The sequence below is a fragment of the Rhinopithecus roxellana genome, chromosome 8, assembly GCF_007565055.1.
Source record: "Rhinopithecus roxellana isolate Shanxi Qingling chromosome 8, ASM756505v1, whole genome shotgun sequence".
Classification (NCBI taxonomy): Eukaryota; Metazoa; Chordata; class Mammalia; order Primates; family Cercopithecidae; genus Rhinopithecus; species Rhinopithecus roxellana.
In genome coordinates this window covers 32704275-32775150 of record NC_044556.1, presented here as the reverse complement: position 1 = coordinate 32775150, position 70876 = coordinate 32704275, and the positions used below count along the sequence as shown (strand labels likewise).

The 70876-nt window shown below is 40.9% G+C and overlaps 4 protein-coding genes across 8 annotated transcripts in view; 2 read left to right on the top strand and 2 right to left on the bottom strand.

Moving 5' to 3' along the window:
• Positions 1–6334, top strand: part of LAMTOR5 (late endosomal/lysosomal adaptor, MAPK and MTOR activator 5) — a 6732-nt gene extending 398 nt beyond the window's left edge. Inside the window, exons 2-5 of one of the 2 annotated variants that reach the window (XR_004058668.1) lie at positions 1165–1226; positions 3514–3631; positions 4773–4924; positions 5999–6332. Coding sequence is in view for 1 of the 2 variants with exons in the window: in XM_010386265.2 (XP_010384567.1) it covers positions 1165–1226; positions 3514–3631; positions 5999–6059 (241 nt within the window). In the remaining variant the exon portion in view is untranslated. Of the gene's footprint in view, positions 1–1164; positions 1227–3513; positions 3632–4772; positions 4925–5998 lie in introns of both variants that reach the window. The other variant, XM_010386265.2, reaches the window with a different exon arrangement.
• Positions 6335–14505: 8171 nt separating this feature from the next.
• SLC16A4 (solute carrier family 16 member 4) lies at positions 14506–43978 on the top strand. Of its 3 annotated transcripts, none has more exons than XM_010386264.2 (9): positions 14506–15585; positions 17113–17231; positions 23442–23574; positions 24605–24748; positions 25307–25468; positions 27372–27872; positions 29569–29780; positions 31197–31290; positions 42937–43978. In XM_010386264.2, exons 2-9 carry the CDS (start codon positions 17145–17147, stop codon positions 43062–43064), a joined length of 1461 nt encoding a protein of 486 aa, XP_010384566.1. In that variant the 5' UTR covers positions 14506–15585; positions 17113–17144; the 3' UTR covers positions 43065–43978. The 3 variants fall into 3 exon arrangements, with proteins under 3 accessions (XP_010384566.1, XP_030791156.1, XP_030791157.1); XM_030935296.1 differs by lacking the exon at positions 42937–43978 and adding an exon at positions 40417–40527; XM_030935297.1 differs by lacking the exon at positions 23442–23574.
• LOC115899068 lies at positions 29141–60332 on the bottom strand. Its single transcript, XM_030935298.1, has 4 exons — positions 59448–60332; positions 51261–51416; positions 34399–34436; positions 29141–29272 (listed from the first exon to the last, which is right to left on the bottom strand). The coding sequence occupies exons 1-4, from the start codon at positions 59550–59552 to the stop codon at positions 29188–29190; spliced, it is 384 nt and encodes a 127-aa protein (XP_030791158.1). The 5' UTR covers positions 59553–60332; the 3' UTR covers positions 29141–29187.
• Positions 60333–60651: 319 nt separating this feature from the next.
• On the bottom strand, positions 60652–70175 carry RBM15 (RNA binding motif protein 15). Of its 2 annotated transcripts, none has more exons than XM_010386261.2 (2): positions 65048–70175; positions 60652–61026 (listed from the first exon to the last, which is right to left on the bottom strand). In XM_010386261.2, exons 1-2 carry the CDS (start codon positions 67908–67910, stop codon positions 60980–60982), a joined length of 2910 nt encoding a protein of 969 aa, XP_010384563.1. In that variant the 5' UTR covers positions 67911–70175; the 3' UTR covers positions 60652–60979. The 2 variants fall into 2 exon arrangements, with proteins under 2 accessions (XP_010384563.1, XP_010384564.1); XM_010386262.2 differs by lacking the exon at positions 60652–61026 and adding an exon at positions 61727–61797.
• Positions 70176–70876: the final 701 nt, after the last annotated feature.

Sequence of the window (70876 nt, the reverse complement as noted above, 5' to 3'; positions counted from 1 at the left end):
AAGGCGCGAGCTGCGAGTGCCGGCCAGGGCGTCTCGGAGAGTCTCGCGACCCCTGGGACACGGGATGAGGGGACTAAGCCCTACCCAAGGGTCGCAGGGCGGGGCAGGTGACCCGGAATTAAAATCCTGCCGAGCAGCGCACATTCCCTCTTGAGCGAGTCTCCTGGGCCCAGGCCACATGCCAAAACTGCCAATCTCGTTGTTGAAATCGTCTTTACGGTTAGGGTTGTTCCGCACGAGTTTTAGGAAACGGGTTGACTTTTGGGAAGATTGTGCCGGTTGTGCAGAGTCGAGCCCTGCGGTGTAAACAAACACGTTTCTCCTTGTGTGTAACCTATCAGTTACTTGGTGCTTAAGTAGATAAAAATCATCCTTTAAATTTTTCGAACGAGCAGTATCTATGTAAAATTCAAAACTGGAAAAGTATAAAGGGTACAGAGAGACACCTGCCTACCACCGATGCCCCTCAGCTTCCACTTACCCTCCAGGAGGTAACTTAAGAGTTTTTCAACAGCTGCTTTGAATGAGTTAGTACTAAAACATGCATTTTTTAACAAGAGTGAAAGCATCCTAGATGTTTTTCACGCAGTGTTTGTGGCCCTGCAGAACTCAGCAGTACACATTTTTTTCTCTCATCAGAGAGAAACTAGTTTATTTAAATTAATTAGAACTCTTTTCTTCTTTTCTTTTCTTTTCTTTTTTTTTTTTTTTTTTGAGACGGAGTTTCGCTCTTGTTTCTCAGGCTGGAGCGCAATGGCGTGATCTCGGCTCACCGCAACCTCCGCCTCCGGGGGTTCAAGCGATTATCCTGCCTCAGCCTCCCGAGTAGCTGAGATTACGGTCATGCGCCACCAAGCCCAGCTAATTTTGTATTTTTGGTAGAGACGGGGGTTTCTCCATGTTGGTCAGGCTGGTCTTGAACTACGACCTCAGGTGATCCATCCACCTCGGCCTCCCAAAGTGCTGGGATTAGAGGCGTGAGCCACCGCACCCGGCCCTAGAACTTAATTTTTTTCTTAGGGTGTGACAATGAAAAAAGATTGAGAAACATTGATTTAAAGCACTTAAAGAATGCCTGGTACATAGAACACCTGTATGTTGATATTTATTTAAATCCTTTTTTTCCCATTATGTACTTCAACTCTCTTGCGTTCCTGGAATTAGAATGAAGAATCCCTCCATTGTTGGAGTCCTGTGCACAGATTCACAAGGACTTAATCTGGGTTGTAAGTATCTCTCATACCAACCATTTGGTGAATTGCACAGCATCTGATGTTGACTTGGAGCCTAGCGTGCTATTATTTTCTAGCTTTTATTTCCTGTTACCTTGCCAGTTCTTTCTGCATTTGAGAGAAGAGATTATCTCCAAATAACAGTATCAGAAAATTGAAACTTTTCAGTTGGTATTTATGAAGGAAGATGTTCCTTGCAGTCCTATAGCAATAAATAGTTGTCTCTACTAAAAATAATATTTGAATCATTTTAAATTGAGTCTAGAAAGGACTTCAGATAACGACGGCTGTTAACCATTTATTGAGTGTATTCCATATGCTGAGACTGCTAGGTTCTAAATACATTATCTTTAATTTTCACAACAACCCTGCAAGGTGGGTGATGTACTATTTTTAAGCTCAACTACACTAAACAAGAAGTGAATAGGCAGTAAAATGGGGTTTCATTGTTGGACATACCTGGTCTCAACCCCTTGCTCTTTCATTTGCTAGTAGTGTGAACATGGACCAAAAAACTACCATTTAGGGCTTCATTCTCTTCACTGGGTTGTTATTTAATAATGGTAATAATCATAGGATTATATTTATTGAGCTCTTATGTGCCAAGCACCATTGTAAGTGCTTTACATATACTCTTATTCCTCATAACAACCCAGTGGGGTAGAAAAAGAAATTGAGGGGCCAGGTGCAGTGGCTCACACTTGTAATCCCAGTACTTTGGGAGGCCAAGGCAGACACATAACTTGAGCCCAGGAGTTCAAGACCAGCCTGTGCAACACAGACCCCCCCATCTCTATTTAAATATATATATATATATGTTTTTAAAATTTAAAAAAAGAGGCTGGGTGTGGTGGCTCACACCTGTAATCCCAGCACTTTGGGAAGCAGAGGCTGGTGGATCACCTGAGGTCAGGAGTTCGAGACTAGCCTGGCCAACATGGTGAAACCACATCTGTACTAAAAATGCAAAAAAAATTAGCCAGGTATGGTAGCAGGTGCCAGTAATCCCAGCTACTCGGGAGGCTGAGGCAGAGAATCACTTGAACGTGGGAGGCAGAGGTTGCAGTGAGCCAAGGTTGTACCATTGCTCTCTAGCCTGGATGACAAGAGCAAGACTCCATCTCAAAAAATAAAAATAAAAAAAAAGAAACTGAGGCACAGAGGTTAAATAACTTGCCTGAGGTCATACAGCTGGTAAGTAGTTAAGCTAGGATTTTTGTCTGGCCCTGAGGCCTCTTAATCACAATTTTTTTTTTTTTTTTTTTTTTTTTTGAGACAAAGTCTTGCTCTGTCGCCCAGGCTAGAGTGTGGTGGCACAATCTTGGCTCACTGCAACCTCTGCTTCCCAGGTTCAAGCAATTCTCCTGCCTCAGCCTCCTGAGTAGCTGGGATTATAGGCATCTGCCACCACGCCCAGCTAATTTTTGTATTTTTAGTAGAGAAAGGGTTTCACCATGTTGGCCAGGTTGGTCTCGAACTCTTTATCTCAGGTGATCCACCCACCTCAGCCTCCCAGAGTGCTGGGATTACAAGAATGAGCCACCACACCTGGCCTAATCACAATATTTTAAGGTTATATAATATGTATAAAATGCTTACATAGAACTGAGACATAATACTTAATAAATGGTAGCAATTACAGATGAGGAAATAAGTTTGGAAAGGTAAATAACTAAAGCCGTTAATTAGTGACAGAACTAGTAAATCCAAGACTTGTTGCTCCTAAGTCAGGAATGTTTAAAGCTCTGAATTTTTGCTGGAAGAGTAACTGAAAGAGGTAATCTGTGTAACTCAGTTATGTTTAACATGCACATCAGTCATTTGGGAGAAAAGGGTAAATTTTTGGAAGCATTTGCCAGGCTCACTAATGGAAAGACTGAAATTCAGGTATGGAAATCTAAAACTAAATGAGTTCCTTCAAGAAACCTTCAAGGCCCAAATGTCGGCATCGGATCTGGTCAAAATGTTTTGTATAGTAATGGTACATCCATATGCTCTGCCATAGTGGCATGTCTGTTACCTGATTTGGTTTCAGGTACAGTTAAGTTTGTGTTGCCTTTGTATACAGAAATATATTGTGAAGTATACTTAGTAATTAATTTTTGTACCTAGAATTTATAGGTACTTTTGTACCCAAGATTTAGTTACTATAATATATACAGACTTATACAAACATTAATAAAAAGACAATTCTGTTGACATTTTAAAACAACCAGCTAGCTTATTCTAGCAGAAATACTCTATGAGCAATCAGGTGACATATATCATCTCTGTTTTCCAGGCCGTGGGACCCTGTCAGATGAGCATGCTGGAGTGATATCTGTTCTAGCCCAGCAAGCAGCTAAGCTAACCTCTGACCCCACTGATATTCCTGTGGTGTGTCTAGAATCAGATAATGGGTGAGTAGATTTCAACAGATCCTTTCCTTTTTGTTCAGAAAAATTCCTGGTAAAATTGGTGGGGGCCGGCCCTGTGTTCATCAGTGATTCCTCATTCAAACTACTTTGGGAAAAGTTCTTAATCTTTTGGACCACAGGAACAGACAAGTTGATCCCTAAAGCTAATGTGCTCTCAAGACACAATGCTATTTAAATGAAGAATAAGAATTGGCACAAACTATCAGTTTATCAACCAAAAGCAAGTAATAAATAGCACAAAGGAAAACTAATCCAAGAATAAAAACTACTTTTTTTTTCTTTTTTTCTTTCTTTTGTTTTTTTTTTTTTTTGAGGCAAGGTGTTGCCCTGGCACCAGGCTGGAGTACAGTGGTGTGATCATGGGTCACTGTGACCTCAACCCTTCTCAATCGCTCAAGCGATTCACCCAACTCAGCCTCCCGAGTTAGAGCTGACACTACAGGTGTGCACTACCACACCCAGCTAATTTTTCTATTTTTTGTAGAGAGGAGGTTTCACCATGTTTCCCAGGCTGGTCTCAAACTCCTGGGCTCCAGTGATTTGCCCACCTCAGCCTCCCAAAGTGCTGGGATTACAGGAATGAGTCACTGCACCCAGCCAAAAATTACTTCTAATAAAATTACTAAAGATATTCCAAGTGATGGTCCTCAGAATAATATGTGAAAAAACATATACAACTGCTACTATCACAGCTTTGTAAAAAGAAGAAACATACAGTCATGCAATGCTTAACAATGGGGATACATTCTGAGAAATGTGTCAGGCAGTTTTGTTGTATGAACATCATAGAGTGTACTTAAACAAACCTAGGTGGTATACCCTATTACACACCTAGGCTGTATTGCTCTTAGACTACAAAGATTTGTAGCCTAAATAATGTAGGCAGTTATAACAGTGGTATTTGTGTATCTAAACATAGAGAAGATACAGTAAAAATACGATATAGAGAAATTTTTTTAAAAGTATATCTGAATGGGGCACTTAACCATGAACGGAGCTTACAAGACTGGAAGTTGCTCTGAGTGAGCCAATGAAACTTTTTGACCTTTATAATAACACTTAAAACAATTGTACAACTGCACAAAAATTCTTTTAATTTTTTTTTTTTTTTTTCACTTTTTAGACTTTTGTTAAAAACAAAGAAGAAACACACATTAGCCTAGACCTGCACAGGGTCAGGATCATCAATATCACTATCTTCTACCTTCACATCTTCTCCCACTGGAAGGTCATCCAGGGCAGTAACATGCATGGAGTTGTCATCTCCTGTCTCCTGTAATGAAGATACCTTCTGGAATACCTCCTAAAGGACCTGTCTGAGGCTGTTTTATAGTTAACCTTTTCTTAATAAGTAGGAGTAGTATACTCTAAAATAATTATAAAAAGTATGCCGGCCACAGTGGCTCACACCTGTAATCCCAGCACTTTGGGAGGCCAAGGCGGGCAGATCACTTGAGGTCAGGAGTTCGAGACCAGCCTAACCAACATGGTGAAACCCTGTCTCTACTAAAAATACGAAAGTTAGCCAGGCATGGTGGCGGGCACCTGTAAGCCTAGCTACTTGGGAGGCTGAGGCAGGAGAATTGCTTGAACTCGGGAAGCAGAGATCACGCCAGTGCACTCCAACCTGGGCAACAGAGCAAGACTCCATCTCAAAAAAAAAAAAAAAAAAGTATAGTAAATACATAAACCATAGCATAGTCATTTATTATCAAGTGTTATGTACTGTACATAATTGTATGTGCTATACTTTTTATGACTGGCAGCACAATTTCACAATTTGTTTATACCAGCATTGCCACAAACATGTGAGTAGTGTGTTGTGCTGTGTGACGTTGGGACAGTTAAAAGGTCACTAGGCAATAGGAATTTTTCAGTTCCATTATAATCTTATGGGACTACCATCATATGTAGGGTACACTGTTGACTGAAGCATTGTTATGCAGCACATGACTGTATCATATACATGCAAAGAAAACAAGGACCAGGAAAGCCTTTTTTTTGTAGTTCCAGCTACTGAGGTGGCTGAAGCAGGAGGATTGCTTAGTCCAGGAGTTTGAGGCCAGCGTGGGCAACACAGCAAGACAGTGCCTAAAAAAACCAAAACAAAGAACCAGGGAAATGTTAACAGTGGTTGTCTGTGTGTAGTAGGATTAAGAATTCATTTCGTGTTTATATGCTATACGTTTATGTATTTCCCAAATGTTTTGTTAATGTTTATTGGTTTTATACATAGAGAAACAATTACATTATTTTATACATTGTGTCCTAAACCAAACAACATCTTTAATCTTACAGTGAAGTACCACTGATAACATCTTACTGAATATTTTCTTCCTTGCATTTCAGGAACATTATGATCCAGAAACATGATGGCATCACAGTGGCAGTGCACAAAATGGCCTCTTGACACCTCATATCTGTTCTTCAGCAGCCTGTCACAGGAACTCAGTCCTACCTATGTTAATTACCTTATAGAACTACTAAAGTTCCAGTAGTTAGGCCATTCATTTAATGTGCATTGGGCACTTTTCTATTTATTTAAGAGTCAATTGCTTTCTAATGCTCTATGGACCGACTATCAAGATATTAGTAAGAAAGGATCATGTTTTGAAGCAGCAGCTCCAGGTCACTTTGTATATAGAATTTTGCTATATTCAATAAATCTGTTTGGAGGAAAATGGATCTTTTCTAGATTCTTTAAACTTAACCAAATGTTCTTTTGTTCAGTTATCAAATTGTAATTGTTTTGAAAGGTCTTTGTTCTAAATTACTTGCTTTTGTTTAAGAAGCTTCCTGAAATACCTACATTCTCACAGGTACATCCATGGATCCCACCCCTGTGCAGTCAGAAATCTACATACAACTTTTAAACCCTCAATAGCCTACTGACTTAAACATTAACACTAGTTTTCTATGTTTCATATTTTTTTGGTTTGGTTTCTTTTTTTCTTTTTTTTTGGTAGACAGAGTCCTGCTCTGCTGCCAGGCTGGAGTGCAGTGGTGCGATCTTGGCTCATTGCAACCTCCGCCTCCCGGGTTCAAGCGATTCTTCTGCCTCAGCCTCCCAAGTAGTTGGGATTACAGGCATGTGACACCACACCTGGCTAATTTTTGTATTTTTAGTAGAGACGGGGTTTCACCATGTTGGCCAGGATCGTCTCGATCTCTTGACCTCATGATCCACCCGCCTCAACCTCCCAAAGTGCTGGGATTACAGGCAATGAGCCACCGTGCCCGGCTGTTTTATGTATTATATACTATATTCTTATAGTAAAGTAAGCTAGAGAAAAGAATGTTATTAAAACTATAAGGAAGATAATATATAATATTCATTAAGTAGAAGTGGATCGTTATAAAGGTCTTTGTATTTGTCATCTTCACAATGAGTAGTCTGAAAAGGAGGGTTTGTCTCCCTGTCTCGGGTGGCAGAGGTGAAAGAAAATTCATGTATAAGTGGATCCGTGTTGTTCAAGGATCAGCTATACTATATGGCAGGAACTCATTTAATTTTCCTTAATAACCCTATACAGTAGGTACTCTTATTTACCCTATCTTAGGTTTGTGTAACTAAGGCTATGAAATTACCAGAGTCATCATTTGGACTCAGGACTCCAACTCGGAGTCTGTACTCTTTTTTTGTTGTTGTTGAGACAGAGTCTAGCTCTGTCGCCCAGGCTGGAGTGCAATGGCATGATCTTGCTCACTGCAAGCTCTGCCTCCTAGGTTCATGCCATTCTCCTGCCTCAGCCTCCCCAGTAGCTGGGACTACAGGTGCCTACCACCACACCTGGCTCATTTTTTGTATTTTTAGTAGAGACGGGGTTTCGCTGTGTTAGCCAGGATGGTCTCAATCTCCTGACCTCATGATCTGCCTGCCTCGGCCTCCCAAAGTGCTAGGATTACAGGCGTGAGCCACCGCGCCCAGCTGAGTCTATACTCTTTAACACCTAGACCACCAAATAGAACATGTTGGCTAGAAAATAAATTTTTACATTTGAAAAGTATAGGTCTGACTGGGTACAGTGACTCATACCTGTAATTCCAGCACTTTGAGAGGTCAAGGCAGGAGATGGCTTAAGCCAAGACCAGCCTGGGCAACATACTGTGACCCCATCTCTACAAAATAAGCTTTTTTTTAATTAACCAAGCATGGTGGCATGGGCCTGTATCCCAGCTACTTGGGAGGCTGAGCCAGGAGGATCACTTGAGCCTAGAAGGTTAACGTTGATGATGTGCCACTGCACCCTAGCCTGGGTGACAAGAGCAAGCCACTATCTCAAAAAAAAAAAAAGGTTCACTTCAACCTTTATAGTTTTCAACAACGGAATTGTGCACAAGCAGGCACAAAAGACTGATTCGTTGAACTTGAATGTCATTCTCTGTTGCTCTAGCAATTTAACATTTGACAGTGTAAAAACCTCCAGAATATTACTTATCCAAAAATACTAAGCATCTACAAATATAAGGTGCTATGTGAGAACAGCAAACATTTTAGTAAGACATAGCTCCAGCCCTTGAGCTTGTACTTTATTTATTTATTTATTTTTTTTTTTTGAGACGGAGTCTTGCTCTGTCGCCCGGGCTGGAGTGCAGTGGCTGGATCTCGGCTCACTGCAAGTTCCGCCTCCCGGGTTTATGCCATTCTCCTGCCTCAGTCTCCAGAGTAGCTGGGACTACAGGCGCCCGCCACATCGCCTGGCTAGTTTTTTGTATTTTTTAGTAGAGACGGGCTTTCACCGTGTTAGCCACGATGGTCTCGATCTCCTGACCTCGTGATCCACCCGTCTTGGCCTCCCAAAGTGCTGCGATTACAGGCTTGAGCCACCGCGCCCGGCCTTGTACTTTAATAGATGGGATATATATGTGTGGTCTTCACCATACTTATTAATAACTGACATACATGTTGTTTTATGTCTGACTTCCCTACTAGTGTACACACTTTGAGGGCACAAGCTTTGCCTTTTTTTTTTTTTTTTTTTTTTGAGACAGTCTCGCTCTGTCACCCAGGCTGGAGTTGCAGTGGCACAGTCTCGGCTCACTGCAACCTCCGCCTCCCGGATTCAAGTGATTCTTGTTCCTCAGTCTCCCGAGTAGCTGGGACTACAGGCACACACCACCACGCCCAGCTACTTTTTGTATTTTTAGTAGAGATGGTGTTTTGCCATGTTGGGCCAGCTGGTCTCAAACTCTGGGCCTCAAACGATCCACCTGCCTCGGCCTTTCAAGTGCCAGATTTCAGGCATGAGCCCCCGCCCCCAGCCACTTTGTCTTATTTACATATGTATCTTAAGCACCTAAAACAGTTCCTAGAACAGAGTAGGCACGGAATAATTGCTGAATAGATGAGTATATAACTAGTACAAGAAGTTTTCTTTATTTTTTTGTTTTTGAGACAGGGTCCTGCTCTATCACCTAGGCGCCTAGGCTAGAGTGCAGTGACACAATCTTGACTCACTGCAACCTCTGCTTTCCCAGGTGCAAGCGATTCTTGTGCCTCAGCCTCCCAAGTAGCTGGGGCTACAGGTGCACACCACCACGTCTGGCTAATTGTTGTATTTTTAGTAGAGACAGGGTTTTGTCATGTTGCCCAGGCTGGTCTTGAACTCCTGACCTCAAGCAATCCTCCCACCTCAGCCTCCCAAAGTGCTGGGGTTACAGGTGTGAGCAACCATGCCTAGTCCCACAAAAGAGTTCTGTAGTATGAACTGAGCCTCCAAAGATAGAATGAATGGATGCTTGCAGTAAAAGGAATATAGGGTTTCCAGGAAGAGGAAATGGCAGTGGTAAAGAGTGGATGAACCAAAAGGAATATGTAATAGCAAATGCCTTAGTTTGGTCTGTGAGGTAGGAGGTGAAAAAGCTGAAAGGTAGGGTAGCTAACTCAAGGAAACTGAATATCTGCTTTTTAAGAAATCAAGGCTTTATCCTATTAGCAGATTGGATTTTGGAGCAGGTGAGAGTAAAGGTGGAGCTTTAAGATTAATTTGTAGTGGCCAGGTGCCGTGGCTCTCGCCTGTAATCCTAGCACTTTGGGAGGCCAAGGCGGGTGGATCACCTGAGGTCAGGAGTTCAAGACCAGCCTGCTCAACATGGTGAAACCCCATCTCTACTAAAAATATAAAAATTAGCCGGGTGTGGTGGCCGGCACCTACAATCCCAGCTACTTTGAGAGGTTGAGGCAGGAGAATCCCTTGAGCCTGGGAGGCGGAGGTTGTAGTGAGCCAAGATTGCACTACTGTACTCCAGCCTGGGTGAGAGTGAGATGCCATCTCAAAGAAAAAAAAAATAATTTGTAGAAAGAGTTCATTTTTTTCAAGGTGAGCTTCCTTTTGTTCATCTATGTATCTCCAGTTCCTAGCCCAAAGTAATAACAGCCAATCTTTAGTGAGTTTTTGCCACATGCTAAGCAATTTACATTCATTTACCTCATTTAATCCTGAATCTTACAAGGTATTATCCCCATTTTAGAGAAGAAATAGGCTCCACAAGATCATTAGCTCAGGATCAAATGTAAGAGACAAAAAAAGCAAATTAGGCCAGGCGTGGTGGCTCACGCCTGTAATCCCAGTACTTTGGGAGGCCAAGGAGGGCAGATCACCTGAGGTTGGGAGTTCAAGACCAGTCTGACCAACATGGAGAAACCCCATTTTTACTAAAAATACAAAATTAGCTGGGCATTGGTGGCACAGGCCTGTAAACCCAGCTACTTGGGAGGCTGAGGCAGGAGAATCGCTTGAACCCAGGAGCGGGAGGTTGCAGTGAGATCGCACCATTGCACTCCAGCCTGGGCAACAAAAGCAAAACACCATCTCAAAAAAAAAAAAAAAAAAAAAAAAAAAAAAAAAAAATTGGCAGAAAGGGAATAAAGGAGAATGAAGAATTAAAGATGAATTTTCTAGTCTAGGTGATAGAACTGGGTGCCTTAGAAATAAAAGCAGTGAACTCATTAACAGTGATAAGATGACGGGGTTTGATTTTAGATGCTGACAGGGCATCTTGGTGGTAATCCTTAATAGCAAGCATGTATGAGTGCTTGCTGTTTACCAGACACAATGCTAAACCTCCCCTAAGGAGTCTCTCATTGCATTTAAATGTTATTTATTTATTTGAAACAGAGTGTCACTCTGTCACCCAGGCTGGGGCGTGGTGGCACCATCTCAGCTCACTGCAACCTCTTCCTCCCAGGTTCAACCGCTTCTCGTGCCTCAGTGTCCCAAGTAGCTGGGATTACAGGCATTCACAACACCTGGCTAATTTTTGCATAGAGACAGGGTTTCACCATGTTGGCCAGGTTGGTTTCAAACTCCTGGCCTCAAGTGATTCACCCACCTTGGCCTCTCAAAGTGCCGGGATTATAGGTGTGAGCCACTATGAACAGCCTTCCATTGCATTTAGAATTAAAAAGTTATGGCTGGGCACAGTGGTTCATGCCTGTAATCCTAGCACTCTGGGAAGCCGAGATGGGCAGATAACTTGAGGTCAGGAGTTCGAAACCAGCCTGGCCAACATGGTGAAACCCCATCTCTACTAAAATTCAAAAAAAAAATTAGCCGGGTGTGGTGGTGCACATAATCCCAGCTACTCAGGAGGATGAGGCACAAGAATCACTTGAATCCAGGAGGCAGAGGTTGCAGTGAGATGAGATTGTGCCATTGCACTCCAGCCTGGGCTGTGACTGAAAGAGACCCTGCCTCAAAAAAATAATAATAAAAATAATTTAAAAAGTTGTAACTGTGACCTCCCAACCCCTGCATGATTTAGCCCCTGCTAACCCCTTGGGCCACATCTCATGCCACCCTGTGTCTACTATATAGCCCCTCTGTCTGGCACAACATCTGGCACATAGAAAGCAACTGTTTTTATTGAATGAAATAAATGAACATACATTCTCATTTATTCTTCACAGCACCCTTTGAGGTAGGATATAATGTATCCAATTTATCAATGAAACATAAGACATGCTGGAAAGAGCTTAGGCTGGAGAAGGCTTATTTTCTAGTCTGTACAGAGCCAAAACTGAAGTATGCTTGTATGAGGGAGTCCCGGGACACTTCTATAACAGTTAATTTTATGTGTCAGCTTGGCTGGGCTATGGGATGCTCAGGTATTTGGCTAAACATTATTTTGGGGTGCAACTGTGAAGGTGTTTCTAGATGAGATCAGCATTTGAATCAGTAGACTGAAGAAGACTGCCCTCCCCAGTGTGGGCGGAACTCATGCAATCCATTAAAGGCCTGACTAGAATAAAAGGCTAACAAAGAATTTCTCATTGCCTGACTGTCTTGTAGTTCGGACATCGGTCTTCTCCTGACTTTGGACTCAGACTCAGAATGGAACTTACACAAATGGCTCTCCTGGTTCTAAGGCCCTCTCAGACTAAAACTTATACCATCAGCACTTCTGGTTTTCAGGCTTCTGGACTCAGACTGGAACTACACCATCAACTCTCTTGATTGTCCCACTTGCTGACCAGAGTGCAGGCTTTTCAGTCTCCATAATCATGTGAGTCAATTCTCACAGTAAATCAACCTCAATATCTCCTCCCCCATCACTGGTTCTTGCTCTGGAGAATATTCTATTCTTTCTGAATAACCCAGACTCATTCAACCCCTCAGGTTTGATAAATCACTAGGATGACTCACAGGACTGAGCACTTAGTTGTTGTACTTACAAGGTTTATTAAAGTGCAAGGATACAAAGCTGACTCAACAAAGGCAAAAGGAGGATGGGGCAAAGTCCAGAAGAAACCAGGCAGAAGCTTGCAAGAATTCTTCTATCAGTGAAGATACACAGGATGTAATTAATTCCTCCAGCAATGAGTTGTAACATGTGTGAAATGTTGCCAATCCAGAAAGCTTAGTAGAGACTCAGTGCCCAAGGGGGCTGGTCACGTAAGTACCCTCTGCCTAGCACACATAAAAATTCCAGGCTCCCAAAAAGAAAGCAAACGTTCAGCATAAAAATTGTATTGTTTACATAGTTTAGGCACAATGATTCACTATTATCATTTAAGGAATGGTAGGAACCCTCCTGAAATCTAAGTTCCCAGTTGCCAGCCAGAGGCCAACCACGTAAACAGGCCTTTCAAATAATAGGAATCTCAGGCCAGTGATGTTTCAAAGAATAGGAATGTCAGGCCAGTAACTCTTTTCTGCACAAGAATTGAATGAAGGCAAGGAGAGAGTCAACTGAAAATAAAATATCTTAATTCTAGTTGGTAATGCTTATTAAACTCTAAATCCATAAGTGTTAAAGATTATTCCTGGGCTGGCTATATTTGACAGTGGGATGAGGGTAATCGTGATGATTACCTTGCGTGATGATTGCAAAATCATGCTGCATTCTTGCTGAATAGCTTTAGGGCCAAGAGTTAAAAGGTTAGAAGTTGAGAGAATTGTTTATGTTTCCTTAAAGACTCTATAAGCTTTATTAAGTCAATCGGGTATAGATGCCAAAATGTTAACTAATATCCCAAAGGTGGCTTAAGAATTCTTTGTTCTTGCTATTAGGCCTCATTTGACTAACGAAAATTATTTTTCATGAACCAAGTACCAATAGTAGGTCCAATGTGTAGTCATCTTACATGATATATTGTTAATCCTCACCACAACCTTGCAAAATAATAGATACACTTTAGAGTTTTAGAAATAGACTCAAAGAGTCTACGGGCTTAAAAAATGACAAAATTGAGATTATCACCAAGCCTGCAGATTTCTGTTAATGTGCCTTCGTGAAACATAGGTTTGAAGGAGTTATTCTCTGATTTGAAGGAGTTACTCTCTGATTACTTTGCTGCCCTCTTGGCCTCTACGAATGACTTCCTGTTCTGCTGCATTTCAAATCTGACCCCAGGCATTAGCATCAGAGTTCTCTATCAATATAAAGCCTGCTATAAGAAAGATGAATAGGAATATATATGTGTGTGTGTGTATACACACACACACATATATATTCTACATGTGTATATACTCTTATGTGTACATATTCCTATATGTATATATGTATGTGTATATAGATATTCCTCTGTGTGTGTGTGAGAAAAATATATATAAAGCCTTGCCTCATTTCATCCTGTGATTAGAATTATAGATAGCTGGCCCATTACGGTGGCTAAACCTGTAATCCCAATACTTTGGGAGGTCAAGATGGGAGGATCACTTGAGCCTAGGAGATCGCAAACAGCCTGGGTAAAAGGGTGAAACCCCCATCTCTACAACAACAACAAAAAATTTTAATTAGCTGAGCATGGTGGCGCATGCCTATAGTCCCAGCTACTCAGGAGGCTGAGGTGGGAGGATTGCTTGAACTGGGGAGGTCAAGGCTGCAGTAAGCCATGATTATGCCACTGCACTCCAGCCTGGGCAATAGAGCAGACCCTGTCTCAATAAAAAAAGAAATCATAGATAGCCCTGCTTTAAAAGAGCAACAAGCGGGCCACCAAATAAATAAATAATCAGTCTTGTTTACTAAAAAATGTTTTCAGGCCAGCCACAGTGGCTTATGTCTGTAATCCTAGCACTTTGGGAGGCTAAGGCAGGCGGACTGCCTGAGCTCAGGAGTTCAAGACCAGCCTGGGCAACACGGTGAAACCCCATCTCTACTAAAATACAAAAAATTAGCCGGGCATGGTAATGTGCACCTGTAGTCCCAGGTACTTGGGAGACTGAGGCAGGAGAATCACTTGAACACGGGAGGCAGAGGTTGCAGTGAGCCGAAATTGCACCACTGCACTCCAGCCTAGGCAACAGAGTGAGATTCTGTCTCAAAAAAGAAAAAAAAATGTTGTCTAGAGTGTATTCATAATTACAAACAGCTCTCTGAAAAGCATTTGCCTTCTCTCTTCCGGTTTTCTCCTTCTGCTGAATGTTTATTTGATCCCTGCCACCAGCATCATGTAACCGCATAATCCTTCCATGGTTACACTTACAGGACGCCCTCCCAAACCACTAAGCTGTCCTTCTGCAAGCACTTTAATCAAAAAGTGTTATAGGGTTTGATTTTAAGAACCTGAGAAGCCTCTTGCTTTTTAAAAAGGAGCATGCATAAATATGTGCAGATTTTCCAGATAAAACTAAAAACACATCCTTTCATCTAAAATATACTCTGGTTTAAAATCTGGAATATTGGTGTGGGAGACGAAAGAGAATTTCCCATTTGACTTGTTTGTTTTGTTTCGTTTTATGTGGAGGGCAGAGTAGAGGGAGGAAATGGGAAGAGAAAGTTGAATTATCCCAGTAATTTTCTAGGAGTCTCAGCCTTAACCATTTCCAAAATAAAAAACAATCTCGTTAAAATTACTGCGAGCATACATCTTTTGCAGGAGGTGGGTGAGGTAATCAGGTCTCAAAAATGCAATTAAAATGGGGTCTGAAACCCCAAATTAGTAAGCAGAATCTTTAGTCAATATACAAAAGGCCACACGAATGGGTTGAGCTTACTGAAGATTACTGTTTGTGGCCCAGGAAATGCCTCTCTCGCCACCCATCCAGTTTTATATTATATTCTCCTGTAAAGTAAGCATGCCGTGAGAAGTTCCCTAAGGAACTTTGAAGACAAGTGTGTGAAAGCTCTGGAGCCCCATCCCCCTGCCCTGAGCATAGTCGCCGAAAGGACGTTCCACTTAGTTTACTCTATGCTTGCTTTTGAGCCTGCGGCAAAAAATTCTACCTTCTGAGTGACTGTGGGTGGAGGGAGGGCCTGAGATGACATCAAATCACAGTCTTTCCTCCTCCCCTCAGGAAGTAAAGTCCACTAGCAGGAGGGCCTAAATCATCTGAGCCCTCCTTGGCTCTTACAATGCTCACTTGTTTTCACAGTGCAGCAAAATGAAATGCCTTAGAAAAAGAGTAACATTCCAGAAAATGGTGTAATTTATTTTTCTTTCTTAATTGCCCGATCTGTGGAGGATTTCTTTGCTGAACACCACATCAAAGGTAAGATGGGAATGGGACTGTGTGCTGGGTTGGTTTTCTACGACGTCTTCGATGACTGGCATCTCTCCCCACCCAGCCTGCTCACCAGATGGCCATTTGGCACACCCTGCCAGCTGACTTTCCTTTTCAGTTAGAAACAGTCAGCCTTCAACCCAACAAGGAAAATAATGAGTACTGTTCCCCCTTCCTCAGAACATTTACATTTTCTTTTTGCTATCATTCTTTATATATACTTGTTTGTTTTACAGAACCGATTGTGAGAAGGTAGCACGGTGTCATGTTACTCCTGAATACTTTAGCATGTATCTCCTAAGAATATTCTCTTGTGGGACCACAAGATCACCATCATATTCAAGAAGTTAACCTTGGTATTCTGTATTATACAGTCCATATTCAAGTTTCCCCAATTGTCCCTACAAACTGTCTTTTACAACTTTTTTTCTGATCTAGGATATATTCAATGAGCAGGTATCGCATTTCGTTGTCACGTCTGTTTAGCTCCAAAAGTATTTACATTTAGCAAGTGTTTTCTAAGGAGAATTCCTAAACTCAAGGCTCCCCTTCCCTTTCTATTTCTCTTAAGTCGAGAGTTCACCCAGAGGACCAGCAGGGTGATGTACAGCTTCCCCAAGAAACTGGCTTGCAGACCTGGGGTGAGGGACACTGAGTACAGTTCTCGGATTGGCCACCCTACAGTCACTGAGGTCAGGCTTTCCAGATAACTAAGTTCTTAGTTGCATCACGCAGACTTCATCTGTAACTGAGGGGCTTCAGAAAAATTACAAGTGGTTTTGTATCAGAGGAAAAAAGGTTTTTTTGCTGTTTTGTTTTAAATACCAACTTTTATTTTAGATTCAGGGGGTAAATGTGTAGGTTTGTTACAAAGGTATATTGTGTGATGCTGAGATTTGGAGTATAATTGAACCCGTCATCCAGGTAGTGAGCATAGCACCCAATAGGGAGTTTTTCAACCCTCCTCCCTCCCTATCTTGTAGTCCCCAGTGTCTGTGGTTCCCATCTTTACGTCCATATGTACCCAATGTTTAGCTCCCACTTATAAGTGAGAACATGCAGTATTTGGTTGTTTCTGCATCAATTTGCTCAAGATAATGTCTCCAGCTGCATCCATATTGCTGTAAAGGATATGATTTTGTTCTTTTTTATGGCTATGTAGTATTCCATGGTGTCTATGTGTCACATTTTCTTTATCCAACCCACTCTTGATGAGCACATAGGTTGATTCCATGTCTTTGTTACTGTGAATAATGCTGCAGTGAACATAAAAGTGCATGTGGATTTTTGGTAGAACAATTTATCTTCCTTTGGGTATATCCCAGGAATGGGATTACTGGGTCAAATGGTAGTTCAATTTTTAGTTCTTTCAGAAGTCTCCAAACTGCTTTGCACAGTGGCTGAACTAATTTGCATTCCCACCAACAATGTATGAACATTCCCTTTCAGATAAAAAGTTTAAAAGTTTAGATTAGTTTCTGGTCCACTGAATCAACTGTCTTGGATTTATCACAGGGATCTTCTGCATTTAAAATAGAAGAGGCATCATGCTGAAGAGGGAGGGGAAGGCCCGACCTTACACTGAAACCCTGGATGGAGGATGGGGATGGATGATTGTGGTTCATTTTTTCCTGGTAAGATTTCGCTTTTTTCCCCCTTTCCTATTGCCTGAAAGCAGGCTTTCTGGAGAAAGGCTCAGAGCTGCCTACAAATAAGATCACTTAGGAAATCTTTGGCATCTGAGTGGAGGGGTGGGCAGGAACAAGGCCAGGAGCTGCCAAAAACTGCTAAAGTCAGAGGCCCATGCCCAACCTAGGAGAAAGCTGAAAATGCCCCTAGAGTGAAAGCAGAAATGTTCCTGGGCTGGGTGTGGGGGTTCACGCCTATAATTCCAGCACTTTGGGAGGTCTAGGTGGGCGGATCACTTGAAGTCAGGAGTTCGAGACCAGCCTGGCTAGCATGGTGAAACCCCATCTCTACAAAAATTAGCTGAGTGCAGTGGCGTACGCCTGTAGTCCCAGCTACTTGGGAGGCTGAGGCAGGAGAACTGCTTGAACTCAGGAGGCGGAGACTGAAGTGAGCCAAGATCCTGCCACTGCATTGTAGCCTAGGAAACCATGAGACACTCTCTCAAAACAAACAGAAACGTTCCTGAATCCAGTCCTCTAATCTTCCGGTCTACCACCTCTTAAACCTGAGAATGCTCAGTCACAATCAGCAGTTCTGTACTGGCTGCATGGCAGTTAGGGTTTGGGGACAATCATACTTCTAACCATCCCCAAAGTAGCACTGGGAGGTGCTAAAAAGCGCTCTGGGGGTGGTCTCCCCAGTTCAGCCCAGCATAGATAGAACACTGCTGGCACAGCCCCCTCCACTGATAAGGGATGGGGACGTTTCCTCTGGCCTGCTGTCTACTTCCCAATCCATCCCCACTAACTATAGTTTATGCTATCTATATTTCCGATGTGTTTGGAAAGGGAGGACACGGATTTTGAAGGGGGAGCCTGATTTTTCTCCTTCACCTATAAGCAACTAGACTAGGCATTCCATTTTTTAAATTAACTTCTTTCCCTCACCCTCCCAGGGGTTGAGGTGTGACAGTGGTGATCTGCATCATCAGCATGCCCATTCCAGAATGTCGGTGAATCCCAGCTATGCCCCACACAGCCCTCCAGAGAGCGGCACCAGAGGCACATGCACTCAAAAAAATACCCTTCTTGCCGACACTTCTCCCCGACTCAGCCCTACAGTAAGCAGCTCACAGGGAAGGGTAGCACAAGTCCTGGTGCCTTCTAATAATCCTACAGTTCACATGCAGATAACTAAGAACTCTACAAATAGGATGGTGGGAAAACATCAGGCCTCCTCCCTAGTGCTATAGAAGTTAGGGGCAGAGGTCCCCAGCCAGGATTTATGTAATACAAAACTCCTAACACATAAGAGTAGTACTTGACATTAGCTTTAGTACTGAAGAATGTGGAATCTCATTTTCTCCCAAGAAATGTTACTAGTAGGGAAACTAAAGGATGCCCTAAGTCTGAGAGCCCTTCCTGTGGCTGGGCCACCTCCCTAAATCATAGGTTTTGCAGAATGGGCACTGTTGGTGAGGATCTCTAATTCTCCTGCCTTTCTCCCCAGTAACCACCCTGACTTTTTCTACATTATCCTCTGAGGATAGAATGGTTTTTGACCAATTCAGTTGCTGGTAAGAAAAACCATCTAATAACCAGATTAATTAACACTGTACCACTTTTAGGGTGTGATACTGCTTACTAAGTACAAAAAATGCACTGGATCCTCAAAATGTTAACAATAAATTCAGAGGCTAATCCCCCACAGTTGTAATGTGCACACTTGAATGACTGTGCTTTTGTTTCTGTATGACTTACAAGGGTTCTTTTCTATAACACACAAGCTCCTGGTAAGTGAAAAATAACAATGTTCTTTGGGAGCTTCCTACTTAAAAAAAAAAGAGAGAGAGATTCATTCTAACCAACTTACCACACTTTATATATTTGTATGACTGTTTTCTGTATTCAGTCTGTCTTACTAGACTGAATGTTCTGTGGGGGCAGGGCCTTCGTCTGCATTGCTCCTGAGTATACGCTCATTACTGTAAGCCCAGTGCCAGTATACAGCCTGGAACGTAGTAGGCACTCAGTAAATACTGTTGGTGGATGGATAGATGGGTGAATTGATAGCTGCACACATTTATGAATAAACAAATAAGGATGAAGGGGATAGCTGATGAAATTGAAGAGATGAGAATGGCTCTTGAGGCTATGAGAAGCTAATGAGAAAAATTAAGCAGGGATGTCATAGATTTGCATTTCAGAGAAATGTGATAAGCAGATGCTACTGAGAGGTCAAATAGGAGAGAAATACCAAGAGTCTATTGGTTTAGCAACAAAAAAGTCCCATAACCTTGATAAGAGCTAGTACAGTGGAACAGTGGGGGCCAAAGGTAGTGAACTTTAGTTTTCAGTGGAGTAGCGGAATGACAGAAAGCGGAGATACCTAATACCGTATTTTTACAGAAGCTTGTCTGTGAAGGTCAGGAGGAGCTAGGGTGATACTAGAAAGGGATGCAGGATAACAAGTTGTTATTAGATAAAACTAACTCTGACAAAGCCTGGTCCCTGTATTGAAAATAAGTCACTGAGGCTGATCCAACTCCTTTCCCAAGACAATAATTAAAGTGATCTAGTGAGGAAACTCTTACTGGAGGTGGGGTGTGGGGGAAGGCCTGCTTAAGGTGTTCCTGCCAGGTTCAACCCAATTAACTGCTCTTAAAAGACAAAAAGAAAATGAGGGGACTGGAGAAGTTCTAGGGTTTTTGCTTTATTTTGGAGTGAGTCATTTACAATGTATGATGTGGACTCTGGTAACAGAATTGAAACCTACCAAGCTTGGTCTAAGATATGGGATTATGTAGAATAATGCAGATTTATGTAGTCTGCTAAATTAACTAAGAAAAAACCTAGACCTTGGGAGAGATTTTTAATATCTTTGAGTCAAAACTCAAACAAAGTTGGAAGACTTCAAGTTAAGGGACAGTAAGCATGGTAGGTGCAAAGGCTCTGCCCTTGGTCTTCTTGATACACAGTGGACACGGACCCAGTTAATAGAGACAAGTCCTAACCATTCACTGCTGCTACACCCAGACACCAAGGACAGACCAGAGACAAAAAGCTCTGAACTGGGGGACCAGGAGCTAGCTAAATTTAGGTAGCTAAGAATATAGAGGTCAACATCCTCTAGATACCAGCACAGAACAAAAGGAAGTTTATTTTACAGAATGATGCATTTTAGTACTCCTTGCTCATGAGAGGACACAATCACCACATTATTATGAACTGACAGAAGAAAGTCTAAGTCATTTGAGATCTGTGTATATTTTCTAGCCTAATTTCTAGCCTGACAAAAGTGCCTTAGAGGAAAATTATGGTTATAAATTGCCTAAATGGGGGCCTGATAAAATGTCTTTTTAACTTTTGAATATACAGTCCTGGCGTTTATAGCACTGTTCATTCTAAATAAGTTTGTTCCTTTTATCAAATCAGAAAGGGGAAAAGTATATTAAGAGACTTCTTCCTCACCACTACCACTGTTGCAATTTCTGAGCATCGCCAATAGTGATGGGGTGAAAAGAAGGGGGCAGGTCTTGACAATTATTTAAAAGCAGGGGCTGAGGGAGGGAGGTATCTAAGAGAAAGCACATCTCTCACTCAAATGAATGGGTGGATGGTACCAATAGAAAAAACTGAAGAGTAGGCATAGGATAAGGGAAATGTGAGTTTATGTTTGGACAAGTTGACCAGAAGTTATAAAGATATGGTACACAATTAGAGGAGTTTGAAGCTCTCGGGAAAGCAGAATGGAAACCACAGTTAATTGTTTTGAGTGTTAAGTGCCAAATATTAAGTACTTTATCAGAATTTTCTCAATTACTCTTCACAGTCTTATGAGCTAGGTAACATTTTCATCCCCCCCGCTGCCCCTCCATCATAAAAGAGGAAGCTTAACCCATGTGATGTGCGAAGTAGTTTGCCCAAGGTCACGTCCCAGTAGGAAGCAGAGCCTGGATGCAAGTTAAGGTAGACTGATTGCAGAACCCTATTCAGCTACACCACCATAAGTACGCAGGTGGTAATTAAAACCTTGAGAGTGAATGATTGTCCAGGGAACAGGTATTAAGTGAGATGAGTACAGAACTGTAACAGGTGGGCTGAGAAAGTGGCATTAATGAAAGGGAACCTAAGGCTTTGTAGTTCCTTTATTATTATTAATTTTGAGACAAGGTCTCACTGTCACCCAGGCTGGAGTGCAGATAGTGTGATCACAGCTCACTGTACCCTTGACCTCCCAGGTTCAGGTGATCCTCCCACCTCACCCTCCCAGGTAGCTGGGACTACAGGTGTTATACCACTATGCCCAGCTAATTTTGTACTTTTTGTAGAGACAGGGTTTCGCCATGTTGCCCAGGCTGGTCTTGAACTCCTGGGCTCAAGCGATCCACCCACCTTGGCCTCCCAAAGTACTAGGATTATAGGCAGGAGCCTGCATGCCCAGCTGGTTTTGTGGTTCATAAGCAATGCACGGCCAGGTTGAAAGCAGAGGTGGCCTTGAAAAGCCAATACTGAAACAAGGAAAGGAAAAGGGGAAGCCAGGAAGCCCCTGGAGACAGACAATACACATGGCTCCTGGGCTTTGAAAGTGAATGCAAACCCTGGCTAGGTTTCCCCTCTAGACCCCTGTGGGATCAAGTATGACTGTTACTCAAAAAGGGAAATAAAGAATAGCACTTAACAGCCCCCCCAGCTAACTAGAATTCTGAGAAATAAAAGTTAATACTCCACAGAAAGAAAACCTCATCTCCAAAGCAGCAATTCTAGTAGAGTGCAGGTAAGGAAGATTAGGTGGGGCAGAAAGAAAAGGATGGGGCACCTGGCCCAACCTTAAGGTGACCATACATCCCAGTTAATCCAAAATTAAGCACCCCTTTTCACTCTTGAGTGTCTCAATTTGGATGATACATTATATGGTCAACCTACTTATATATCAAGTGAAGGAAGGTACTCAGCTCAGCAGCAAAGTTAAATCAAAACTAATCTAAGAACTGACAGGAATAATTATTCCTCTTATGGACAAACACTTTTCTCCCACAAAGGTAAATGGAATTAGCTGTCTTTAACAGATGCTACTGAGGGCAGTAGAGGAGTGCCGGATCCAGAGTCAGTCTAATCTGGGTTCAAATCTCAGTTCCAGTACCCCTATTTTAAGCAACTTTTAACCTCTCTAAACTTCAATTTCCTGATCTTGGAACTGCTGTCGCAAAATTATAACTGAGAAAATTATTACAGAGACAGAGATCTGACCTAACCAACTCCATCTTGCTTCTGACTTCCAAGCTGTCCTTGTTCATTCCCATGCGTAGGCTGAACTAACTTTGGGGGAAACTTAGTTGATAGCTGAATTTTGAAAAAGAAACTAACAGCCCTTTCCAAAGAAAAACAAAAAAACAAAAAAACACTTCCTTACTGCCTGGGGACTAGATTGCCTTTGTAGGACTAACAAATTAGCCATAAGATTAGAAATTATGGTTTAGGAATCATACAGCTGGAGGCTACAAGACAGACCCTCCCCAAATTGCTCGGGGGATAACATCACTATTGTGAAACCTAAGATCAGTGCTTGAGATAATTTGCAGACCCTGCACTTGATGGATCAGCTGGCACCACCCAGATTAATAAACTGGTTTATCTGGTCATGGGTTCCCCCGCTCCCCCCGCCCTGCCCGCCCCCGCCCTTCCATCCAGAAGTGACTAGGCACAAAAGGGCAGCTTTGTTTCATCTCTGACCCAACCAATCAACACTCCCAACTCACTGGCCTCCCACCCACCAAATTATCCTTAAAAACTCTGATCCCCAGAAGCTCAGGGAAACTGACTGGCATAATAAACTCCAGTCTCCTGCACAATGGGTGCTGTGGGAATAACTCCCTACTGCAATTCCCGTCTTGATAAATCAGCTGTATCTAGGCAGCAGGCAAGGTGAACCCACTGGGTGGTTTATTTGGTATAAATTATTTGGTATACAACACTGGCATGCCTATTCTAAAGCCATGAAATGAGGATTAAATGAGATGTTTCCCTTTAAAATGCTTAGCTACTTTAAAAGTAATGACTTCCCCCATAAAATATAAGATGTATAATGAGGCTCAACCAATAAGGCAAACTGGTAAATAGTTGTAGGTTAAGGGAATCATAACTTCTAGTAGCTGTAATTGCCTCTGTAATGGCTGACTTACCACCTGAGTTGGACTCTGGTCTGCTTTGATTTAGGTGAATGTGTTTGTGATGGGGATGACCAAGACTTTTGCAATTTTCTTTGTGGTCTTTCAAGAAGAGTTTGAAGGCACCTCAGAGCAAATTGGTTGGATTGGATCCATCATGTCATCTCTTCGTTTTTGTGCAGGTATAAGGCTGGCAATAAGCTTGCTGTCCAAAGAGAAGAACCACAAAGGGCAATTCCAAGATTCCTATTCCAGACTGAAGCATTGCTAAAATTCAGGTTCATTTACTGAGATGTAACACTAAGAAAGTAAGGAATTGCAATATTTAGCTTCCACTTGACTTAGTAACAAAGTTGGGAGAATCAGCATTCAAAGAAAGAAAGCTGAAGAATTATTAAATGCCATGATTCAGTATTTCATGCATTGCCTTTCCAGTCTGTTAATGCCTTAATATGGGTTCAGTGAGTAAGGCCCTCAACCTGGAAGTTAGGCCACGAAGTTCTAGTTATCTAAGTATACTCAAAACAATTATATTTATTTATTTATTTTTTTGAGACAGACTCTCACTCTGTTGCCCAGGCTGGAGTGCACCGGTGCAATCTTGGCTCACTGCAACCTCCACCTCCCAGGTTCAAGTGATTCTCCTGCCTCAGCCTCCCACGTAGCTGGGATTACAGGCATCCGCCACCATGCCTGGCTAATTTTTGTATTTTTAGTAGAGATGGGGTTTCACCATGTTGGCCAGGCTGGTCTCAAACTCCAGACCTCAGGTGATCTGCCCACCTTGGCCTCCCAAAGTATGGGATTAAAGAGCCATGGCGTCCAGCCTCAAAACAAATTATAGAACCAATTTCTCCTCTTTTATTTGGAGCTGTAACAGGATGGAAGAGCAGATAAGTGCTTCAACCTTATTCTAGTCATTGACCACTATATGCAATCTTTTTGTGGAGGTTCTATAATGAATTTCAAAACACCTCCCCTCCAAACCTTATTTACAATAAACATTTTTTTTAAACTCCCCTTCCAAAAACTAAAATAGTGTGGGACTAGTGATATTAAGAAACCCGATATGAAAATATTTTTTGAAGAATACGTAATACTTCAAAGTAAACAGTCCTCTTGCTTTCCTTGTCATTCATTTAAATCGCCATCAGAGGATAAGAGATGCCAGATCATATTTACCTAAGAACTGCCTTTCTTTCTTCTCTTAAGGTCCCCTGGTTGCTATTATTTGTGACATACTTGGAGAGAAAACTACCTCCATTCTTGGCGCTTTCCTTGTTACTGGTGGATATCTGATCAGCAGCTGGGCCACAAGTATTCCTTTTCTTTGTGTAACTATGGGATTTCTACCTGGTGAGTCCATTGTAATTATGTGACCATAGAAGGCTGGGAGTGGTGGCTCACACTTGTAATCCTAGCACTTTGGGAGGCCAAAGCGGGTGGATCGCTTGAGTCCGTAAGTTCCAGACCAGCCTGGGCAACATGGTGAAACCCTGTCTCTACTAAAAATACAAAAATTAGCCAGGCCAGTGGTGGCAAATGTCTGTAGTCCCAGCTATTTGGGAGGCTGAGGCAGGAGGACTGCTTGAGCCCAGGAAGTTGAGACTGTAGTGAGCCGAGACTACGCCACTGCACTTCAGTCTGGGTGACAAAGTGAGACCCTATCTCAAAATATGTATGTGTGTATGTATGTGTGTGTATATATATATATATGTATATGTGTGTGTGTGTATGTGTGTGTGTATATATATATATATATATGCATCTATCCATAGAAGATGGAACAGGACCCTTCCCTTCTACTGTTCCTGGGTCCAAAAGGCCTATTATCTTGGATCCAGGAAATTATCTTTTCTGGTACCAAGCCACTTAATATGAGAGTGATTCTAAACTATTATGTTTTTCTTTTAGGTTTGGGTTCTGCTTTCTTATACCAAGTAGCTGCTGTGGTAACTACCAAATACTTCAAAAAACGACTGGCTCTTTCTACAGCTATTGCCCGTTCTGGGATGGGACTGACTTTTCTGTTGGCACCCTTTACAAAATTCCTTATAGATCTGTATGACTGGACAGGTAAATCATTCTAAGTTTCTTTATTATCAACTGTGCAAGATTTAGCATTCAGCTTTCTCCCTTTGAGAACTGGAAGTTAAGACTTTTAGAGCAATCGATTTCACAAGGTATTGCGAGAGAGGAAATGAGCATAATTTCTAAAGTAAATATGTTTCTCTTCCCTGGAGAATACATATGCAGAGGAGATCTTGAAATACTTGCAGCCTTTGCCAGCTCACACAAGCAACTCAGAATTCACCATAGGGCTCAACATCTGAGGAGATGGAGGGCATTCCATGCAGCTGGAAACAGCTTGCAGTAAAAGCAATACTTCTGGGGAAGCAAGGCTTCCCCCTTCCTCCCTCAAAACACTCACTTTTCCCATTTTCCCTTTAAGACAAAAATCTGCATTTAAAAAATGCCTCCTCCATCAGACTCACTAAAATAGACGAAAAAGAAAAATACTTTGGTAAAAAGAGTATGTTCCTTAATAGTTTATATAATGTCAACTATAAATTTTCACAAATGAATAAAAAATGATTCATCTCACAATTTTCTTTGTAACTAAGACATTTGGATTAAAATAATCTTAAACTTCTGGAAAAAATAAGTATATGTGTGTATTCATGCCTAGTGCTATCTACATGGCAGTTTTGTTGAATCTTTCCTAACTATTCAGCAGTCTCATGGTGAATGGGACCAGCTGACAAATCCATGATAGGATAGCAGAACCTATAGCCTATTCTATCTTTAGAAGCACCATACAAGCCATAGCTTTGATCAGGACATGCTGAATGCAAGCAACTATTCAGCTTCAAAGGCAAGATTAGCATCTGTCATCTTTTAAGGAAGATCTAAAAAATGTCATGGGATGAAAGGCTATCCATGCCTTCCTCCCCCCACTTTTTTTTTTTTTTTTTTTTTTGAGATAGGCTCTCTTTGTCACTCAGGCTGGAGTGCTGTGACATAACATCGGCTCACTGCAACCTCCACCTCCTAGGCTAAACGATCCTCCCACCTTAGCCTCCCAAGTAACTGGGACTACAGGTGAACATTACCACATGAGGCTGATTTTTTTATTTTTTGTAGAGACAGGTTTTCACCATGTTGCCCAGGCTGGTCCTGAACTCCTGGGCTCAAGTGATCTGCCTGCCTCAGCTTCCCAAAATGCTAGGACTATAGGCATGAGCCATAGCACCTGGCCAGGTGTCCCCTCTTCTAAGGTTGTTTCCAAATGATTTCTTTTATCTTATTCTATTTTTTCTGTACCTAAATCTGTACTCTCACTTCAGGATATTTAAATTTTCTTTCTTTTTTTTTTTGAGATGGAGTCTCGCTCTGTTGCCCAGGCTGGAGTGCAGTAGCGCAATCTCCACTCACTGCAAACTCCACCTCCCAGGTTCACGCCATTCTCCTGCCTCAGCCTCCCGTGTAGCTGGGACTACAGGCACCCGCCACCGCACCCGGCTAATTTTTGTATTTTTAGTAGAGACGGGGTTTCACCGTGTTAGCCAGGATGCGATCTCCTGACCTCGTGACCCACCTGTCTCGGCCTCTCAAAGTGCTGGGATTACAGGTGTGAGTCACCATGCCCGGCCTAAATTTTCTATTTAACTTTTTAGCATTTGAAATACCCTCCTCTCCCTCCAAAAACTTGCCCCCCTCAACTCTTAACAGAAATAACCACCACCTCTCCTTTTATCCCATCTATTGGTGCAGCTTTCTGGTTCTCTATCTCCAAAGCACTACATTAGTACATGGGATACTGCAGTGTATATGACTAATAAGTCAAATCTGAGACAAAGTAATATTTTCAAGAATTAATGGGCTATGCCAGTGGGGCCTCTTCTGAGCCTATGAACACAAAGCAATATTGTGAACTGAAAGGCTATTTTTAATTGCTCAATCTCTCCCTCCTATTTAGGTGCCCTTATATTATTTGGAGCTATCGCATTGAATTTGGTGCCTTCTAGTATGCTCTTAAGACCCATCCATATCAAAACTGAGAATTCTGGTATTAAAGATAAAGGCAGCAGTTTGTCTGCACGTGGTCCAGAGGCATGTGCAACAGAAACACATTGTGATGAGACAGAAGAGTCTACCATCAAGGACAGTACTACGCAGAAGGCTGGACTACCTAGCAAAAATTTAATAGTCTCACAAAATCAAAGTGAAGAGTTCTACAATGGGCCTAACAGGAACAGACTGTTATTAAAAAGTAATGAAGAAAGTGATAAGGTTATTTCGTGGAGCTGCAAACAACTCTTTGATATTTCTCTCTTTAGAAATCCTTTCTTCTACATATTTACTTGGTCTTTTCTCCTCAGTCAGTTAGCATACTTCATCCCTACCTTTCACCTGGTAGCCAGAGCCAAAACGCTGGGGATTGACATCATGGATGCCTCTTACCTCGTTTCCGTAGCAGGTAAGAAAGCCTACGTTAGCCTCCTACCCAAAAGGAAAGATCAACTTAATTTTACAAGTTTTTTACATTTTAATAAAAAGCTAAAGAAAAACAAAAGAGGAATTGTAGAAGGGCCAGAGAAAGTAAAATTTTTGAGGCTAAATGGAGCACCTGGGCATTTCCCCAGAAGAGATCTCTGTCACTGCACACAGGCTCCCCTACTAGATAGTGGACACTAAAACAAGTCTTACTCATCTTCATATAACAGTGTTTGACACAGTAGACATTATTTATTAGATAAATGCAGAAATTTCAAAAAGCTGATGCTCAGTGGCAATAGCCACTGTAAGGAACAGAAAACCCCAGGTAGACAGCACAGTGTAGTGGCTCAAAGGATTGGTTCTGGAGCAAGACTTCCCTGGCTCAACCTCCTGCTCTGTATTTCTTAACTGTGGGAACTTCAGCAAGTTACTTTGCTTCATGGTGCCTTCATTTCATCTGTAATACAGGGATAATAGTATCTACCCTCATAAGATTGTCAGGATCAAAAAAGCCATGCATGTAGAGTTTAGAATAGTGCCCGGCCTGTAGCAAGCATTCAGTAATGTTTTATTATTTGTAGCTAAGGATTTTTTCCCTTGAACTCATAGTAAAACAGATAAATATGACTTTTAAGGCTAGTCACTTATGGATTGTCTGATACTTAAAATAAGTTAAAATGTAAAGTAAAAATAAAAACAACTGGCCGGGTGTGGTGGCTCACGCCTGTAATCCCAGCATTTTGGGAGGCTGAGGTGGGCGATTCACGAGGCCAGGAGATTGAGACCATCCTGGCTAACGTGGTGAAACCCCATCTCTACTAAAAAAACAAAAAATGAGCTGGGCATGGTAGCAGGCGCCTGTAGTAGCAACTACAAGGGAGGCTGAGGCAGGAGAATGGCACAAACCCGGGAGGCAGAACTTGCAGTGAGGCGAGATTGTGCCACCGCACTCCAGCCTGGGCGACAGAGTGAGACTGTTTCAAAAGTAATAATAATAATAAAATGAAAATAAATAAATAAATAAAAGCAACTATTTTAGTTGACTACTCATAAAACTGTTTAAAGACAGAATGATTGATCTAGAAGATAGGGATTTGGTCAGGTGCAGTGGTCCAAAATACGATCTCCCATTTCCAAACTTACTACATATTTTCAAATTAAGCATAAACTTTGGAGGACTTAATTCCTAAAACTTTATATGCAATTATGAGTCCCAATATATCTTTTTTAACAGAACACTTATTTATACTCCAATCTTCTACAATACAATTTCTCCAAGACACTGACCTGAAGGTCTATTTGTCTTTTAGAAACTTCATTCTCTCACTTGCAGGACCTCTTAGACGAAGGGACTGCATGGCCTTCTGCGCCCAGGGTCCTCTGTAACCAAAGATTCCCACTGTAGTGATGATGTAAGCTTTCCAAACACAATCAGAAAAAAACACTAACTACAGGGGTCTTCTACACAACTCTAGCAGAGACTTTTTTGCTATTTTATTAAATGTATTTGGAATAGGTAAGTAAATAATAGAGCTTAATGGTACACAAATGAAATCATTTTTTTCCTCACATATCCTGGCCTTGGGATGAGGTCACATTACTTGGGAAATGATGCTGTATGCATTCACATTTTTCAAAGGGGCTAGGAAAATAAAAAGATTTCAATATTGTTCCAGGTATCCTTGAGACGGTCAGTCAGATTATTTCTGGATGGGTTGCTGACCAAAACTGGATTAAGAAGTATCATTACCACAAGTCTTACCTCATCCTCTGCGGCATCACTAACCTGCTTGCTCCTTTAGCCACCACATTTCCACTACTTATGACCTACACCATCTGCTTTGCCATCTTTGCTGGTGGTTACCTGGCATTGATACTGCCTGTACTGGTGAGTAGACACACTCATTAACATTGTTAAACCATTTAGTAAAAGCAAATATCAGTAACAATCTCCCTAAAATACATATTTTGTATTAATTTTATAACTTAAAAAAATCATTTCAAACATCTTGGAAACTCTGCAGCTATATCCTGTCCAGTTACTCATCTTGTTTGTGACGGGGGAGGGATGGTGAGAGGACTATCCACATGGGACAGCAATAAAATTACAGCAAAAAAGGGATCAGGAGGATTCCTTTTTACTTATCAGTCTCCTAGATTAGGCTTGTGTTCACTCCTCTCCTTCAGTTCCAGAAACTTGTTTGGCTCCTTTTAAGACATAATCTTAAAGAAGAGATCCCTGAGAACACAGAGAAAAACGGATTTCCTGACCAGTGTGGTTTCTCTCTTGAAGTTATTGCTTTGGTCCTGTGTACTTTCACAGGGCCATTGTTTTATACTTCCTCTCCATTTTTACCCTACACTGACTCAAAGTCCTTGACCCAGATGCAACCAAAATACTTCTACAAATACTTCGGTGTTCTGGGAACCCCTGGGAATCTCATGGGTTCTCCTTAGAACCAGGTCCTAAACATGCTGGAACAGATTTCCTAGAAAACTTCTGTTCTATCAATATTAGCATAAGTGCTACAGGATATTATATGAAGCTCAGGCAAAAATCAAGCTTCCTAAAGCTGAAATTAACTCCTTGTGATATCTGATTACTTACAAACCAATGGTTGATACCTAGCCTTAGGGGACTCAAGAATATCACCATCCGGCCAGGCGTGGTGGCTCACATCTGTAATCTCAGCACTTTGGGAGGCAGAGGTGGGTGGATCGCTGGAGCTCAGGAGTTGGAGACCAGCCTGGGCAACATGGTGAAACCCCATCTCTACGAAAAATAAAAAAATTAGCCAGGTGTGGCGGCACGCACCTGTGGTCCCAGCTACTTGGAAGTAGCTCCCTTGAGGTGGGAGGATCGCTTGAACCTGGGAGGTGAAGGTTGCAGTGAGCCAAGATCACACAACTGTACTCCACTCTGGGTGACAGAGTGAGACCTTGTCTCAAAAAAAAAAAAAAAGAATATCACTATCAATTCATATCGTAAATATCATTTCCTAATAGAGAAAAGCAGCAAGGTTTGGGGAAGAAAAAGTACCCATGAACCACCTAAAAAATTAAAATGAAAATAAAAACTTGTATTCTTACTAATAAACTGAAAACACTGCCTGCCTAGCAGTTACTGTTCACTATTAGTCCTCAGCTCTTTCACAATATTGGGGGCAAAAAGCCAACCAACTCACCCCAGAAGTCACACTGTTCACAGCTTGAGATGACATAAATAGTATTTGTCCCTTTTAGGCACAGGTCTCTATAGAATTTCACCCTTAATGTGGCTAACACTGAATTCTAACTCCTACAGGTTGATCTGTGTAGGAATTCTACAGTAAACAGGTTTTTGGGACTTGCCAGCTTCTTTGCTGGGATGGCTGTCCTTTCTGGACCACCTATAGCAGGTAACACCTTTCACCACATTCTGAACAAATTTCAATAGCAATAAAAGGAAACACTGATCCAGGATTAATGGTAACATGTAATGACAGTATCAGGCTAAAAGAAACAGATTATTTCTGCTTTTCCTATATCTACTCACTCCATCACCAATGAAGGAAAATCTGAAGGCTCAGATTCTTGTATTCTCTTAAGATGTGCCTTAAGCAGATTCTTATATTCTTGGGAGTTGTAGGGCAGACCCTGGATCTATGTCTACTTGTCTGGGGGAGACAATCCAGAGTTTTTTCAGAGCTTCAAAGACCCATGATGCTTTTAAAAAAAAAAAAAAGAAAGAAAGAAAAAGAAAAAGAAAAGAAAAAGGCTGGGAGCAATTGCTGACACCTGTAATTCTAGTACTCTGGGAGGCCAAGGCGGGGGTTATCACTTGAGCTGAGGGGTTCGAGACCAGTCTGGGCAACAAAGAGACCTTGTCTCTATAAAAGAAAAAACGAAACAAACAAACAAAAATCAATGAATGACTAGCATCCTGTATCTAAACATGAGTCACTTTTATAGAGCTTGAAAGGTATAGGCCTGACACTTTTGTTCTTCTGATGTGCCATATGGATGTCCAGGATTGCTTGTTATCTGTTCTTTAAGTATCTCTCTTTGAAAAGAGGCCCTTCAAATTGTGGGTACCAAGGATGGGAGGATACTTGCCCTAAAGGCCAGATCTCTATGGAGAGGCTATTGGGGGCCATTGGAAATTATTATATACAAGTACAGTAAACATTTGGGGAGTTCCCATATGTAAGTTAAGTTTAAGATTCAAATTGTAGTTTTACATTCACCTTTTACCTAACTGGACATTTTATGCTTGCTGAACATTTAATCTAATACTATTACAAACTTGAATACTCACACAGAAATATTTCTAAGGAACAGACCTAAATTTCAGTTTCTCACACACCACAAGTTCTCAATGTGTTTCAATGTACAAATTACTATGACATTTCTAATCATCCACAAAAAGGAACTTAGCCTAAAACTTACTTTTGCTTCTTTTAGTCCTGAAGTAAGACAGAAGGGAGTTGATCTTGTCCCACTATCATTTTTTAAAAATTAAGTTTCAAAATGATGTTAAGTTTACACCTCTTAAGACTCAGAAAGGGGCCAGGCACAGTGGCTCACGCCTGTAATTCCAGCACTTTGGGAGGTCGAAGTGGGTGGATCACCTGAGGTCAGGAGTTCGAGACCAGCCTGGCCATCATGGAGAAACCCCGTCTCTACTAAAAATACAAAAATTAGCCAAATGTAGTGGCAGGCACCTATAATCCCAGCTAACTCAGGAGGCTGAGGCAGGAGAATTGCTTGAACCCGGGGGATGGAGGTTGCTGTGAGCCGACTTCACTTTGCACCACTTCACTCCAGCCTGGGCAACAGAGCGAGATTTCATCTCAAAAAAAAAAAAAGATTCAGAAAAAGTAAATATTAAAAGAAGGAGAGTATAAACTAAGGATAACAAGAATTGTTACTGAGAGGGCCTGGCATAGTGGCTCATGCCTATAATCTCAGCACTTAGGGAGGCCAAGGTGGGAGGATTGTGAGTCCAAGAGTTCCAGACCAGCCTGGACAAGATAGTGAGGCACCATCTCTACAAAAAAAATTTTAAAAATCAGCCAGATGTGGTGGTGCATACCTGTAGTCCCAGCTACACAGGAGGCTGAGGTAGGAGGATTGCTTGAGCCCAGGAATGAGTGCAGTGAGCCTTGATCATGCCACTGCACTCCAGCCTGGGTGATAGAGTGAGACCCTGTCTGAAAAAAAAAAATTAGTACCGGGAACAAAAAACTATGCCACTATCTGAGGTTCAATTAAGTATACTTATTCTAAAGAAAAAATTTATATAAATATGCAACCAACTCTCTTATTTGCATTTATGAACACACCCCTTCCCATGCTATCTAACACTTAGCCTACGTTTCATACCTGGAAAGCAGGCTAGAATTATAAAGTAAAGCCCAGAATTGTTATATAGGGACTAGTAAAAAGAGGCCAAGTACCAGAAGTACCTTGCACAACTACTCTATGGCTAGCACCCAGGACAGTGAGATACAGAAAACAGAGCTCAAACACAGTTTGCTGATGCATTTTTTCAATCTTGCTCCTTCTTCACTGGCTGTCCCAGTAGTACCTTGGACTTTTCAAGCCTATTGGGCCAAAAGTACAAGGAAGTAACAAATACAAGGGCACAGAATATCTTACTCAAATGAAAAAGACAAGTGACAAAACTATAACACGTTTAATGTCCTATATGTCTCTGTATACTTCTTAAAATAAAATGTTTAAATAGTTCAATACTCGAGAAGACAAGGCAAGTTTTCTGAAGACCATTACCTGAAAAGAAAAAGCTACAGGTATACATGTGAATTCTGAAGTAAATTTGTTGGGTAATGATCTCATTGTTTTTATGAAAACAGACTACCACAGAGCAGATTAAAAAATAGAATATATCACTTTATTTTCAAGCTTTTATTTCATACACACACACACCTATGTAATGTAAAATATGAGATATAAAATACTTTTGTCAATGAGACAAAAAAAAGTTAACAAGCTTTTGTTAGCCCAAATCCAGTATATCCTAGCACCATACGTAAGGATAAAAAACTCATAATATATTTTTTTACCCATTAATTCAGAGAGTATTACTTAGGCAGCCATACATTCTGTAAGCTCTACAAAAAAGTCAAAGCAAGTTATAAGGTTATTGCTAAAGCTTATGTAGAAATTTTTAGTCCAGGACGTGCTCTTAGTATCTTAAACAAGATTCTAACTGCAATGCTATGCCCCTAACCATCTGTTGAGGAAAGCTTTGTTCCTCTAAGTCATTCCTCGGTGAAATGACAGAGGACATTACAAAGGCCATTAGATTTGTTCCTAATTTCTGACTCCAGCAGCAACTACCAAAGAAACATTAGAAATGTTGATGTACAGATCAACTCAGTTCTTACAGATGTAGGCAGAACTGAGTCCTTAACTGAATCAAAAGGTTTACTGGTGATGAAACATTAAATTCTCAACCAAACTTAGATCTTCAGAACTGTATGAGATTCTCATTTTTTACTTACCTAAATCTGTTATTACCAAATTGCAAAAGTTGAAACTCCTATAAAAGAGTATAGGCATTTTAAATTAGGAATCTAACAAAAGTAAAACTTCTCATAATAATCTTCAGTCAAAACACTACTTTAAAATGGTAACATTTCAGCCATGCTCTTGTAGATCACACAGACAAAAAAGGTAACACATTACATGAACAATATTTCTCTCCTTCCTGTATGAAAATAAAAAAGAAAACAATATTAGTTCTATGCAACATATTTTAATAATTCAAGGAAAGCAAAAATAGCACAAGAAATTCATAGAACCATATATACTATTCTTGTTTTTTTAAATATAGGGACTATGGGCAAGAAAATTATACACCTCGATTTCTTACATTTCTTTCATGATTTTAAGAAATAATGGTAGCAACAAAATTCTTTATCTTTACTGAAACTGAGAGATTGAAAGGATGAAAGTTAAAACTTACCAGTCCCCACACCTCCTTTGTAAGACAACGCCCTGTCCACCCACTCTACACCAAAGTCCCTTCTTATTCCTTTCCAATACTCAGTGACAATTTCAATTTTAATTAAAAAATATGGCCTGCATTAGAGTAGGTGAGTTTTAGGATTGTTCTAGGTTCCCTGACCCAGGGTGGTTAGTAGACCTAACTGTAGGCCAAATGTCACACAGCTCATCCAAACCCAACTGCTGCTTTTGGGGTTAGATGGCACCCAGAACTACACACTGGCACAAAGATGGAAGCCTTGGAAGGCTGTGGAAAAATGAGAAGTATTGATATTTTAAGCCTTATTTCTCACAGACTCCTATTAACAAAAGTAAACCTGCAAAAAGCAATATAAATACAAAAATAGTGCCTTGGGCAGAAAAGCAAGTATATCTAATCACATTCTCCAACATACAGGGCAGATGTAAGCTACTTACATGAAATTCCTACTCTTCCATTCAAGGCATTTGACATGAAAGCTCAAAATGCTCAAGGCTCAGTTTCATTTTAAAATAAAACCAAGGGACTACATTAGTTGCCTAAAAAATAAAACTGAATGCAGTTCCCCACTTCTCCAAAATAAAACCAAGGGACTACATTAGTTGCCTATAAAATAAAACTGAATGCAGTTCCCCACTTCTCCATATTCCCCCCTTTCCCAACTGACAAATGCATACACTATGCTAACATACATATATGATCATTTAAATTAATCACAAATATCTTCTGAAAACTCCCTAAAACACTGTAAGTAATTATTTGATTACTTGGTAATCAAGTAACTATCAAATAAATATTTGAAACTTAGCATTCATTCAATAACTGTCAAGCAAATCACTAGCAGAGTACTCTGTTAAATGCTATGTGGGACACACAGAAGATAAAAGTTACTCACAGTCCTCACATGACTCACCAGGTCGTGACACGGTATTCACTCTGCCACATACACTGCCGGGACTTCATACTAAGAACAGCCTAGAACCTCTACAACTGTGAATTATTAGAATCTGCATTCTTCTACTTCATTAACTGAACACCTGATTAAGTCACTGTAGCCCATCACCTTATTTTCTTACCTTTAATTGAAGACATTCTGAGCTGTGGGATAATAAAATGACTTGAAAATATGTTGAAGTTTAAGTCAAGCAGGTATTTCACGCTTGTTTCTCCCCCCACCAGGCCCTAGAAAAATCATTTCTAATGCCAAATAGTTGTAAGTCAATTGTACTGCAGCATATGTTAAAGTCAACCAGCTCCTAAAGAAGTTTATGTCTCTATTATTTACCGATCTCATCAGAAATACCATGGAGTGAGACTGGTAATTTTGCACTATTTGTGTTTTATGGAAAAAGTTAAGTGCTAAAATATATATTCATCCATCTAAGCTCGTATCTGTCCCACCATCACAGAAAAGTCATCTCATGAAATGATAGGTCATTTCCTATCTATCCCATCCTCAATTTCAGATACAGTATTAAACAAAAATTCCATCTGTTCCTCACTCCACTATTACCAATCCTGACCTCTGGAGTTTTATCAGTCACCTTGGCCTATCAATTGAGAATTTCTCTATGGCCTAAAATTTTACTTGCACACTCTGGAGGTTGCGGGTGAGTGGGGAGAAAGTGAGAAGGCAGAGCAAAGCCCTGTCCTCTATACATTCTGTGGGGGAAAAAAAAGGCTAAAAAAAGTAAATATTTTATGTATCTAGTGATTATTTTCCCCATAAACTACAAAGCCTTACAGATTTTTACTTTGATTCAGTTTTCCTAAGATTGATGAATACCTACAAAGCATCAAAAATAAATTCCAAATAGCTCTCTATTGTGGTTTAATAAGAGGAGGAAGAGTTCTTCCCTTATGTAACACACTTTGCAAGGCCAAAGAATCCAGCTTCCAAATCCTAATAGACACCACGATCCTTTTAATAAAACTTACAGCACACAGCCAATACTTGACGCATTCCTAGTAAATCTTATTGCAAATTTCTATCAAGGAAACTTTACTGAGTTCCCATCTAAAAAGGCCCTGAAATTTAAATTTGCTAAGCCAAGTTTCCCAAGATTTTTCGGATCATGGCACATATAGAAAATATTTGCACAATACACCCAAAGTAAAAGAACAAGATTGCCAATAGCCAGCTGGTGGCTCCAGTGGACCCAGGGATGAGAGAAAAATTGTCTCTGCACACCCTGGAAATCTGCCACTATGCTACAACCCAACCACAGGAGTTCTGATTCAACTCTGACCAGTCACCTGCAGAATTTTCAACCACTTATTAGAACTAACACCAAACACCACATGTTCTCACTCATAGGTGGGAACTGAACAGTGAGATCACTTGGACTCGGGAAGGGGAACATCACACACCGGGACCTATCACGGGGAGCGGGGAGGGGGGAGGGATTGCACTGGGAGTTATACCTGATGTAAATGACGAGTCGATGGGTGCTGACGAGTTGATGGGTGCAGCACACCAACATGGCACAAGTATACATATGTAACAAACCTGCACGTTATGAACATGTACCCTAGAACTTAAAGTATAATTAAAAAAAAAAGAACTAACACCAAGAAACTTTGGAATTAAGGACTTTAAGTTTTTTGTTTGTTTTTTGTTTTGAGATGGACTCTCCCTCTGTCACCCAGGCTGGAGTGCAGTGGCATGATCTTGGCTCACTGCAACCTCCAGGTTCAAGTGATTCTCCCACCTCAGTCTGCCGAGTAGCTGGGACTACAGGTGTGTCCCACCATGCTCAGCTAATTTTTTCTATTTTTAGTAGAGATGGGATTTCACCATGTTGCCCATGCTGGTCTCGAACTACTGAGCTCAAGCAATCTGCTCACCTCGGCCTCCCGAAGTGCTGAGATTACAGGTGTGAGCCACTGCACCTGGCCATGTTAAGTTTTAATAAGATGACCAATAGTAAACTTACACAGTAATCTTAATAAAAATGATTCATAACTTGGCTTAACAATCAAGTTCTGAGATGTCTGAAGGTATGAATACTTTTTAGACAGGATGCTAAATTACTTTTGAAACATGTATGACCTAACACATAAAATGATGTGGAATAGTTTTAAAGTATTAACACTTAAAAAATGAATTCAGAATCCTATATTAAATATCTAACTTGAATGATTATTCTTATTCCTTTTTTACTGACTGTAAAAAAACTGGTTTGCACAAGTGTTTAAGGAAGCTCAGCCCAATCTTCCTATTTGTTTTAAATTATCACAGGAAACATTATTAGACATTTCTGCCTAAAACAAGTCCTATAGCCATAGATATAAGAAAAGAGTCTGGATTAATAACTTCAAATACAATAATTATTATTGTTAAATAATTTTACTGTGCATAACAATCAACTGAGTGCCACCCAGGATGAAGTTCTGCTTGACAGAATCCAATGAATCTGCATTATTAACATGCATCTCAGGTAAATCTGATGCAGGTAGCCTGTAGACACTGAGGAAGTGCTTACAGAGGTCTTCAGCTTAATAATTCTGCATCAGCTGCCAGTTTATTCCTCAGAGTGCCGGCTACAAACAGTAATACCAGGCATAGAGTGAACATTCAGATACATGCACATTATCCTAGATTATCACTGGTATGTAATCTTGTCTTTTTCTGACATTCACAATGCTTATGCTATGACCACAAAGGAATCTAGTCTTTTCAATGTCAACTTATGTGTGTGCTTCCATTTAAAATGGTGAGAATACAGTGGCTTCTGAACTATCAACAATAATTTCCTTTAAAAAAATTTACTTGGCTGGGCATGGTGGCTCACGCCTGTAATCCCAGCACTTTGGGAGGCCGAGGTGGGCGGATCATGAGGTCAGGATATCGAGACCATTCTGGCTAACACGGTGAAACCCCCCGTCTCTACTAAAAATACAAAAAATTAGCCAGGCGTGGCGGCAGATGCCTGTGGTCCCAGCTACTCAGGAGGCTGAGGCAGGAGAATGGTGTGCATCCAGGAGGCGGAGCTGGGAGTGAGTGGAGATCGCACCACTGCACTCTAGCCTGGGCGACAGAGCGAGACTCCTCTCAAAAAAAAAAAAGAAAAAAAAATTTACTTAGAAGCATTAAACTGTTTAGGGTCAGAAGTGCATCTGAACAGATTTTTCATACTGTTATAAAAAAATACAGAAATCTAATAAAATCAGACACTCATTCTCTCTCCCTATCTATCTATGTATCTATCTATCTATGTATGTATGTATCTATCTATCTATCTATCTATCTATCTATCTATCTATCTATCTATCTATCTGTTTTAAATTTTTGAGCAGGCTCTCCCTCTGTTGCCCAGGCTGGAGGGCAGTGGCACAATCACAGCTCACTGTAGCCTCAACCTTCTGGGCTCAAGTGATTCTCCCAACTCAGCCTCCTGAGTAGCTGGGACTACAGATATGTGCCATGACACCTGACTTTTTATTTCTTTAACTTTTTCTTTATTCTTTTCCAATACTTTTCTAAATTTAATTTTACTTTTTGTTAGAATAGGGTCAAGGTCTGACTATGTTGCCCAGGCTGGTCTTGAACTCCTAAGCTCAAGTGATCCTTCTACCTAGGCCTCCCAAAGTGCTAAGATTATAGGCATGAGCCATCACACCTAGCCAACACCTAGCTAATTTATTACTTCTTTTTTGTAGAGATAGGGTCTCACCACATTGCCCAGTCTGGCCATGAACTCTTGGGCTCAAGCAATCTGCCTGCCTTGGCTTTCCAAAGTGCTGGGATTACAGGCATAAGTCACTGTGCCTGGCCAATCCTTTTACTTTCAACAGTAGAGAAAGGCTAGTTATTCCAACCAAATAAAGTAGATGTTCCAATACCAATGAAGCTCAAAATTTAACTTACCTAGTAGCCACTTAAATATAAGCTTGATTATAACAACTATACTTTCATAAAATAATCAGTCATATGTGTATTTCTGCATCCTACATTTTACCTCCTATTTGCTAGTATAAATACCATCCTAAAACTAAATACTCAACTGTATACTATTATCCTATTGAACGGCAATTGGATCTTAATTTAGAATTTAAAAAATACAAATATCTCAATGATCAAATATGACTGGGAGAAACAGATTTACAACAATTATTTCATCTAGGTTTTATTTCACGTAATTTTGCATGGAAATACATAGAAATAATTCTAAAACATGCTAAACAATTCCCTGCCCTGGTAAGAAAATATATTAAATATAGTCATGAGTTACTTAACAGGGATACATTCTGAGAAATGTGTTGTTAGATATTTTGTTGTCAGATGAACAGTATACCTACACACACCTAGGCTATATGGTAGAGCCTATTGCTCCTAGGCCACAAATCTATACAGCATGTTACTGTGCTGAGTACTGCAGGCAACTGTATCTAAACATTGAAAGATACTTGTGTACCTAAACAAAGTACTCATGTATCTAAACATAGGATACAGTAAAAATGCATATCATAACCTCATGAGGTGTGTCCTGTTATGTGCCACATGACTATATTTTAATACTTAATGTTTCAGAAACAGCATTCTAAGACTGAGTGAAATCCCAGCACTCTAGAAGGCCGAGGCAGACGGATCACCTGAGATCAGGAGTTTGAGACCAACCTGGCCAGCATGGCAAAACCCCATCTCTACTAAAAATACAAACAAATTAGCCAGGTGTGGTGGTGGGCGCCTATAATCCCAGCAACTCAGGAGGCTGAGGCAAGAGACACTTGAACCTAGGAGTCGGAGGTTGTAGTGAACCGAGATTGCACAACTGCACTACAGCCTGGGTGACAGAGCGAGGCTCCATCTCAAAAAACAAAAAAAAGTGAGTGTGTGTGTGAGTGAGAGAGAAAGAGTGTGTGTGTGTGTATATGTGTGTTTGTGTGTGTATAAAATGAAAGGCTTGGTCGGCATGATGGCTCACACCTGTAATCCCAGCACTCTGGGAGGCCAAGGCACGAGGATGACTTGAGGCCAGGAATTTGAGACTAGCATGGGTAACTTAAACCCAGTCTCTGTAAGAAAAGGCTTATAAACAGTTTTCCTCTTCAATCCATTTTTACTATTTTTAGCTGTGCCTACCTGACATGTTAGTAGCACTGTCTACCTTTTCATCCAAGAATTCCTAGTCTTTCCCCAGGGTGTTACTTCTGAGACTACTATTTTATAATTCACAGGTTTTATATATACACATATACATACACAGACACATACACTCTAATACATTTGCTGTGTTGGCAGGACTAAGGCAAGAATGACAAGGGACTGGGAGGGTAAGGACTGCTACCTTCCATACTCCCTCCTTTCTAGAAATGTCTACAAGAGTTCAGAGACTAGTCACCTATTTCTTAGAGATCTATTGGTCAATAACAATCAACATAACACAAAGACTCGTCCTAGTTGTCTTCACTCTAGTAACTCCAAGAAACATTTAATAGAGGTCACTGATCAAACAGGAGTCAGTAAGTAAAAAGCAACTCAAAGTTAGTTGAACTTAAAGAGGGTATAAAACATTCTATTCACCTACTGTTTACATTAATAACAGGAAACACAGAACTATAAAACAAAAATAAATTAAGTCAATTTTTTCTGGTCTGCTTGTCTCATCTCCTCTTTGTCCATAAGAGAATAAAGAGGACATGAGACAAGCAGACAGACCAGAAGAAAAAGGTGGGGGAGGGTATACTCTACATATCCAGTGAGGCATCATGATCTAAGACAGAAGGGAAAAATCAAAGACACAATGTAAGCTCCATGAGGGCAGATATTTTCATCTATTTTGTTCAGTGATATATTCCTGGAACCCAGACCTGTGCTGCCATACAGCACTGAAATTTCTTGAATAAGTGATCAGATATAATATACATAATATACTTTAGAAAAGAACTTCTCAAAGTGAGGTCAGCAGATCCCCAGAGATCCCTGACACCCTTTAGGATGTCCAGGAGGTCAAAATCATTGTCATGGTAATACTAAGGACAGTATTTGCCTTTTTCAGTGTTGACTTTTCAATGATGTGCCTTAGCATAAATATTCTTTGCTATCACCTACTCAGTTAAAAAAAAAAAAGTGTTTCACTTAAGTTTTAGTATGTGCCATTAGCCAAAAGACTTTGAGGACCCTCCAACTTATGCTTTTAAAAAGCATTTAGGACCAGGCGCAGTGGCTCATGCTTATAATCCCAGCAGTTTGGGAGGCCGAGGTGGGCAGATCACTGGAGGTCAGGAGTTCGAAACCACCCTGGCCAACATGGCGAAACGCCGTTTCTACTAAATACAAAAAAATTAGCCGGACATGGTGGCAGGCGCCTGTAATCCCAGCTACTTGGAAGGCTGAGGCAGGAGAATCGCTTGAACCCAGGAGACAGAGGTTGCAGTAAGCAGAGATCGTGCCAATATACCACTCCAACCTGGGTGACAAAGCTAGGCTCTGTCTCAAAAAAAAGCATTTAGATTTCAGGGTGGAACTAGTCATTGTTTAACCCACATGATCAAGCAGTCAGTTTCTTCTCATATATTCTCATAGCCCCCTGTACCTTCCCTTCATAGCACTTATTATGTATTATTTATGTGGTTGGTACCTATCTCACCGCTGAAGTTCTGTGAGGGCAGGGACCGTATCTGTTTTGGCTCACTATTGTATCCTCAACACCTAGCAATATTAACAGGAATATAGTAAGTATTCAAGTGTTTGTTTAGTAAAGGAAAAAAGAAAACTGATATTATCACTTCTTTTTTTCTTTGGAAAATAGTAATTTATGATTATTTTCTTCATAATAGTGGTCTTCTAATAAAATTCATGGTAAAATAAAATGGTATGTGTCCCTAATTTTCTCCAACTTCCACTGTAAGACTGGAGATGGGGGGTTAAGTCCCTAAGTCAGGTGGAGCTCATTCAGCTTCATCAGTGAAAAACAGGACAGCTAAAAAGCTTCACTAAATTAGAATGGGTCACAATACAGGAGGCTCCTTGCTTTGAGGAGCTACTCATGGCTGAGAATTACTAATGGCAAAATTTCCTTCCCTAACAGAAATCATTCCTTCCTTCCAGGCTGGTTATATGATTATACCCAGACATACAATGGCTCTTTCTACTTCTCTGGCATATGCTATCTCCTCTCTTCAGTTTCCTTTTTTTTTGTACCATTGGCCGAAAGATGGAAAAACAGTCTGACCTGAAAGAAAGAAGACTGCAATCAAGTGAGAGCTTAACGAAAGAAAACCTAAACTAGTATGTCACTGGAAACAAAAGCTTGAAAGAAACGCATCTACATTTGTAACATGAGAAGGTAAACAAGAATTTTTTTTTTTTTTTTTGAGATGGCGTCTCGCTCTGTCACCCAGGCGGGAGTGCAGTGGCGCAATCTCGGCTCACTGCAACCTCCGCCTCGCAGATTCAAGCGATTCTGCCTCAGCCTCCCAAGTAGCTGGGACTACAGGCACATGCCATCACACCCAGCTAATTTTTTGTATTTTTAGTAGAGACAGGGTTTCACCATGTTAGCCAGGATGGTCTCCATCTCCTGACCTCCTGATCCGCCCGCCATGACCTCCGAAGTGCTGGGATTACAGGCTTGAGTCACTGGGCGCAGCCAACCAGATAAGTTTTTAAGGTTCCTTCTTGCTTTAGCGTTCTGAGAAATGTCTAATTGGTAGCAAGACAAGAGTAATAGCAGCCTGTATTGTTAGTATTTAATCAAATAGTCTGAAATTTTAATCAGGTATCTTATATATTAAATAGAAATCGGAATGTACCATAATAAATCCAAACTCTCAATTACGCCATGGTAATTCAGTCACTAAAATATGTAAAGATAGAACATTTTTTCTTAATTTACGTAAGTGCGAAAAATAGCCTTTGATTGATCAGAACCCTAGAATCTGAATATTAAAACCTTACTTAGCGACTAGAATGGTATCTACTCCCTCCAAAAGTTTATCTTTGTTTATTGATTAAAGGTAATCCTTACTTTCCTTGTATTACTTAGGTTCTTAATTAAAGGTAATCCTTACTTTCTTTGTATTACTTAAGTTCTTAAATTTCTATGATAAGTATGTATTGCTAAATAATAAACAGTATATAAAAATTGCTTTAAAAACTTCATTTCAAGATCATTTGAACAGCAATTTTGCCCATCAAAGTGTCATTTTCCACTACATCTAATTAACAAAATATTCACACTAAATATTGAAACATCTCTTTACAACTACAAGATTTACATGAAAGCTGAATAGATGGTTTTAATGGGAAATATGTTTAAATTAAAAGATGTTTCTTATATATGGAATAATTATGTTAATAATGTCACTTAGACTAAGCAATTGCATGTGAATAGAGAGCCTTCATTATTTGGAGTAAGCTTTTTTTTTCCTCCTCTTCCTCCTCCTGAGTGATCTTTAAGAGGAAAAAACCAGCTAGAGTTCCCTGCATCTGCAACACCAACCACCAACCTCCCTTAGCATCTCCTTCAGAATGCTTTTTTTTTTTTGAGACAGGGTCTCACTCTGTCGCCCAGGCTGGAGTGCAGTGGTGTGATCTCGGCTCACTGCAAACTCCACCTCCAGGGTTCAAGCTATTCTCTTGCCTCAGCCTCCCAAGTAGCTGGGATCACAGGCATTGGCCACCATGCCCGGCTAAGTTTTGTTATTTTTAATAGAGACAGGGTTTCACCATCTTGGCCATACTGGTCTCAAACTCCTGACCTCAAGTGATCCACCCGCCTCGGCCTCCCAAAGTGGTGGGATTACAGGCGTGAACTACCACACCTGGCCCAGAATGCTTCTTAAACTATTACCATCATCGTTATTCTATTCTTTCATTCCTCTCTGCTTTAAAATGTCTATTGATTCCTTACAGAGAAAAACTCTAGAAGACTGGTTTTAGCTCCATACCCTGTCACTGCCTATGTACGCCTTTCTCTACTAGGCACCATTTCACTTTTCACTATCTGACTCACTCAAAGGCTACCTCCTTTGGAAAAATCTTCCCCAGCAGTCATTCTCATCTGGAATCCTATCTAACTTTTAACAGATTACTACATGAACTCACATGTCAATCCTTTCCATTAGTCTGCAAGATCAACAAGATGAATGAGGTTTCATTCATCTTTGTACTCTCCAAGGCCTAGCATAAGCTTTGGAAACAAATTAATCTGGGTTCAAATCTCAGTTATGTTAAAAAAAAAAAAAAACAGTAGTTGATCCTATTTAAATATGGTTTTTATGGCTTTCTAAAGCAAAAGAAAAAAGAAAACTGGTTTTCTGACTTAAAAAAATGTCATTTTTACATTTAGATGTGGATGTCTAACACTTTTACATTTTACATGTAAGAAAATATGAAAAAAATACCACCCCCTTACACATACAAACAGCAAAAATAGTTAACTAATAATAAATATCAGCTCTGCCACTTGTTACCATATGCCCTCATGAAAGTTACTTTTAAAATTAACTTCTCTGAGACCCAATTTCCTCCTCTGTAAAATGAAAATACCACCAACCTACCTCACAGACGTACTGTGAGGACTAAACCCATGAAAATATACTTGTGCCGGGCATGGTTGATCACACCTTTAATCCTAGCACTTTGAGAGCCAAGGCAGGTGGATCACTTGAGGTCAGGAGTTCAAGACCAGCCTAACCAACATGGTGAAATTCTGTCTCTACTAAAAATACAAAAATTAGCCGGGTGCAGTGTCGCACGCCTGTAGTCCTAGCTACTTAGGAGGCTGAGGCAGGGGAATTGCTTGAACCCAGGAGGCGGAGGTGGCAGTGAGATCATGCCACTGCACTCCAGCCTGGGCAACAGAGTGAGACTCCGTCTCAAAAAAAAAAAGGAAATATAGTTGTATCAGGCAAAATGCCCTTCATATACAGTAGGTGCTAATGTCCATTCTGCTTTCATGTCAAAACAAAAGATAAAAGAAATCAATGATTTTATGAACCACTTTCATTAATTCCTCCTTCTCTTTAGAGTAGCAATTATTTTTAAAAGGGACTTCAACTACCTAGAGCAACCTGATCCTTCCTCCCATCTAACCAAGCTGTACATTTTAAGTAGGACCAACTAAAAAACTCCAAATTGAATTCTTAGGTTTTATGAATCTCATGCAACAGAGAAGTTCTTTATCCTACTCAACGGTAATAGGCCCTCTAAACCTGGGTGGTGGGAATTAAGAAAGCCTGAATTCCAAGACTACAGAAAGCTAACGACTTCTATAACTAATGCGTTCATCGTATTAGCAATTAACTTATGATGTTCCTGTTCATTTATTGCAATGTTGTCATTTTTGTGGACAATATTTTAAGATGCCATATAAAACACTTTTAGGAATCCATAATGCAGGAATATCATCCCAGCTATATACGGAGTTTCAAGAAAAGCATAATAGTCGCTGATTTTTTCTTCCCCCCTGAAGAGATTCCGTAAGACAAAGAGGAAACAAATATTACACAACTTATATATGAATAAGTGCGCTTGGGGTGGTAGAGTGGTGAATAACTTTACTTCAACATCTAATAACATACCAGTCACTGAGGTAGACACATATCTTTTTTTAAAAAAAAAACTTTCAAAAAATTTTTATTTGAGACCAGGTCTTGCTGTTACCCAGGTTGGCGTGCAGTGGCACAATCACAGCTCACTGCAGCCTCTACTTCCTGGGCTCCAGTGATCCTCCCACCTCAGCCTCCCAAGTAGCTGGGACCTCAGGCGTGCACCATACCTGGCAAAGTTTTGTATTTTTGGTAGAGATGGGGTTTTGCCATGTTGCCCAGGCTGCTCTAGAACTCCCAGACTCAAGTGAATCTCCCACCTCAGCCTCCCAAAGTGCGGGGATTACAGGTGTGAGCCACTGCACCCAGCCGACAAATACCCTATTTAGTCTTCATGATAACCTTCAGAATCCGATAGAGATACTATACTATGATGTCCATTCTACAAATGAAGAAACTGAAGGTCAAATAAATTATTATTTTTTTAAAATAATTCAGTTTTATTTATTTTGAGATGGAGTTTCACTTTTGTCACCCAGGCTAGAGTGCAATGACATGATCTGGGCTCACTGCAACTTCCACCTCCCGGGTTCAAGCAATTTTCATGCCTCAGCCTCCCCAGTAGCTGGGATTACAGACGTCCACCACCAGGCCCAGCTAATTTTTGTACTTTTAGTAGAGATGTGGTTTTGCCATGTTGGCCAGGCTGGTCTTGAACTCCTGACCTCAGGTGATTTGCCCACCTGGGCCTCTCCAAATGCTGGGATTACAGGCATGAGCCACTGTGCCCAGCCTGAAGGTCAAAGAAATTAAATACCCAGCAAGTAGTGGAGTAATATTCCAAACACAATCGAACACAAAACCCTACTCTTTCCCCTTTACATTACTCTAGCTTCTTGGCAGTATCAACAGATTATGAAGCTAATTCAATTGAAAGCAGTTATAACAAAAATCTAACTCAAATTGGCCTAAAATTCTAATGTCTGTATTGAAACAAAAAGGAGAATGCAGGCCAGGTGGCTCACGTCTGTAATCCTGGCACTTTGGGAGGCTGAGGTGGGAGGATCACTTGAGTGATCAGGAGTTTAAGACCAGCTTGGGCAACACAGTGAGCCCCATCTCTACAAAAAAAATTGTTAAAAATTAGCTGGACATGGTGGCACACGCCTGTAGTCCAGGCTACTCGGGTAGCTGAGGCAGGAGGATCACTCGAGTCCAGGTGGTGGAAGCTGCAGTGAGCTATGATCACCCACTGAACTCCAGCCTGGGCAACAGAGCGAGACCTTGTCTTAAAAAAAAATAGAGAATGCAAAGATGCAAAGTACCTAAGAACCACCCCTCATCCTCCACCTCCATCAAAATTAAAACCACAAAATACATCTGCTACAATGCAATAATAATGTAGTTGTTAAGATAACTAACTTTCCTAGGTCTCCCAATACTCAGTGAACCTGATTAAAGAGAAAATAATGCCTACGTACAGGGCCACTTGTAATTCCTTAATATGTTATTATTAATAGTTGGAGTGCTTACAAATTGTAAGCCTTAAAATATACACACATATCTAGTAGAGCTATGGTAATCTGAACATAAAAGTTCAGTATACTTCACTATACTTTCTTCTCTGCTACTTCTTGGATTATGTTTAAAACTGTTAGGATATTTCCATCATTATAAAAGAAGGAATTTTCCATACATGTCATTGTAAAATACTGACACTAAAACTCTACCTTATGGTACTGTTAACCATTTGGAGTTCTTTCCCATCTATTACCTCATTATCATCACGTTAATTCTGTAACACAGTATGGATAATAATTATTATTATTTCTATTTTATATATAAGGAACAAAAGCAATTAAGAACAAGTTATTTGCTTAAAACAAAGCCAATTTTAAAACCTAATTACTGGTGCTGATTAATTAGCTCATGGCCCCTGGCTTTTCTTCTTTAATGATTCTCTAGGAGTTTAACTTTATTAAAAGCAATAATTATACTTAAATGTACTGAAATGATACTTTTGTGATTTTTTCAAATAATTGAGGTATATGTGTGATATCCTATTTGCAAAATATGTTTATTTAGTAAATACATTTGTCTAACTATAAAATCAGCTTTTTCCATGTGAGGAAAAAAATCATACACTATTATTTTAATTGTTTTTAAGAGAGACATAGTGTAAAACTTGGACGGTGGTTTCTCTGAAGACCTCATATAAAACCAAAGACCAATACTTTTTATTGAGACAGGGTTTCACTCATGTTGCCTGGGCTCTAGTGCAGTGGTGCAATATCAGCTCAGTGTAACCTCTGTCTCCCAGGCTCAAGCAACTCTCCTGCCCCAGCCTCCCTCAGCCTCCAGAGTAGCTGGGACTACAGGTGCACACCACCACACCCAGCTAACTTTTGTATTTTTATTAGAGATGGAGTTTTGCCACATTGCCCAGGTTGGTCTTAAACTCCTGAGTTCAAGTGATCCCCGATTCAGGTTTCCAAAGTGCTAGGATTACAGGCATGAGCCATCACACCCGGCCCAAAGCCCAATACTTTTTAAAAGCCTTGAGTGTTTCTCTTAAGCCAGAACCACCTTGTATGAGGCTTTATATCTACATATTTGCCTCATGTGGCTACTCATTTGCCACAAATATCTACTCAATTATCTCACATTTGTCATCTATGGTCTCAACATATACACAAACAAAAAATAACTAAAGGGCTTGAAAGCAACTTATAAAATCCATTTAAAATTCTCCATGTTTTATTTCTGTGAGAATTAAATTGGCATGACTTAGGATCACTGAGACAAATAAGTCATTTCTTGAAAAAAGTACCTGGGGCAGGGCATGGTGGCTCGCGCCTGAAATCCAGGCACTTTGGGAGGCCGAGGCGGGTGGATCACTTGAGGTCAGGAGTTGGAAACCAGCCTGGCCAACATGATGAAGCCCTGTCTCTATTAAAAATACAAAAATTAGTCAGGCATGGTGGTGGGCACCCATAATCCCAGCTACTCAGGAGGCTGAGACAGGAGAATCGCTTGAACCTGGGAGGTGGAGGTTGCAGTGAGCCAAGATGGCACCACTGCACTCCAGCCTGGGAGATAGAGCGAGACTCCAACCCCAAAAAAATAAACAAATAAAAATAAAAATAAAGAACCTAATCCCTGATACATTCCGCCAGAAGCTAGTATACTGTGAAATCTCCTTCCATTCAAAATGATACTCAATAACAACTTAGTGAGGCCTTTTTAGGAATACAGAGAATGAACTAGGATTAGGTTGACTGTCTGGGTCTAGACAGAAACAAAGGAGTTCTTGAGACATAGGACTTTCAGTTTTAAAGCCTGGATGAGTTGGCTACTCCTTATTAAGTAGTGGGGACTACATCTGGATACTTGATAGCACACAACGAAAGACTAAAGTATTTTCTAGCCACCTTCCAAATAAAAAAAAAATCCACAAATTCATTTCTATTTTTACCTTGTGCAAGCACTAATGAGCAAAACAGAAACCAACAAAGGAGACATACAATACTTTCAATGAGAATTCATCAGAGTAGAATTAATTAAATTAAAATTAAAAAAAATAATTCACTTTAAGGCATTATTTGCCTTGTGAAAAGAAATTTTTAAAAATGAGTTTACTTTTCCTATTGACAAGCTTCCAGCTTTTACTTTCTAAACTATTTTTTAAAGTGACAAATTGAGCAGATGTAATGGCAAGGTGTTCCACCCTTTGACCTGTGTCAACCAATCTTACGTCTTTTATCAGGAAAAAAAGAAGTCCATCCCTTAAAGGCAGTATGCCAGGACCAAGGAAATAAGGGAGACAACGTTTTTTTTTTTTTTTTTTGAGACGGAGTCTCGCTCTGTCACCCAGGCTAGAGTGCAGTGGCCGGAGACAGAGTGCAAGCTCCGTCTCCTGGGTTTACGCCATTCTCCTGCCTCAGCCTCCCGAGTAGCCAGGACTACAGGCACCCACCACCTCGCCCAGCTAGTTTTTTTTGTATTTTTTAGTAGAGACGGGGTTTCACCATGTTAGCCAGGATGGGCTCGATCTCCTGACCTCGTGATCCGCCCGTCTTGGCCTCCCAAAGTGCTGGGATTACAGGCTTGAGCCACCGCGCCCGGCCAAGTGAGACAACTTTTAAAGAGCAACAGCAAATACTGCCTTCCTTCCACTATCTCAGTTCAAAAAACTAGTCACAGTTCAATATAAGTTATTTATATATGGCAACCTGTAAATCAAAGGAATGCGCTTATCATACCTAATTCAACAATTTCAAGCCTAAATACTCCAGCTATACAGCAGTTCTCTGAAGCCATAGCAATAAGATGACTCACCAACTGGCAGGTGTCTTAGGTTCTACAAATAATGGGTGTCTGCCTGGATGAAAACAAATGTATGTGCACCAACAGACGAACTCATCCTGCTTGGCTAAGAGAGTAGAGAGACTAAAAAAACTGATCAGTAGTATAGTACTTTATAATGGAAAGAAGAATCAGACTTCACTACAACAAAATTTATAATTCATGCAGACTTTCAAAATGTCCTTCCAATTTTCATTTACCAGAAAAGTACAAGAGAATAAGATCTAAGATAATAAAAACCAATTTTATGACCCCCAAATTAAAAATAGCTGAAAGTGAGAATTATGACATTGAGTTCACTGCTTCAAGAAATGTGAAGTCAGTCACAAGAAAAATAAATCCATATTTAAACCCTCCTATTACATTTAGTGACCTGATGTCAGTTTCCACTCAAGTGAAAATCAGTAGTACATATTTGAGTTCTAGTTCGAGGATGTATATTCTTATGTGAAAACTGACACCATGTCACAGTTAATAAGATATGGGTTTATAAATATGGAATTAAAAGAAACTTACCCTTTCCCTTTGTGCAGCTCTGACTTCCAACCCAGTTTCTATAGAAACAGGAGGACAAGTGCCAGTGCCAGAAGTCTGCCAATTAGAACTCATCTTTGAGTTGCTGAATAATAAAGTCAGATCCCAAAGTCGACTATAGGTTTTTGTCAGTAGTTCCTAAAAAGAAACCCAGGAGGAAAAAAGATGTTTAACCAATTACTGTACTTAGAAACGCTCCCTTTAAAATTGGCTTTAAAAAAAAATTGAGGAGGGAGATCCAATACCCCATGTTAAAAAAAATTTTTTATTAGGGCTTCAGACTTTACTAAAATTAAGGAGCAGTAAACAGAAGAGAGGGTGTCTCTGAAGGTCCAAAACACTTTTAAACCACTACATTAAACGAAAAATGCTATGCATACATTATAAATATAAAGTAGTTTCAATCACTAAACCTTAAGGTGCAGATGAATCCATTCCTTTTGTGGAATGAACTTTCAGTAAGGTTACAGCACTGCAAAGAGTAAACTTCACAAATGAAATTTGTCAGGACAAATGATGACATAGGTTAAGTCTCCACTAAAAACCTCTCATTTCTAGGATAAATCTATAAATTACAAAAGAACCTTTGAAAAGTTTTCTAGAGACGTTGGCATCGTTGTGCTTGATGAAAAAAAAAATCCCTCTAAGTCACATATACCAATTTAGAAATTTTACAATTGTGGGATTTAAGAAATAATCTGACTGCAATTTTTCAATTGATATCCACATCATTGCTTGGTGAATGTATTTGAGATTCTTTTATCATAAAAATTTAAACATTATTTTTATCTCTTCATGTGCCTCTAGGTATGAAAAACTTACACATTAAAAGTATCAGGCCAGGTGCAGTGGCTCATGCTTGTAATCCTAGCACTTTGGGAGGCCGAGGCAGGAGGTCAGGAGTTCAAGACCAGCCTGGCCAACATGACGAAACCCCATCTCTACTAAAAATACAAAAATTATCCAGGCATAGTGGCTTGCGCTTGTAGTCCCAGCTACGCGGGAGGCTGAGGCAGGATAATCACCTGAACCTGGGAGGCAGAGGTTTCAGTGGGCCCAGTGAGCCAAGATTGTGCCACGTGCATGCACTCCAGCCTGAACAACAGTGCAAGACTGTGTCTCAAAAAAAAAAAAAGTCATTCCTGGCCGTGCGCAGTGACTCATGCTTGTATTTCTAGCACTTTGGGAGGCTGAGGCAGGTGGACTGCTTGAGTCCAGGAGTTCAAGACCAGCCTGGGTGACATAGTGAAACTCTGTCTCTAATAAAAATACAAAATTTGCCCAGTGTGGCACACGCCTATAGTCGTGCTTCCCAGATACTTGGGAAGTTGAGGCAGGAGGATCACTTAAGCCCTGAAGGTGGAGGTTGCAGTGAGCTGAGATTGTACCACTGCATTCCAGTCTGGGTGACAAGAGGGAGACACTGTCTCAAAAAAAAAAAGTAAAAATATCATTCCTGAACCTAATTTGATACACTGCAATTTAGAGTACTATCTGAACACTCATACTGAACCATTCCTTTTAATACATATGAATCTTAATACATTATTTGTCTCTGAGCATTCATACTGAACCATTCCTTTTAATACATATGAATCTTAATACTACATTATTTGTCACTGTGTACTTTAATAGGTATTTTATTCTTGTTATGTAAGGAAAATTGATTTATGAAGTTAGTATATTACACTTAAGAAACAAAGGCAATTAGGAACCATTCCTCAATCCTGCCCATTTCTATCCCCTCACAGAAAGCTCTAAACCTACCACTACCAAATTTCCTAAATCCTGGGGCACCTATTAGCAGAGTGTCTCCAATATCCGCACCTGTACTTGTAAAAAAGTAACATTTTCTATCTCATAATGAAGAGAGGTGACAAGGATAGAATTGGAAGGCAAGAAAAGAGAAAAGCATCGCAAAGTAATCAAGAACCAACCAACTAGGATAGGCAAAATAGTAACCCTTTCCCCTGTCTTGGTGACAGAGACCTCTGGTAATTTTCTGGTCACCTGAGGCTCACTACGTAAGAACTCTTTTGATCTACTTTTCCTGTTGAAAGTATTTTTTAAAATGCTTTACAGTAAATGACACTGACTAATGCACAAATCTGAGAATCCTATGCACATGGAAGAAGATTCTAATTATCAATTTTTATCACACAGAACATTTATATCTACATCTAAAGTACTGCTTCTCAAACTTTAATATATGTACAAATCATATATCTTGTTCCATTCAGTGGGTTTGGGGTAAGGCCCTGCAATTCTGCATTTCTAATAAGCTTCCAGCTGAGACTAATGCTCTTGGTCTGAGCACCACACTTTCAGTAACAGATTCTAGAAGACTGGGCAATATACATACTGTACTGAACCCAAATTACATTCTCAAAGTTTTGTGTTCTGATTTTCAAACAATCCTTAAAAGGCTGATTGTGCGCGTTTGTAGGTATAAAATTTGTCTCTAGAGCAGTGGTTCTCAGCCCTGACTGCACATTACAATCAACTGGGAGCACTTAAAACAAAATGAAAAGAAACCTGGGCCTTTGCAGAAACCCACTCAATCTAGATCAATTTATACGAATCCCTGAGAGCAGGCCCCAGTCATCAGTATTAAAGTTCCTCAGCTGATTCCATTGTACAGCCAGAGTTGAACCTCTGCCATAGAATGCAGAAAAATTCCAATTAAGGGGTCTAGTTTACTGAAGTGTTTCTGTACATAAAGAATATACACAATGGCATATATATTAAGATACTTATCATAGGCGGGGTGCGGGGGCTCATGCCTGTAATCCCAGCACTTTGGGAGGCCAAGGCAGGCAGATTACGAGGTCAGGAGTTCAAGATTAGCTTGGTGAACATAGTGAGACCCCGTCACTATTAAAAATACAAAAAAGTAGCCAGTCATGGTGGCAGACACCTGTAATCGCAGCTACTCTGGAGGCTGAGGCAGGAGAATTGCCTGAACCCCGGAGGCAGAGGTTGTAGTGAGCCAAGATCACGCCATTGCACTCCAGCCGGGGTGACAGGCGAGACTCCATCCCCACAAAAAAAAAAAAAAAAAGAAGAAAGAAAGATAGTTATTTTGGGAGCTACGTAAATCTATTGATATTCAATTTTTTTTTTTTTAAAGATATACGATCTTGCACTCCTGGACTCAAGCAATCCCCCCGCCTCAGCCTCAAAAAGCGCTGGAATTACAGGTGCAAGACTCAGCGCCCAGCCTGATAGGCAATTTTTTTTTTTTTTTTTTTTTTTTTTTTTGAGACAGAGTCTCGCACTGTCACCCAGGCTGGAGTGCAATGGCGTGATCTCAGCTCACTGCAACCTCTGCCTCCTGGGTTCAAGCAATTCTCCTGCCTCAGCCTCCTGAGTAGCTGGGATTACAGGCATGTGCCACCATGCCCGGCTAATTTTTTGTATTTTTAGTAGTGACACGTTTTACTATGTTGGCCAAGCTGGTCTCAAACTCCTGACATCATGATCCAACCACCTTGGCCTCCCACAGTGCTGGGAATACAGGCGTGAGCCACCGCACCTGGCCTGATAGTCAATTTCTATATGCTAAAATGCAAATCAATTTTATGAAACATTAATATTCCCAATAGGTCTTAAACTATATAATAAAAAATATACATGTATACAGCATCCCAAAGTGTTAATTTTGCCTGTAATAATAATTATATTGCAGACACTGGTATAATAACTTATGCTTAAGCATAAAAATTTTTCATTAAGTCCTTTTCCTAGGTAGAAAGGAATCTGCTGGTTACCTGAAAAAGGTCAGATAAATTCAGCACTTAAAAACTATATACACACATGTATCTTATTTGCATAGGATAACAGCCATTTCACAGAAAGACTCTCTAAATTATTTTTTAGCAAGGGAGTTTGGTTAAATATCACTAGAAAAACTGCAAGTTATGAAATATAGAAAGCATGGTCAGTGTGTTATATCAGTCATATATATGACTACAGTGGAAACTGTTAAGACAGTTTATTGAAAGCAGAAAATACGAAGCGGCATGTTCAGAAAATGAGGCATCTTCAGAAGGAAGACAGCTTTGAAAGTTCAGGATGGTCAACAATTATGAGCCCTAAAAAGAAATAAAATCTTTATTACTGTATTTAAATAAAAGAACAGTGCTGATCTCTGAACAGAAACATATTTACAGTCTGACAGAGAATCTGTGAAATGTTAATAACTTATTTTCTTTGGCATTTGAAGGAAATTTATTATTTTCCTCAGACAGGTAGTCAAATCTTGATCAAATCCTATCACTCTCTGCTTAAAACCTACAATGTCTTTCTATAGCAATCAGCATTTAGAATACAATCCAAACCCTTTGTCTGGAGCCTAAAGGCCCTAATTTATAGCTTATCATCTCCTTTCTTCCACCAGACTGTAAGCTTCATAAGAAAAGAGAAACATGTCTCTTTTTTTTCACAAATTTACTCCCAAGATCTAGAATAATGTCCAATACATAATATGTACTCAAATATTTGAATAGTTCATTGGCTATACTTCTCAAACACAAATGCAGTATAGATATAAATAATCATTTACAGGACAAAGATACACTAAACTTTACCTATAATGCCTTTGTCTCAATCCTATTGGTAACTTAGGAGTAGTAGATATAGGTGATGGTCCATTAATGGAAATAAGTTTCATGTGTACACACTCAATGCCAGCATCACTTTCAATTTTAAGACTACAGTCACAGTATTTTTAGATTGACGTCTGAAAACTCAAAGATACCTCAATCAGTCCCTGGCTATGTATCCCTCAGTCAGTCACAAAACTTTTCTGGTGTCCCTTTAGCATTTCATAAACAAAACAGTGGCCCACCTTCAGGACTGTTATAAGGCAAAATTAAATAGTAATCTAGATTGAGTTTCTTGGAGAAATAATTACATGACTAGAAAACTGTTATGTTACTTAAGTGGCAATTTTAAGTAATAAATTCCATGGCAATTGCAGTTTTGTTCTCCTTGCCTGCTGCAACAGTTTTAAAGTCATCTTCTAGAAGCCACTCTCAGTTTCTGAGACAGCACAATTCTTGTTTTCCTATCTAGGCTTTTTTCCAGCACCATCTTCTCTTCCCATGCCTCAAATATGACATTATCCTAAGTTTACCTTAGTATTCTACTCTCTATGGGCCAGTGTTGCTCAACACATGGCCCACTGACCACAGAATATATCAGAATTACCTGGGGGGTTTGTAAAAGAACAAAGACTCCTAGGTCATGCTGGTCCTAACACATTCCAGAATGTCTAGGGGAGGTACCAAGGGCCTGCACGTTTCCCAAGTACTGCCAATGTTGATAAACTATAATTTGAAATCCATTGCCCATTTTTTCAGGTTTGCAGCCTTAATCTCATTCCTAGCCTCCACAAGTACAGTAACCAAGAGAGCCTTAGCTGGGACAAAGGCCTGGTTAGAACTGTGGCTCTCTATCACTAAACTGTCAAATTACGGTCTGTGGTGAGACTTAAATGAGACAATGTGTGTACAGTACTTGGCAGAATCCTTGGCTTGAAGTAGACAGTCAATAAATGACTGCTATCAATGTGCCCCAAATGATCTGTTTCCACTCTCCACCCCTCAAACGGGCCTACCCTTCAGGATTCCCTATTTTTGTTGACCCAACCATTTTACTAGTATTCTAGGCTTCAGTTTGCATCTTACCTTTTCCATCAATCCACAAGCTGCTATATTCTTACTTACGCTTGTCTGCCTGACACGTCCATCCCAACCTCTCTCCACCATTCCACGTCCTACTCTAACAAATTCTTTTGTAAAGCCTTTCTTGACCATCCCTGTTTAAAGTAACCTGTTCATATGCTCATTCATACACCTATATCACCTATTAAAATCCATTAGAGGCAGGGCGCAGTGGCTCATACCTGTAATCCTAACACTTTGGGAGGCTGAGGCGGGGGGATTGTTTAAGGCCAGGAGTTCGAGACCAGCCTAGCCAACATTGTGAAACACTGTCTCTATTAAATTACAAAAAATCAGCCAGGCGTGACAGCACATGCCTATAATCCCAGCTACTCAGGAGGCTGAGGCAGGAGAATCGCTTGAACCCGGGAGGCAGAGGTTGCAGTGAGCTGAGATCACGCCACTGCACTCCAGCCTGGGCAACAGGAAAAAAAAAAATTCATTAGAAATTAACTATTCACCTGTTTAATAGTTTCTCCAGTTAAGAGTACAAGTTGCTGAAGAGAATAGATAGATGAAAAAAACTTACTGGTTGCTAAGACCAAACTTGTCTGAGGTTTGAAGGAATTTTGCTATTCAATAAATTCCTCTGCCAAGATTTTAAAACTAGATTATAATTCAAGTTATTAAGTTAAAGGATCTTTAAACCGGGAAGCTCAAAAAGACTAAACTGAAATGGGAGACAGAGGTGATGGTCAGAAGCCATAATCAGATATACTATTGTCAAAAGAAAAATAGATGCTCTATAAGCTGTAAATACTAAATATATTGCCTCAGGTAAACAGCTTATAAACAATTATACAACTTAAGCTATGGAAGTGACAATTTATAAAATTTAGGTTGTTTTACTGAAATCAGGGTAATCCTCATTTTTAATTTTAGTACTAACAACAAAGCTTTTCAAATTAAGCCCAAGTCAATTTGGAGGTGTTCCTGGAAGTAGTTCCTTTACAGAACCCTAAATTTAGATCATATGAAGGACACTGGGAAACCACACAAATACTTCAAAAGGGAAGTTTCCAATTTATAAAACCAGACCACTGAATCTAACACTCAATCCAGTTAACTTTTTTCCACAGTGCAGCTGGGAATAAATAAAATGATTTCATGAGTAATTTCAAAAAATTGTCATGCTGTGTACCTTTCCAATTTGTATGACATGGTTTTATATACAAATAAACAAATGCCCTGTCTGCAACTTTTTTCTTGTTCTTACTAGAGAGATGAAGCTTGAAACTTCAAAAAGATACCAGACATATAGAAATATGTAGAAAGTGTAACATAATCTTTCTAGATCTCCACAGTGATTTAAAATATTTGCTTACTAACTGGAAAAAACCACTCAGCGGCCTCATGGTGTGAACTAGCAAGAAAAAGAAAACACACTGAAAACTGGCATTTACAACAAGTATAAAATGTTTAAAGAAATGCAGGGGAGAGACCATTTAGAAAAGCCTCAGATGGCAGCCATCATCTCATAACCAGCTGTTTTAAAAATTCTTATGACACACTGAGAACCTGAAAAATTCCACTGTACTTCGTTTTTTCCCTTTTACTCTATCAAAGTATGGGTACATAAGCTGCCTAGCAAAACAATCCAAGGAGCTCAATCTTGTGGAAAAAGTAACTAGTATAGATCAGCTACTATAGTTACTAGATACTGTATGTCTTCTAGAAGAGATGAAAAAATAACAATTCTATTCAAAAATTTTGATCTCATTTGAAATACAGCAAGGAAACCTAAGTTGTATTACATACTAACAAAGTTGTGCTTGTGATAAGTTGCCAAAGCTTCAAACTTGATTAATGTAGGGGAGAAGGGCTCAGAAGGCTGGTAAAACTAAATAGATACTGAAAATGTTAAGGGCAGACAAAAGTCAGACTTCTCAACACTGCTTGTTAATTTCCCTAAAGTTAAGGTTGCCTAATTTTATAATCTCTCTGTGGGACAAAAAGAAGAAAGAAAAAAAAATCCTGGCTAAAAAATGTATCATTCACAATCTGATGGCGTACTTTCTTTTGTTGCTGTTATACAGTGTAATGTCTTAACTCTGAAGTTGAGAAATCAGTATTTGTAAATAAGCAACATTTTTACAGCAGTAAGTCCTCCTGCATCATTAAATCATGACTAAGGGTAAAGGCCAAGGTTAGCAGCAAATGTCAAATTTTAAAGGACATCAAGACTATAGGTTCCAAATCCATAACCAAGATTTTAAAACTTTGGCTGCCACATTAAAAGTATTTTTTTAATGTTAAAAATAAACTTAAAAGAAAAATATCAAGTAAAACAGAAGTTCTGACCTGAAATACAACACTTCGGTGAAGGAAGTTAGTAATGGCAGCTGAGTGCCTTAAGGCTTCCATCTAGAGAAACAGACCCAAAACATTAAAAGCCCTCACCCTATTAATTATAATGCATTTTGACCTCTAAAAACCCTCTTACCTGTTTACAAGAGTTTATACAGCTGTTTGCCACTGGAACACCACCTTGCAGAGTATAACCGTGGCATCCTTTGTTGATAATCACCTGTTGCCTAGCAATCATCATCCCGCATGGAGACAGACAGCACTAGGGCTCTTCCATCCGAGGTTAAAATTCAAAACAAGCCCAACAAGCCTGCATTTCAAGGTGGTCTTCGTCTGCAACTAGTTAAGTTTAAAACTGGCAAACAACAACAATGGTGTCTGAAGCCAATGGTGCAGCATTGCTGGCTTCCTCTTGAACTCCAGCGTTGTCACTGTGCACCGAAGTCTGCTGCTGCAAACAGGGGAGTTGTTCTCCTGTACTGGGAACAGGCTTCCAAAACTCAGGAGCCCCTGTACAGGATAATGCAGGAACTAAAGGCAAACATTTTTCCTCCTTAAGGATGCCTCCATCTTTTTCCTCACAATCTGTACTACCAACCGAAGTGACTGGGCCTGAGTGTGCGTTCGTACCTATGAAACCGTCACGGTGCATGCACATCCAAGGCATGTGGAACCAAAGGTCAAATAAGGCACAGATACCAAGTAACGGTTCTAATTACAAACGCTAGCTCTCAGGAACTCTTCATCCATTCAGAACTAAACCCATCACTGCATAACTCTGGTAAGAAGCCCCTGGAGACGGAGGAGCTCCTCAAATGTGTCAGGAAAGGCTTTATTAACATCATCATTAACATTTAAAAAGCAAACGGAGCATTTCTCCTTCTTTTGGCAATTTGGTGCAAATGTTAAGTGCAAGATAAAGCAATTTCAAACTTTTCTTCAAATTAAAAATGAAACTAAGGCCAAACGTGATGGGTGAACAAAATAAATCAAAACTTAAATTTCAGCAACTCCAGCTCTTCAAACCAGCAAAAGCCCCCGACTCAGGCACTGTGGTGAGGCTTAGGGTGCCTGCCCCGGCTTCTTGCGTGCCAGCAAACAGCACCATTTCCTCATCACGTTGAGAACCAAGAAGCAAATGATCCCCTTCACTGCAAACAAAGGGGGTCAACAGTAACACTAGTGATCCTTCAGAATTGACACACCGTGATAGTCAAAATGAAATTGATGGTCTCCCTGCTTCTTGCTCAAGACATACAAGATCTGAGCAGCAGCAAGTACCCCCTCGGCTGCAAACAAAGGGGTCAAAGGTTTGCCGTCAATTCACTTCCAGGCAGAAAAACATTTTCCTCAAAAGAAACAATTTATTTAGAATAAAACAAAAGCAGCTCAACTGTGAGCGCACGTTTGAGAGACAGCTACTCTTAAGCTGTGTGAGCCATAAAAAGGGTTTTTCTTTACTTTTCCAGAAATCTTGTGTACACAGCACAAAGCAAAGAGGTCATTTTTTTTTCCACTTAAAACACCGGCATTGGCATCACAATAGCAGATACACAACTTTAAGCTGCCATTTTAGTAAAATGCACAAATACTAAACAGATTAGCTTTCTTCCATCAGAGGCCCATGTAAACTCCACATAAGCCACAACTTCTCTTCAAAAAGGTCCATTAGAGCTTTGAATTCCATATCTTCATCCGCTGTTCAACCAGTTTTGCTTGCGGAGGGGGGGAAAAAAAGGTTATTCAGTACAAATGTTTACAATATTAAAAATATATATATTTCCCCTATGCCATTATAGATGAACATAACATTAACAAGACCTTCCTGGATGGTTCACCTCAACTTCAAAAAGCACCAATAATACCCACTGGCATAAACCTTGAAATGAATTTACTGTATGAATAGACATATAACAAGTAGAACAATAGGGTGGGTTTTTTTAAGGACTGCAATTGAAGATAACAGGACTGAAAATATCCTTTATACTCATGTAACTGAGTAAAACATGTCGAAAAAATTCAGAAAAAAGTTTCACAATCAATGTATAATCTATCAATATATTCTAAATATAACTTAAAAAGTGAAACTATAAAAAGGTGAAGTTTAGTCAAACTTTTGCCCCATCTATTTTCATTCTGTAATTTATATGGAGCAACACAGACTACTCCATTATTGTAGAAAGGGGTCGATACAAAGCCATTTAAAAATCCACCCTCATCTATGTTACCAAAGACAACAGCCATTATTTTAAGAAAACACTCATACAAATAATTGTTAAACAGCCAAAGAACACTTCAGGACTCTCACTTTTCAACTCTGTTTGAAACCATACATATAAAACTCTTCATTAAGCTTAACATTTCACTGTGGTTACCTGAAATCATTTTCTCCCTTTAGGGACACCACTATAACCACTATAACAAGGTCAGCGCCATGTTTTCTCTCTTCTTGTTCTCATACCTAACTCCTATCTCAAAACCAAACACTGTGGCAGAGACAGAAAAAAAATGTCCAGAAATTCTCTCCAAAATTTTTTTTCACATAAAAGGTCATTAAGGCCCTCTTCTCAAGAGGATTTCCTAATTCTGTTACCAGAGTTTTTGGTGAATGGTTCCTATATGGACCCAAACTATAGTTTAAGCTGTATATGCATAATGAAAAATCTGTCTTTAAAAAGTGGACTTACATTTTTTATTTTTAAAAAAGCATTGTCAGTGAAAACCTGCTAATAGTTTTTAAATAAACCTAAACAATGTCTGACTCTGAAAGCAATAACCAAACACCTGACTCTTATTACTGGACCTAAAATGACCTGTAAGTGAGTCAAGAAGGGCCAGAGTATATTTTACCTTCAAAAGGTGACAAATGCTTATAACCAGTCAGGGGATGGACATTTTAAGATGTAATCCTCAAAAGAAAAACTCTATCCACTCTCAGTTAAGAGTCAAAGTACACCAGGAATTTAAAACTTTGTGTGAAAAATTATTTACAGGAATCCCAACAAAATACTTAACCAATAAGTTAAGCAGAACTATTGGCTAGGTATTGATTGCTTAATTTCCCATAAAATTGGAAGCTGTGATCTAAAAGTCTTATCTTCACATTTTTACCAATAATACTTAATAGTCATTAAATGATATCCTGAAGTTTTCTTTCCATTCATTTTAACTGAGTTCCAGAAAAATCAACTACATTAAAATAATTAAAGAAAAAAGATAGAAAAAAATTGGTTACAAAGAACATCCAACGTTGGGATTATTAAATCCTGGCTAATGAGAAGTAGAACCGGTTTTAGACTTTTGTTTTCATTCGAATTCTTAAGGTTTAACTAGATACTTTATGGATATTATGAACCCGCACAAAAGAATGGGCAGTACAAATAAGCGGTTCATGTGGACTATGGCACTCTATAGGTAATGACCAACTAAACATAATTAGTTTTTTATAATACATACATTTAGAAATGGTATCAAGCCATTGTTTCAAAAACACTGAAGCACAAATTGCCCAGACCTAACAAAAGTAGCAATGTCAGGTAAAGATTCAAACAAACATGGAGCAAAACCATAGTACTCTTCTGTAAGCTGTCACACTAACAAAACAAAAAACAAAAAACAAAAAAAAAGAAAGAAAGAAAGAAAGCAAAAGAAAAGAAATAAAACACACATTTTGGATGATAGTAAAATTAGATGTCATGGACTTCACTCTCCAAAAGAGCAAAATCATTTGTCCAACTATCTCAACAAAAGATACTCAAAAGTTAATGGTTAGTGAGATTATTTAAACTGGAAAAATGTAGCTGGCCACAAATTATACTATGAGCCCATGTATGCACAGACTTCACACTTGCATTAGTTTCTGAACAGGTGTCTACTCCAAACCAATCACTGCTTTTTGAAAGCAAGAAGCATAGTATTTTCCTAAGAGGTACAAGGACCTTCATGCTCACAGCCTAGAACCCTCCTTCTCTCAAAATGGCTAGTTTTTCCAGTTTAAAAAGAAACAAACAAAAAAAACCCCACAAAACCTGCAAACTTAAAAAAATTATAAATGCATAGTGAAAACCAAGAGGGATGACACAGCAGTGATGACACTTTCGTGCTGACATGCATTAGACACCTGTCATAATGGAAAATAAAAATTACATGACATTTCCCTGGGTTATTATTGGTGCTATTTCAAAACTTCCAGCTTTGATAACAGAAAGAAAACAGTTGGGCTCTGCCAGGCTTCAAGTTAAGTCACTTTCACAGAACAGAAACATGACCATGATCCAGAAGGTCCAAAAGTCTCTAATCATAATTAAATATCAAGGGCCTTAGCTGAAGTCTTCAGCATTTAAATCAAGGGAGAAAAATATACTTACTAATGACCTGACAAATTAGGGGTGGGACAGAGTGGATAGATTAAAAAAAAAAAAAAATCCATTACTGTTAAGCAGCAAAAGTCCTTGTTGAGAACCAGAGGTCGATATCATTATCACCTTCGAAAAAAAAAACTGTAAGTTAAATGATCCTGTATTAATTCCAGGTGTCTGGGAAAATAAAAAATAAAAAAAGATTTTCCTACACTGACATTTCAAATCCGTAGCTGGGCAGCAGTGAGAATACTAAACATAAAATTTCCAAGATGTTCAAAACATTTCCAATAATGTAATGTCACTACTGTTTAAATACGAAAATAAAAAGACAAGCAAAATTTTAAGAGAGCATGTCAAAGGCATTTTATGATGACTTTTTAAGAAAGTCTGCAATCCAAATATGGCTGATTTAAATGCCCACTGAAATAAAAGATGACTACGAGCCTGCAGACAACTCTTCTTTCTATTATTGAAACCAGAAATTTGAATGGATACAAAATCAAAAACTCATCTTTGATGAAGAACAGTTTTGAAATATGCACAATTAGAACTGTACCTGCTACACCTCTCTGAAAGTCAGTAAAAACATCACCACACACCAATAACTGACCAAAGAATTCTGATTTTAAAAGCACCTACTCACTTCTTGCATACTAGTGTAAGCATAAGACATATATGGTTTGTAACATAGTCCTTAATTTTTACTGAACAGTTACTGCTACAAACCAAAAGTGCATACACGGGATACAGAACTCTAGAACAAATGATTTAAAAAAATGCATGTTAAAGCAAACTCTCTGGGAATAAACTGTATCTTAAGAAATACTCAAATACCTGATTAAAATAATTACATTGCTAAACAATTTACCAGCATATCTTTGAGATCCCTGATCAAATTTCAGTCACACACATTTCTGGTAAAAGAATTATTTACCTACACACCGATCGAGTCATTTTTAGGTGGCTATTACTCTCTTTATATGGTCAGTGGACTCCTTTCTCCAAATTCTGACTTTTCAAAATTTTGGTTTTGTAACTCAGAGGATTTTTTAGGCTCAAGATTAAAAAAAAAAAAAAAAACTGAATAGAGGAAAAAAATTACTCATAAGGGTGGGAACTCCTAATTAAAGCAAATCTGTCTGCCTGCTACCTTTAGGGCATCCCTTTCACTTAAAATAATAGCTAAACAAACAAAAAAATAGTTAAACTGTCCTGATTTCTATTTTAAAGACGTTTATAAAAATATAAAAAAGAAAATGCTACAACTAACAACTAAAAAGAAAATTGCATCTGATGCTGTATCCCATTACACATCACAAAACAGGAACCATGTCAAAGTAGTAAATACAAGTTACACATGGACTTTAGGACGCACCACGGACAATGATCATGACCAGGTAATCTTCTTCAGATCTGGCCAGTGCCTTGGCAGGGGAATCCAGGAACTGCTGGGAGAACTCACAAGGTGGGAAGGCATGAAGGACCCCGGTGTTTTCCTTGTCTTTGTTGCCCCCCACAGGGAGGCTGATCACCCCGGCTGCCTGCTTTTGCTTTAAATAGGACACAAGGTTCCTAAGTGGCCTCTGAGTAGAAGTGGCAGTGTCTGATGCAGCTGAGGAAGAGGAGGACCGGCTGTCAGAACTTCCAGGCACAGCCAGAAGAATGGCATAACCATTGGGCCCTGCTACTTTGATGCGTCGAGTTACTTCATCCAACTTGGGCTGGTCCAAACGGAGACGCTGAGTGATCTTGAGCTGGGCCACTTTGCCTCCAGTTGAACCCTCCACAAGAAGACTACTAGCCACTTGGAGGTCACCCTGCAACAGATGCATGTTGGAAGGAAAGTTGCTGTTCTTCAGCAGAAGCATGCCCTGCCAGGCCAAACAGAGTTTGGGAGAGGCTGCTGCCGCAGGGGCTGTCCCCCCATCCTGTTTCTGAGACGGGGACTTCAGCTTGCAGGAAGCAGTGCTGGTGCTAGGTGCACTCCCATCAGAGCGGTCTTCTTTTTTCAGAGGGCTTTTTCCCTCAGTGGGAGCAGTTGTCCGGTGCTTCCTATCTCGTTCAGCTGATGCAGAGTTTTTACGGTCTCGCTTGTCACCCTGGCTCTTCTCCAAACTACCTCGTCTGTCTCTGATTGGAGAGGGCCTTTCCAAGAGAAGACGGGAAGATCGATCATTGTCGCTGTTGTAACGATCCCGGCTACTGCTCAATTCTGGACTGCGGTCAGGAGAAGGAGCGCAGTGACGTTTTCGTGGGCGGTCACTCTCAGGAGACCTATCCAGATGACGTCCTCCACTCTCCTCAGGCAGCCTTCGCTTCCTAGGCTGGTCTCTGCTGCTGGGCAGATCTCGATCACCTCTGTCCCGGTCCAAGGACCAACCATCCCGCCTGCGATCAAGGCTATCCAGTGGCTCGTAAGCAGGCACAGAAGTAGCTGCAGTCCGAGTGCTACGTTCTCGGACTGGGGGTGGGGGTGGCACCCAATCAGAGTCAGGATAAAGGTCCCTATCACGATCTCTGTATAGTAAGGGTGGTGTCCTATCCCGAGCACCCCTCAAAGGGTCAGGTGCCCGATGTCCAAAAGCATCTGTCACCAGCTCATAATGAGTCAAGGGCAGAGGCTGCAGATACTGCTGCTGGTAACGATGTTCGGTGTCGGCAAAGTCTACTCTAAGGCGTCGATCTGGGCCACCAAGTGGAAAGCCCCGCATATGGGTCCAGGCAGCATGTGCTGCATCCAGGCTTTCATACTGGATATACGCCCAACTATCACCTTTTCGGTAGTCTATGGTGCGTATGGTGCCAAATCGATCAAATTCTCGTGCCAGGGCAGCAAGAGGAACCCAAGGTCCCAGGCCTCCCACCCAGAGGCGGGTGGTGGGTGTAGCTTTGCCATAACCAATTTTGATAGGATTCCGAATTATAATTTTGCCGGACATTGCTAATTTGGCCCGGTGAGACATATCTAAGTTCTCAAATTTGAGAAAGCCGTAAGTACTAGTCTGGCCGCGAGAAGGCCTCTTGATATCTACTTCTGTGATGACTCCAAAGCGATCAAACGCCCTTCTTAGATCACTCTCCGTTACAGTGATGTCTAGGTTGCCCAAGAAAAGCGTCCGGTTAGCTCGCTGATCATCCTCGGGTGAAATCTCATCCACTTCTCTGAAAGGAGCAGCACCTGCTCCAGCTCCCACCCTTGGCTCAAGACTGTATGCAGGGCGCACTCTCTCATAGAACGGGTAGTCTCTTTCTCTCTCCAGCTCTCGAGGCAATGGTGGCGGAGGTGGAGGGGGCAGGCGGCCAAGAGCCAACTGCTGCAGCCGGTAGTCTCTGTATCCCAAAGCAGCGCCACCAGGGGAAAGTGATCTCTGGCCTCCACCACCTCCAGGGGGGTGCCGGTGACCACCTACAGAGGCCCCGACCACGCTGCCTGATGGAGGATAAGTATCTTTGTCTAAAGGGGAGCGGCTGCGGCGCCGGCTCACATACACAGCTTCTATCTTCAGAGGCCGGTCATAGAGCACCAGGCGGCCTCTGGCATGCTTGGCCGCCCGCGCGTCCTCTGGCCGCCGGAAGTTCACAAAGGCTACCCGCTCATCCCCGCTGCCAGAACCCGACAGATGACTGATTTTGACACTTACATCACCGAAACGTTTGAACTCATGAAACAGACCGTCCTCCACCGCTTCGTCACTAAGCTGGGACCCCAACTCGCTTATCTTCAGGGTCTTGTATTCCGCGCCGTCCCCGCCGCCGGGAGCTGAGGAGGCGGCCCCAGAGGAACGTGACTCCCCGCCTCCACCCCGGGAGCTGCTGCGCGACTCGCCCCCGCCCGAAGAATTTTTGGTGCTCGGGGAGCTATAACTATGCAAGCGGCTACTGGAGCTGCCCCCACCGGTGTCATACTCGCGGCTGCCACCTCGACTGCTGGACTTGTCCAGGTGGAGACTCCGCCGCGACCCGCCGCCGCTATCGGTCTTTCCGCTGCTGCTCCCATTGCTGCCACCAGAGCCCCCTAACTTCTTGCTCCGCTCTCCGCGGGAAGTCGAGTCCTCACCACCACGAGAGCGTTTGGCCTTGACTGGCGAGCGCTCTTTTCCCTTCATTGTTGCGGGTCGTCGGAGGTCGTCTCCGCGGAGCTGATCAACCCGCCGCCCCGCGCTCGTTTCACACAGCGGAACCGCACGCCGCCATCTTGGACTCCGCCGCGGCACAGGATCCCGCCCCGCATTCCTCATTGGCCAATTAGCTCTCTCTTCTACAGTCTCATTGGGAAAATTATTTGTCTATCTTTACATCTCCCCGCGCTCCAGGAAGGCGCCCGCCCAACCACTGTTATTGGGTTCCCAACCCCCTAGTCAGAGTACCTCATTGGTTACATTTGTTGTCTATCTTAACGGTTCCTCGCGCCAGCCTGTAGCTCCGCCCCTCGCACTCTGCGGTCACGTGACCCAAAGTGTAGCTGTGTTGATTGGACAAAAAGTCTGCCCTGTAACGGTACTTCTTGCTCAGTGAAAGCAGCAACCCCTCCTCCTCATCCCTTTCATTGGCTTATAAACCCGTCCTTTAAACCACTATTTGGGAGGTGGGGCCAAATTTCGGCGTTTTTTCGAGAGGCAGGCTCACAGCGATATCGCGAGAGACAGTGAGCTCCCTCTTTCGACCGCCTTTTTCCAACTCCTCCGGCGGCTAAAAGAAGTTTAAATCTGATTGGATGTCTGCAAGGAAGTTGATAGGCTGAAATAACTGTCCATCACTCGCTTAAAGGGGTAGGCCCGTATAACGGAGGAGGCTGACTGAAGGTGAAAGACTAGCACACGTGCTTGCTATGCGACGTCACTTAGATGTCGCGAGAGGGTGACTGTGCGCCAGCCTCGCCTCCCCGCGTTTTTGGCGTTCTCCCCACAAACATTTGTTAAGTTCCGCGGGGTATTTGGCTGTGCTTCGGCCCTTGGAGTTCGAAACTTCTGAGCTCCCCGCCGTCCTACCTGTGCCGATCAAGGGGCGGGGCAGACTCTCCGGCTGTCGGGGCCCTCCAGTCCCTCAGGAAGCCGTCCTGGGACGCCTAGCAGACACCATCTTATGTCGCTGTGGTAGCTGAGTGCACAGCCGGGAGAAGCCCCGCCCCCCGCGCTCGGGAGAGCGATGCCCGCGGTAACCCGGGCCCGCGGGGCAGGGAGTTCACGGTTCCTGCAGCTCCGGGTCACGCTGACGCCCCGGGGCGGTGCTAACACGTAACACGCGGGACCTCGAGAGCTAAGCAAAGCGGATAAGACTCAGCCCTCGTCCAGAAGCCTGTCTCTCCCGGGCGCTCCCCGTTGCTGCCCAAGTACTCTGGACAACCGAGGGGAGTGACCGTCGTTCCCCGCCTCGTGGCCTGCGGGCGGAGCCGGAACTGTCAGGACACCGCGGACGTGTGTTTGGGCTGCCTATTTTATGTTGCGAATCTGTGTGGATTTTTAAATCCGGTATTCCCGTAAAATAGCAATGTTTGTTTTTAATATGTAATGCTTCTTCCCTGAAAATCATCAAGCTAAATTTAGGCTCCATGCAGATATGTCGTTTTTTATTCCCCCTGTGGCTTTTCCTATCCCTTGGTCTTATAAAAGCCAGCAGCACAGGCACCTTGTGGCCGCTCCGGATCCACCTCGTTTGGCTCCTTCAGTCGTTCGCCTTACAACTTTAATTTCCATAGAGCATTACTGTGGGGGACAGAGCACCTGTGAGAGGTGCAGGCGATGCCGAGCTTAGGGGGTTATGGCCTGTGCCCCAGCACTCGCCGGTTGCTGCAGGGACGCAGCGCTGAGGTCACCACATCCTTTAGACCGTCTGCAACTCTCCCGGGTATGCGCCGGGGCGGAGGTTATATTGATCCCGTCCTCAAGCCTATTTCCCAAGATCCAATCTATAGTAGAGGGTGTGAGGTGTTTTTAAACATGACATTTTTCAGGGTAACAGTAATGTCCCAAAAGCCGAAACCTAAACTTGAAAACTGTTAATATTAGGAACTGTAACCTAAATTTAGCGTTGGCTGAGCCATCCTTCTTTTTGTAAATAATCCTGAGGAATGTGAAGCTGTAGGCCTTTTATCTCTTGAATAAATCAAAGAAACTTGAAGAAGCTCAACTGTAAAGCATAAAAATCCACAATATTGTAATGTGTAGACATATTCATTGTATTAAAATAGGAAATAAAACTTCAGAAGGCATAAGCTAACGTGTATAATACGCTACCATTTGTGGTTTTAAAAATATTTGTATTTTCTGAGCATGTACATTTAAAAATATTTTCGTGGAAACTTTCTTGACAACTACATGGGAAATTGTTCCTAGGATTGCCCTGAGGAGGGGTGTGAGGGTCTGGAGTAGGAGGGAGACGTCACTTTTCTTTGTAGAAATCTTTTGTTTCTACAAAGGGCGCGCTATTACTCCTTCAGTTTAAAAAATAACATTTTTAACTTTCCTTAAACTATTTTTATGGAAAAAGTTTAAAATATATAAAAGAATACTATAAAGAACTCCCATGTGTACCCAACACCCTATTTCAACAATTATCAAATCATATGAATCTTGTTTCATCTGCATCATTCTTCCCACTCTTCCTTTCTCCATTGTTTTCTTCCAGACTTACCTGATATACTTTTCCTGCCCCAGTTGTGGAGTCAGCCATTTCTCCAGAGAGCTCTGGTTCCTTTTAGTGGGAAATGGTATTGAAAGATAAAAATCTGGATGCTGGAGGATAAAAAATACATGAACATATTATTTGTAAAAGCATGAAATAAAAAGTTTTACCTGGGTTTAAATGTTTCAAGGTTATATTAATAGACCACAAATGGAAATTGAAGTTAAGCCATTATCTGATTACTCAATATAACAGCCAATCGAGATAATAAACCAGGCACCAGAGTGACTTTTTAACCTAAATTGACCTGCTAAGGTGACTCACTGATCAAAGAAAAAGATAATGACCAAATCAGTAGTTTTCCAGACCTCATGATAGGGGTTGAGGGAGCACAAGATTTGAGAGAAATAATTCAGGGAGACAAGCAGATACCCAGTCTGTGTGAACATGCACCAGAGGCATGCCAAGCTTAGTGGTGCCACTTCAAATACCAGGGAGCTTGATGGAAGCTACTGCCCGCAGCTGGCTATAGTACAAAGGCTTGCCGAGGGGGACTGGAAATCTGCCTGGAGCCAAGAGGACT

Coding starts and splice junctions, on each gene's coding strand:
- SLC16A4 (XM_010386264.2), top strand. CDS start 17,145: ATGCTGAAGAGGGAGGGGAAGGCCCGACCTTACACTGAAACCCTGGAT. Junction 23,575..24,604: donor ATCTCTTCGTTTTTGTGCAG/GTATAAGGCTGG, acceptor TCTTCTCTTAAG/GTCCCCTGGTTGCTATTATT. Junction 25,469..27,371: donor AGATCTGTATGACTGGACAG/GTAAATCATTCT, acceptor CCTCCTATTTAG/GTGCCCTTATATTATTTGGA.
- LOC115899068 (XM_030935298.1), bottom strand. CDS start 59,552: ATGATGATTGCTAGGCAACAGGTGATTATCAACAAAGGATGCCACGGT. Junction 51,417..59,447: donor GTATAAACTCTTGTAAACAG/GTAAGAGGGTTT, acceptor GTTTCTTTTTAG/GAACTACTGACAAAAACCTA. Junction 29,273..34,398: donor TTTGGTAATAACAGATTTAG/GTAAGTAAAAAA, acceptor CTTTGGTTACAG/AGGACCCTGGGCGCAGAAGG.
- RBM15 (XM_010386262.2), bottom strand. CDS start 67,910: ATGAGGAATGCGGGGCGGGATCCTGTGCCGCGGCGGAGTCCAAGATGG. Junction 61,798..65,047: donor GGTCATGATCATTGTCCGTG/GTGCGTCCTAAA, acceptor TCTCTGCCACAG/TGTTTGGTTTTGAGATAGGA.